The sequence below is a fragment of the Lineus longissimus genome, chromosome 18, assembly GCF_910592395.1.
Source record: "Lineus longissimus chromosome 18, tnLinLong1.2, whole genome shotgun sequence".
NCBI classification, from domain to species: Eukaryota; Metazoa; Nemertea; class Pilidiophora; order Heteronemertea; family Lineidae; genus Lineus; species Lineus longissimus.
Genome location: NC_088325.1, coordinates 6,555,794 through 6,627,882, shown reverse-complemented (window position 1 = coordinate 6,627,882; position 72,089 = coordinate 6,555,794). Strand labels below are relative to the sequence as shown.

At 40.6% G+C, this 72,089-nt stretch overlaps 4 protein-coding genes and 1 long non-coding RNA gene across 5 annotated transcripts in view; 2 read left to right on the top strand and 3 right to left on the bottom strand.

Moving 5' to 3' along the window:
• Positions 1–17,880: 17,880 nt before the first annotated feature.
• On the bottom strand, positions 17,881–20,291 carry LOC135502652 (uncharacterized). Its single transcript, XM_064795608.1, has 2 exons — positions 20,176–20,291; positions 17,881–18,592 (listed from the first exon to the last, which is right to left on the bottom strand). Exon 2 carries the CDS (start codon positions 18,439–18,441, stop codon positions 17,881–17,883), a length of 561 nt encoding a protein of 186 aa, XP_064651678.1. The 5' UTR covers positions 18,442–18,592; positions 20,176–20,291.
• Positions 20,292–20,666: 375 nt separating this feature from the next.
• On the bottom strand, positions 20,667–34,901 carry LOC135502651 (uncharacterized). The gene is made up of 6 exons (XM_064795607.1): positions 34,801–34,901; positions 32,660–32,983; positions 31,698–31,856; positions 22,602–22,895; positions 21,938–22,240; positions 20,667–20,737 (listed from the first exon to the last, which is right to left on the bottom strand). The coding sequence occupies exons 1-6, from the start codon at positions 34,859–34,861 to the stop codon at positions 20,667–20,669; spliced, it is 1,212 nt and encodes a 403-aa protein (XP_064651677.1). The 5' UTR covers positions 34,862–34,901.
• Positions 34,902–52,834: 17,933 nt separating this feature from the next.
• LOC135502650 (galactose-3-O-sulfotransferase 2-like) lies at positions 52,835–54,828 on the top strand. Its single transcript, XM_064795606.1, has 2 exons — positions 52,835–52,971; positions 53,691–54,828. The coding sequence occupies exons 1-2, from the start codon at positions 52,835–52,837 to the stop codon at positions 54,826–54,828; spliced, it is 1,275 nt and encodes a 424-aa protein (XP_064651676.1).
• A 4,892-nt stretch (positions 54,829–59,720) lies between these two features.
• On the top strand, positions 59,721–67,108 carry LOC135502440 (uncharacterized). The gene is made up of 3 exons (XR_010449767.1): positions 59,721–59,879; positions 65,912–66,040; positions 66,515–67,108. It is a non-coding gene; the product is annotated as an uncharacterized LOC135502440 (long non-coding RNA).
• A 4,680-nt stretch (positions 67,109–71,788) lies between these two features.
• LOC135502285 (uncharacterized) overlaps positions 71,789–72,089 on the bottom strand; it is a 16,290-nt gene continuing 15,989 nt past the window's right edge. The window contains exon 14 of the mRNA XM_064794990.1: positions 71,789–72,089. This exon is cut by the window's right edge and continues 278 nt beyond it. The gene's annotated coding sequence lies outside the window, so the exon portion shown is untranslated.

Sequence of the window (72,089 nt, the reverse complement as noted above, 5' to 3'; positions counted from 1 at the left end):
CAGGGCTGGAGTTTGGCGGTATTTTGGTAAGTGGCAGTGCCAGAAAATGCCAGCTCTGGAAAAAGCTGGCATAACCTGGCATTAGCTGGAACCTTTAAATTTCCAGAGCTGGAATTAGGTGGAAAAATCTTGACCCAGGCCTTCCAGCTGATTACCAATGTCAGGGCTGTCATTTATTGGAAATAGCTGGCATTAGTTGACATTAGCTGGAAATTACAAATTCAGCATGCAACGAGGAATGTCAGGGCTGTCATTTATTGGAAATAGCTGGCATTAGTTGACATTAGCTGGAAATTTAATATTGAGTATGTGACCTGCTCTACGTTTGAATCGATCAGAGCACTGCACACTAATAAACAGGCGTTTTTTGTCACTCAACAGTGACTATGATTAGAATCGTTGTGATATGCAACAAGAAGATCTCTTGTCGTGGAGTAAAACCAATAATCGCTTAGTTTTGACTTTGCTGATTGCAATCTTGTCACAAGCACCTGCGATTATCACCACAGACAGGCAATTTTTCACATGCAAACATGATTGCATGTTGATTTTGCTTGATCCCAGGCCGTGCGATTTCCAATTCTAATTCAATTTTGATGGCATCTGCAATTATAACTGCAAACAAGCAATTTCTGTCACACAGAAATATGATTAAAGGTTGCAGGTTGATTTTGCTTCCAACAGAGGTTGCTAGGATGACCAGTTCTTGTTGCGGGCACCTGAAATTATCTTTGCAGACAAGTGATTTATGTCACTTGCAAACATGATTGCTGTGGCATTATCAAGTTTTGAGCATATGCCACTGACCTAATCCCTTAGTTTTCTGACACAATCTTGTCACACTGTTATAATGTAAATATCATTCTTGGTGTGTGTTGATCATGGACTTACACGAGCATAAGAGGCCCTATCATATAAAACGTAAGATTATTGCTTCACTGAGGCTCCTTGCAGACACCTCTGCCAGGCGGACACTTCCCCATTGCAGATGGTTTAAGTTGCCACATGACCTGGGTTGGAGTGCTCGTCAATGCCGACTGGCGTCGTCGGGGCTCAATGCCCATCCTGGAGACAGCACGTCATTTACATCATAGCTAATTGTGATCAGTTGATACGATGACGTCATTGACAATCACTGACAGGAAAATTTTGCCTCTCGTTTAATAATATAGATAGTGCAAAGTATTCACATTGTAATATTAGGCTCGTAAGTTTGAGGATCATGGATTGACCAGATTGGTGTGAATTGCCCCAGGGCCCATGGAACATATGTAGGCCGATACCAATTTTAAGTCCAGACTTTACGAAACGTGCCGCGCTAACAATACGGCCGCCACCGACGATGGACGCCACATCATCGCATAGGCTCACAAGGTGAGCCAAATAAAAAAGAGGTGCCGTTTTAACTGGATACCGTGACATCAACATGATGTTAACCACACATAGCACACTCTGTCACTTTGATGTCTGGAGGGCAGGGTTACAGACGGGGACTGCCGTCCAAAATGGATGTCCAAATAACATCACTGCACGACCTTGAAAAGAATGATGGAGCAAGCCGACTGTTGATTGACTCCATCACTTACATGAGTCATGAGCTGTGGACATCTCCCATGCAAAATCTTACAGTTATGATACCGTCCGGGTCTACGATCATGCATACAATAATACAGGCTTACAGCACATACACTGATTCAGGCTTCATCATATGCTAAAAAAACAACCTCAAGGCCTGTCCAGATTACCCTTTTTGCATTCATTTGAATCCTTATGTGTTCCAATTCAATTTGTGTAAACTTTGGATATCTTGATATCGAATTCGGGGTAAAAATCAAGAAATAAGAAGAGCTCCCACATGATTTCTTTGTTTGACTTGAAAATTCAAACCTACCAGTTCCTGTCTGAGGTGTAATGCATCATGGGATAGGTCAGGTGATAAGACCACATGATAGAATTGCATAACATAATAGCAATTTGCATAATGCCAGCAAATGCCAGCTTTTTCCAACAATTGTCAGAAACATCGAATTTGAAATTTCCAGCTAATTCCGGCTCTGACAATCTCATAGTAAAGTGACAGAGATTTCCAGCGCTGGAACTTTTACGAAAAGTAAAGTTCCAGAAAATGCCAAGAATTTCCACCCCATGGATAAAGTTCCAGTTTTTGTCAGCTTTTGCCAGCTATAACTTTTCGATGAAACTCTCTAAATTCAAAGTGTCAGCTTATTCCAGCCAAGAGCTGGAAATTCCAGCTATTTCCAACAAAATCCACCTAAGGTAAAATTCATTTCGCAGGGGCTACTAATACATCTTTATCAACCCATGCAGGGATCATCCTGTTCCTAAGAACTTTGCAGAAGTGCTCATTTCACATACTAGTAACACCTTCCATTGCTAAGGAGCCAATTGATCAAAGGTGCAGTTCCTACTGTAATTACTGTTTGATGAGGACAACCCTGCTGTTGGCTGCACCGTCAGAGTACTGCTATTGGAAGTTTTTAGCTCCTTGGTTGGCGGTGAAATGTTCTCCTGGAGTTGCTCTAGCATTGGCTAAATTGTACATATACATGTACTGGAATGGAGAAGTTTTTCATGAACTGAGTTACGGTACTGTCCAGTCCCTTGGGAGAGATCACAACTTTCCACATGCTACACTTGTACCTGTCTGCAGAGGACAGTGCTGCCACCTAAGAAGCAGGGACACTTTTTTTTTACAAATGGGTGATTTATTTACAAGCTAATATAATGATACATAGAAAAAAGGCTATTTTGCAGACAATAGCCAAACCACTACTAACCACTACTAGGGAGGGACCAATACTAGTAACACCTCATTTACGGTACTACATGTCAGGCCAAAGTGCAGGATAGTATCAGGAGAGAGTCCCACTTTCCAGTAGCAGGCTTGGTTGTTCAAAACTGACATTAGCGCTACTAAGTATACTGACATTAAAAATCTATCTTGGCATTTACAATGTTTACTGAAAGCCAAAGTTCAAATTTATCCCAAGATATCGCTATAAAATCATTTTTTAACCAAGCCCCGCATTTTACCTGATGAACCATCCGCTAGATATACTAGAACATCAAATCTGGATGTCCTTCATATTGCAGGTTATGTTAGTCAAGGGAGACAAAAACACAGCATGTAACAGTTTTAGGAAATTCACCATGTATTTTTTTTAGAAAAAGAGAGATGTATTGTAGAATGCGAACAATGCATTTGCAATCAATGGCGTGGAAAATCTCAGGTCAAGCCTGATGAATGTACATCCAATAAAGTCGTACCCTTTCATTCTAAATCAAGAATTCTTGATGTGTAGCTGACAACTTTCACTGGGCTAATTCTGCCCAGTCATGATGGAGAACTCATATCAAACACGCCAGCACGAAGTGCTATGAGCTCCCATTCACTTTTGACTTGACTGGCTTTCCTGGAGGACATCCAACGCATCAAATGGGAGTGCACGTCCTTCTTACATTGTTTCAAGGGGATCACACTCTTGTCATTGGGGTATGAAGCGTCAGTACCACACTCGATATCCTTGGATATGACAGCAAATCCACATTTCAACTGTGATTTTTCAGGTTCCATTTTCAGGTTCCATTTTCAATAGACTATCACACAATGTACACGTGCATGTACACAATGCATTGTAACTGTAACTGTTGTTGTTGTTGTCGTTGCTGGTTTTCGGTCCCGCCTAGACCGCTAAGCCTCCACAGGGGTAATAAAGGCCTCTAGGTTGTTTGAGGGAGTGTGTGGGAGGGGCAAGGGAGTGGGGGGTTCACTAACATCTAAAAATGTAATTTTATTTGGAAAACATGTGTATTTCGTCAGTTATCTGAGGGAATGGGCAAAAAATGGGCACCAGTGAAAAGGGCGCGACTCGACCCCCTCACCGGAAAACCGTAAGGGCGGCCGGATATTTTTCTTTTGCAAATTAAAAAACAGCATTCTGACTTCCTTACCTGGAAGTGGCATCACCTAAAAAACTGCAGTGTTGGAGCTAAAGGAGAGTTAAAATTGCCTTTTAACTGAAATTTGAGATTGCATTGTTTTTGGGACGTACTGTACCTGTCATTAAAATGTACCTGGGGCAAAACAAAAGGCATGAAAAGGTAGCTCAGATCATGTACTTTCAATTTCAATAGGCGGTGTTTAGTGATAATTCTGTTTGATGCACGAAAATTGACAAAAGACTTAGCCTATTTTGAGGGATAATGCATGTTTTTTTAAAAGGAAAATGAGTAGGAAATGGTTAACAGCCGTACCCCAAAACTGTGGGGTTATTTTCGAAACCAATCCACCGGCCTTCATAGTACCCTAGGACAGGTCTGTGGTAGAAATTACAACTAGATCTGTTGACCCCCCACCTTGCCACCATTTGCATGATCCTGCATGGTGGTATCATGGACTGACACTTAAACATTTTGTGGACATGTTTTCGTGCACAAAACAAATTGTGTTCGAGATTAAAAAGTAAGCTATTTAAGGACGCTTTTTAGTTCACTGAAAAATATGGCTTTGAGCTACAAAAACTTTTAGAAATTTGCGAATTTTGGGGGTATTTTTTGGTCCACTGAGTAATTTGGCAAGGAAATATTGATGTCAAACATTTTGTGGACATCATTTGGTGCACTAAAAATATGGCTTCGAGATTGAACTTTTTTATGACTGAAAAATGTAAGTCTTTGAGACTGAGAAATTTCACATTTTGAACGCTTTTTGCCATCAAAGAAATGGCTCTGTGATGGAAAAATAAAATATTTTTGAGGACATGTTTTGGTCCACTGGGCAATGTTGCTTTGAAATAAGGGAATTAAACATTTGTGGACACTTTTCCGTGCACTAAACAATCTGGCTACGAGATTGAGGAATAAATTCTTTAGTCCACTCAAAAATATGTCTTTTAGACGGAGGAAATTTTGCATTTTGGGGACGGTTTTGTCCTCAAAGATGCCTTCGAAGTTGAGAACTTTGTGGAAATGTTTTGTGAACTAAAAAAATTGTGTTCGAGATTGAAAAATTATGCTATTTAAGGACGCTTTTTAGTCAACTGAAAAGTATGGCCTTGAGTCTGAAAAACATTTCGAAATTGAGAATTTGTGGGCGTTTTGGTCCACTGATGAGCAATGTGGCATGGAAATATTGATAACGAGCATTTTGTGGACATTATTTGGTGTGAAAAATATGGCTTCGGTGTTGAACTTTTTTGTTACCTTTGAGACTGAGAAATTTCACATTGTTAACGCTTTTTGGCCCTTAAAGAAATGGCTCTGTGATGGAGGAAGACATTTTTTTTATGGACATTCTTTGGTCCACTGGGCAATGTTGCTTTGAAATAACATGTGTTCGATTGCTGTAATTCCCAATGAACATTTTATGGTGATTTTGCCCACGTGGAAGTTTGATTATAATGTATTTTGAAACAATCTTATATTAAAATTGTCTACAGAGAAATTTCGAAAACGGATATGAAATGGAAGGGGAGAATGAGATTTAAAGAAAGCATTTTATTATCCACAGATAATTTTGATAATAATATATTGTGAAATATTGTGAAATATTCTTGAAAAAAAACTGTCAACAGAGAAATGAGGGAAACGATTTCGAAAAGGAAGGAGGGAAGGAGATTTTTCGTCCACAGAGTATTTTGATAACAATGATATTGTGAAATATTCTAAAGAGAAAACAATGTCCACAAAGAAATTCGGAGGATGATTTCGAAATGGAAGGAGAGATCGAGGTTACAATGAATTAATGAATTAATAGTATAAACAACGGATAGATGCATGGTCGCCGAAACTTAAATCGTGACACTGATGGCATGTAAGGTTTGATTTTTTCAGTAAAGTAACTAATTTGCAGAAGAAAACACTACGGGGAAGCCGCCGAGTTTGCCTCGCGAACGCCGGACACCTCTAGTTGTTTTCTTATTTGGTTTTCGAAAAATATATTTTTTTGAATTTGAAGTTGGCCGCTGATTCCCATTTTCTTAACATAGGTTTAGGTCGGGACGATTATAGTTATGGCTATATTTGCATTAGCTATCGATTCGATTAATTTAATGACTTCATAGGGCTGCCCCTGTGTAACATATTTAATTAACTTTACCCAAGGTTGTTTGACATCGTTGTTAGTACTATAGCCGTTAGAACTAGAAATAAGTAGCCAACTCTGCTCTAGGTAATGATATATACTCTCAACTCGGCTCTATAAGACCAGGCCGGTAAATACCACCCACTACCAAGTTTCATGGTTATTCATTCGCAGCCAGGGGTATTAGGCCTATAGAAATCCTTGTCAGACCTTATTGGTTGAGAGAACTGGAGTTGTGCTTTTGCATGGGTAATGTTATGATTGGCAAGTAGGCCTGTCACCGACTTCATGGTTTGGCTTTCATGAAATCAACATGCATTAAGAAGCTCAATGAGTGGATTGTGACCATTCATCGCTACATGATCACCTTTCTGTGTCCTGGGATGTGCTGACCTCAGGGTTTGACTTGTTTAGACAGGGTGTTGCAAAATGAATGTTTGATGGTATTCTTTTCAGAAAGGTTTGTTTCGTTAAAAATTGAGCTAACAGAGAACAATGACTTGGTATAACTTTATGATATGCTTTATTCTATTCGAAATTCATACATGTAGTAATGCACGTTGGTCTGTTGCAATTACTCCTGCACAAGTTCGTTTTCAACGTCTACAAAGTCAAGTCCATCCTCTTCCTCCGCCTCCTCGTCGTTATCATCGCCCATTGGTGCTGCAGGCCCGTTCTCAATATCCCGTGGTCGGAATGACGCTTCAAATCCGCTTAGAATTACGCGGGGTTCCACGGCTTCCCAGGCATAGCTAACAATGTTCACCACATCCAGTAGTTGCACTGGTAGACACGCACCATCGTCATCTGTGTGTTCTATTTTCCACATCTTCCATTGCGTTTTGGCGTTACTCTTGAAGGATTTCATGACTGCAACGTCAAGTGGTTGTACGAGTGACGTGCAGCCAGCTGGGATGAAGTCAATGATACCTCCCATCTCAGTGGTGCGCAATCCAAAGTATTCGGTTCTGTGCACCCGATATCTGTCGACCAGAAGCAAAAAAAGATCGCAGTGTTCGGCATCAATATGAGGCTGAAATACCTCATCTAACCAGTGTCCAATCGTCTCTTCTTTCACCCATCCAGTTTGGGAGGATGTAACTTTAACATTAGCAGGGATGTTCTTGTTCTCCAGTTCAGCAATCTTCCGAACGAATCCTCGGCGAGCGAATGTCACATGAGCTGGCATCTTGCCCCCACTGACAGAGATGCAAAGTGAAACCGTGCAGCCTAACTTTGTGTTTGACCTGGACGTCCTGACATCAACAGACCGGGCACCTTTGGTGTTACATGTATAAAGAGGGCGACAGTCAAAAAGAAAGAATGTTTCATCCATATTGAACACGAAACGAAATTCAATACCCATCCTTTCAATGGTGTCTGTGGCTTCATTCCGAAACATTTCGACTCGAGCCGCAGCATTAGCGGGAAGAGTTGTGGTGTTCTTATTAGCCTTTCGAAATGAAATGTTCTTTCTCTTCATGAAGTCATTAACCCATCCAGATGAGGCTCGGAAATCATGAAGAATAGGCTTTGAATGGACAATTTCATTTTGTCTCTCTTCGGTGAGATCGTCCCACCAGGCTACATACAACTCCAACGCTTTCTCCTGAATGTCCTGCACAGCAACAGGGAGGCGTTTCTCCCTCTGGTCCAAAACCCATTCATGGACTTGTTCCTCAACTTCTGTCCAGGTTCCGATATTCCTTGCTCTTTTCTTCCGTGCATTGCCGTTGTTTGGTCGCTGAGCAAGTTCCAATTCCTCTAAATTCCATTAACGGAATGTCTCTTCAGGGATCCTGTAGTGTTCCGCAAATTCCCGTCGGTCGGCTACTGTACCATTATCTAATGCAGTGTAGAAATCACGAAGATACGCAATTTTCTCCTTGATACTGTAACTCCTGCGCCTTTTCGGCAAAGGTGCAGCAATACCGACTTCCTCGTCATTTGCATCCATGTTGTACTATGCCTATCTCCTAATTCATGCATTATGACTACCATTAATAAGGGGGATAAAAAGACCCAGTGAGGATTTATTGTATTACAGCAAAATCAAAATTCATAGTCAACAGTATGACCTAACCACATACAGGTAGGTGAAATTAACACGAAACTTAACAAACACAACAAAGAGCTAGGCCTGATGACACACCAATGGCGACTCACAGTCATGACTGCTCATTACAGGCCTATGCTGTCTCTGACCTGTCATTGGTTCTTCTTCATACAATATCCCAATGAATATTGATATGTAATGGGCGGGCAAGAGGTGTCTGGCCTGGTCTTATAGAGCCGAGTTGAGAGTATTTCAGCAGTGAAGAGCAATCAGTGCAATAACAGAAAATGTATTGTTCGTAAAAAACGACTTACCTCTGAACATGAGAAGTGAAAGTACCGAAAGTTGTAGAAGCTTCATCGTGATTGCGATCAGAGTTGTGGTGGGCTAGTTAATTTCGAGTATGGAGTAATTAGTACATACTAAAATAATGACAACTAATGTCTCTCTGCTCCGGGTACGAGTTACTCCATTTAAACGCGATAACCAGATCTAGGCATAAAATTTCGTGGAATGCGGTGACTCTTGGTCTAGCATAAAGTTTCGTGACTAGATAACAACACACGGCCCCTTCTTGATCTGACCTATTGGCATTAATTCCCTGCAATCATCAACATGGCAAACTATCAGATATGTATGTTTTTTTTAAACAAAGCATTACTCGTAACAGGAAAGCCATTCGATACATCACCGTTGTCTGACGGGGCTTGCGAATACAAATAGACAAAGAAGTATATTATATAGATAGTTATTGACTCAGATTTACTGCACGGGACCTCTTTATTTAACAAGTTAACATCACTGGACTCGTGACTGCAATAATCATGTTGTTGCCCTATTTGAATTTTAACATTCTATTTACCATGATGATGAATACAGGCAAACCCTTCCAGTTTCAGAACGTATGTTTTCATAATTTATTTACAATAGCCAGTGGTAGATTTACTATAATAAATACATGTTTCACGTTATTAACCTCTTGGATTACATACTCTACATGTAGTTCAAGCCGATGCGCTATATAAATGCTATTTGTATGTATGTATGCAATCACGTGACGCGCGGCCTTAAAGTTACCAAGTCTCTCCCTTTTCGTTGGGCCCAAAAATCATATACCACCCGAGGCGATATCTATTATGTCGAGCGCCTGAATAGCTTGGCCTACCTGTCATCCGTTCACCATTTTCTCGGCGGCCGATCGAGTTTGTATCATTCATTGCTGGCGGTTAGATACGATAACCGGAAAAACGCCGATCGGCGACCGATCGGTTATCTGTCACTTCTCAAATTCCATTTTGATTTTTACCGCTGATTCTATCAGAAATCGATTGAAAATAAGAGGTTTGTGATGAAGATATACTTGTAGTACAAGTGTTCAAATATTTCTGGTAGAAACGATAGTAACGATAGTAGAAGACGAATTTGCTTGAAATTTTGCTCGTGAAAAGAATAACAGCTGTATTTGTATACTGTCAGTGTCCTTTCCATACTGATTACTATCGATATCATAATACTAAGGCGGCTCGATAAAGTGCCATTTGGGGGTAGTGTTTCGTCTCGAAATGTTGCATGTTTGAAGTTGAAATGTTAACCTGATGCAACGCTTTGTATATTTTCGGAAATTTGCTTCAGCGGAGCAGTAATGAGGGATTTTTAATTGGACACTGTCAATTCTCCTTACCACTCAGAGAAGCCAAGCCATTGCTGTTGTAGGTATGCAGGGGGTTAATCAATTACCTGCACTCCCTGTGGGGTGACTAACATTACCTGTTGAACAGCTGGCTGTAGGGGGATGATTGGAACAGCCTGTACCTGCTGACCTGCTGAATCCAGGTTAATGTTATTTTCAATCCACGATTGCAGGTCACCTGATTTTCGCGAGATTTCGCGGGAAATGAAATTGTAAACGTGAAATGTATTTTTGGTACTTTTGGTTGCTGGACTTGGGTTTTCCCGCAGTTAGGAGCTGGGGTCAAATTGGTGGTCTATTGTTTATGGGTGCTGTATTAGCCAGAGCTAGCTCTTGATTATGAAGGGATTTTCAAATTATTAAGGTGACCATGGTCTGTCTAAGTGCTCACAACGTCATTCAATAGGCCTACTTGATGTATCTGAAGAGGCACTCTGATCTTGGCATGGCCTTATCAAGAAGCTGCTCACGGTGCTGAAATTCTAGCTTGCCTGTCGAGTAAGTGACTTGCCCGAGACCTGGCTACATGTAGGAGGGGCATGCATTTTAAATTTATAGTAGTGATAATGCAATTGGTTCGAGCCATTTGGAAGCCGACATGTGAAGGCCTATCTAAGTTCTCCTTCTTCATCTCCGTATAAAATGGGCCCTATTGCTGACTCAGGAACAAGGCATATTGACATTGCCTCGTCATCTCTATCGGACCAATTGATATACTTTTATATGCACGCATACATCACGCCATTGCAGGGTCCGAGTCTGTGGACAAATGGTTGGTTTAATTTGTCTTTCCGATATGGCTCCTTTGATATTGCATTAGCTTTTCATTGCAATTTAATCTTTCGTCCCATGCAATTCAAGGTATAGCCCATTTGAACCTGCCTGCGCCACGGGTATAATGCTAGTAAGTGTATATTATAGGCTATGTTTGTAGGCTGCTGACAATGTTGACTGTCAATGTCAATCCGGGGGAGGGGGGGGGGGGGGCCAACAGTAATCACAATCTAGGCTCTGCGTAAGCGGAAGCCTAAGCTCTGTAATGTATTATCCTGTGTATTGCCGATGCGTGGATAGCCTGGTACCACTGGCCACCGTCAGACGACGCTGTTGTGTTTGACCTATTTTGACTTTTGTATTGACGGGACGGACGGAGCTCAAAAGTCAAAATAGGTCAAACACAACAGCGTCGTCTGACGGTGGCCAGTAGTACCAGGCTAATGCGTGGAGCTTTGTCTAAGGATAGCTGTTCGGGCGTACATGGGGAATCCCGGCGCTATTTCTAGCGATGAGCGCATATTCAATTAAAACGCGAATTATGATGTGTGACGTCAAGTGCCAAGAATAAATTTTGTTTACTTTCTGCTTGGCGAATGAAAACCGTCCATTTCGACGGGGCAGTTTGTCCAATGTGGGTCACTGGGAAGAATATATTGATACTAGCATTGTACCCGTGGCGCAGGCAGGTTCAAATGGGGGCGCAAATGGGCTATACCTTGAATAGATTGAATTGCAATGAAAATCTAATGCAATATCAAAGGAGCCATACCGAAGAGACAAATTAAACCAACCATTTGTCCACAGACTCGGACTTAGCTGTGGCGTGCTGTATGCTTGCATATAAAAGTATATCAGTTGGTCCGATAGTGATGATGAGGCAATGCCTCGTTCCTTTAATAGTCAGCAATATGCGCCAGGTCTCGGGCAAGGCACTTACTCGACAGGCAAGCTAGACGTTCAGCACCGTGAGCAGCTCCTTGATGAGGCCATTTCAGGTTCAGCGCGCCTCTTCAGATCAAGTATTGAAAGCTGTGGTGAGCACATAAACAGACCATGGTAACCTTCATTTGAAATCCTTCATAATCAAGGGCTAGCTCTGGCTAACACAGCACCCATAAACAATAGACCACCAATTTGACCCCAGCTCCTTACTGCGGGAAAACCCAAGTCCAGCAACCGAAAGTACCAAAAATACATTTTACGTTTACAATTGAACTGCACACATACGTTTGTTTACAATTTCTTTCCCCGCGAAATCTCGAACATCAGGTGACCTGCAATCGTGGATTGAAAATAACATTAACCTTAGTTCAGCAGGTCAACATGTACAGGCTCTTCCAATCATCCCCCTACAGCCAGCTTTTCAACAGGTAATGTTACCCACCCTACAGGGAGTGCAGGTAATTGATTAAGCCCCTGCATAACTAAACACCTATGACTTGGCTTCTGTGAGTGGTAAGGAGAATTGACAGTGTCCGATTAAAAATACCTCATTACTGCTCCGCTGAGGTAAATTTCCGAAAATAAACAACACGTTGCATCAGGATAACATATCACCTGCAAACGTGCAAAATTTCGAGACGAAACACTACCCCCAAATGGCACTTTATCGAGCCGCCTTATAGTATTATGATATAGATAACTGAATTTACCCCATATCATTTTCTAATATCCCACCGGTACTCCAGTCGGTACCGATCGGTCGCCGATCGGTGTTTTTCCGGTTTCCGTTCGATACGTACCTTTCGAGACATTTGTTACTAGCAATAGTAGCATGCTGGGGTAATATTTATAAAATCCCTTGCGAGTATAAGTTTGGGGTCAATAAAAAAATCCCGTTGCGAGCTAGTTCGTGAGCATTAGCTGGGTATAAATACGACGACTCTATAGGAGTAGTTGCGCTCGATTATTTTGTGTTCCTAATTTTGTGTTCCTAATGTTGTGTAATGATATGTAAATTAAAATGAGATGTCTAGAACACCCATGCGCTGACCAATAAGTGATGAGCCTGGTTTTCCCATGCCAGTAGCTGTTACGTAATAGCCATGAGGTTGCTAGAGGTAGCCCGCACAGTTTCCCGTGAGAGAGTTGGATTGAGATGGTGTGTGTATCGGATCTGGAGTACAATACATCTATACTATAATGCGCGTTGTGGCCGCTAAATAGGAGGCGATTTTTGTTTCAAAATTGGGCCTCGGAAATGCGTCGAATTCTTGCAACTTTTGGCTTCGTAGGTGTGGATCATAAGTAAGAGTGTCACTGAGGGTGTCATACGTCGAATATCTTGGTGGTTTTGGAATAAATAACAACTTTTCAGAGAGCACGTCGACTGGAGAGCTCCGCTCATTCTCAAAAGCATACACAAACTTCACGCATATTCTCCCTGCCACATCAATATTAGCTTCCAGCGCGTATGTAGTGCTATACAACCTGGTCCATGGTGCAGGGTATTAGCAGGGAGATTAATGATTAGCCTATTCTATTTTAGTTCTATTCGAGAAACACTGACCGGAGTGATAAGGCAAATTCTGCAGGGTGGCCTACCGGAACATGCAGTCAGGGTATCAATAAACAGTTATGCCAGGATGGACAAAATATGTCAGTGGCCAGCGCTTGCTCTTTGATTTATTCTTTACTGATTGATGTTGTCAGTTTGAATTGCGTTCTGCATCTCTCCATGCGCCTGGCTTTGGTCCGACAGTGGCATTGGGTACGGGAGTGGGTAGGTGATATGCCTAATATGTGAGGCCCTTATTTGGAACAGGACCTGCTCTCACTGGTCTCAATGCATTGTGCAAAATAGCGTACTCCAATCAATCTATTGGGGGTTGCATGTAGATAGCAGCAATAAGTCCCTAAATGCAGTTCATTTCGTGTTTAACCTTTAATAAAACTTCAGTAACGTTAGAAATTTAATGTAGTTCAATCATCGTGCCCATTTAACTAATGTATATTACATTTCAACTTTGCCCGCTCCATGGGTATATGCTAGGAGGGTTTCTTTTCTGCGAGTTGGATTTGCGAGTTGTGAGTTACATTTGCGAGTTGCGAGTTGGATTTGCGAGTTGTGAGTTACATTTGCGAGTTGCGAGTTGCGAGTTGGATTTGCGAGTTAAAAATGCCAGATGCCTTCTTTCATTTCCAGTGTCATTTATCGGGTCTAGAAATGGCTAACTAGTCCAACTCGCAGAAAAGAAAACACCCTGGGGTAATTCTTTTCTGCGAGTTGCCAGCTGAAATTGGCAAAGCATGGCAAAATGCCCTTGTATTTAGTCATGTATGGCCACACTGGTAGGATGCCTCATATCAGAGATGTCCCCTCTCATTTCCAGTGTCATTTATCGGGTCTAGAAATGGCTAACTAGCCCAACTCGCAGAAAAGAAAACATCCTGGGGTAATTCTTTTCTGCGAGTTGCCAGCTGAAATTGGCAAAGCATGGTCAAATGCCCTTGTATTTCGTCATGTATGGCCACACTGATAGGCAGCCTCATATCAGAGATGCCCCCTCTCATTTCCAGTGTCATTTATCGGGTCTAGAAATGGCTAACTAGTCCAACTCGCAGAAAAGAAAACACCCTGGGGTAATTCTTTTCTGCGAGTTGCCAGCTGAAATTGGCAAAGCATGGCCAAATGCCCTTGCATTTAGTCATGTATGGCCACACTGATAGGCAGCCTCATAGCAGAGATGTCCTCTTTCATTTCCAATGTCATTTATCGGGTCTAGAAATGGCTAACTAGTCCAACTCGCAGAAAAGAAAACACCCTGGGGTAATTCTTTTCTGCGAGTTGCCAGCTGAAATTGGTAAAGCATGGCCAAATGCCCTTGTATTTAGTCATGTATGGCCACACTGATAGGCAGCCTCATAGCAGAGATGTCCTCTTTCATTTCCAGTGTCATTTATCGGGTCTAGAAATGGCTAACTAGTCCAACTCGCAGAAAAGAAAACACCCTGGGGTCATTCTTTTCTGCGTGTTGCCAGCTGAAATTGGCAATGCATGGCCAAATGCCCTTGTATTTAGTCATGTATGGCCACACTGATAGGCAGCCTCATAGCAGAGATGTCCTCTTTCATTTCCAGTGTCATTTATCGGGTCTAGAAATGGCTAACTAGTCCAACTCGCAGAAAAGAAAACACCCTGGGGTAATTCTTTTCTGCGAGTTGCCAGCTGAAATTGGCAAAGCATGGCCAAATGCCCTTGTATTTAGTCATGTATGGCCACACTGATAGGCAGCCTCATAGTAGAGATGTCCTCTTTCATTTCCAATGTCATTTATCGGGTCTAGAAATGGCTAACTAGTCCAACTCGCAGAAAAGAAAACACCCTGGGGTAATTCTTTTCTGCGAGTTGCCAGCTGAAATTGGTAAAGCATGGCCAAATGCCCTTGTATTTAGTCATGTATGGCCACACTGATAGGCAGCCTCATAGCAGAGATGTCCTCTTTCATTGCCAATGTCATTTATCGGGTCTAGAAATTGAAATTTACCATGATTTGCTAATTTCAGCAGACAACTCGCAGAAAAGAATTACCCCTGTGGATTTTCTTTTCTGCGAGTTGGGCTATTTCAACATGTTTTGCCCATTGAATGGTACTGGGAATGAAAGAGGGCATCTCTTATATGAGGCATCCTACCAGTGTGGCCAAACATGGCCAAATTCAAGAGAATTTACCATAAATTGCCAATTTCAGCAGGCAACTCGCAGAAAAGAATTACCCCGGGGGTTTTCTTTTCTGCGAGTTTGGCTAGTTAGCCATTTCTAGACCCAATAAATGACACTGGAAATAACAGAAAGCATCTCTGATATGAGGCAGCCTATCAGTGTGGCCAAACATAGCCAAATTCAAGAGAATTTACCATAAATTGCCAATTTCAACTGGCAACTCGCAGAAAAGAATTACCCTGGGGGTTTTCTTTTCTGCGAGTTTGGCTAGTTAGCCATTTCTAGACCCAATAAATGACACTTGAAATGAGAGAGGGCATCTCTGATATGAGGCATCCTACCAGTGTGGCCAAACATGACCAAATTCAACAGAATTTACCATTATTTGGCAATTTCAGCCAGGCATCTCGCAGAAAAGAATAACCATGGGGGTTTTCTTTTCTGCAAGTTGGGCTAGTTCAACATTTTTTGGCCATTGATAACCAGTCGTTCATTACCAGTGTCATTGATTGGGTCTAGGAATGTCTAACTTAGTTGCCTGCTGAAATTAGCAAATTGTGGTAAATCCAACTCGCAACTCGCAGATGTAACTCGCAACTCGCAAATGTAACTCGCAACTCGCAACTCGCATGAAAGTGGCACTCATATGCTAGTGATTTATAATTGATATATATATTCGTTCCTTGAACTATGTTTTATGACTCGTTCGTGAGCACAAAGAGCCTGGAATAACCTTGGAGGAATAACCCAACATTGATCGGTCATTACTTGATATTGATACGTTCTTAGACCTTGGCCCGACATACTTGGTTCTTTCAGATGAATCAATCTCAAAACATACGCACGTATGACCTTTTTATCATTTTCAAAGTTCTCCTAAAAGCGCGTTCTTAAAAATAGCGTAATTTGCTGTTGAATGCACGATTGACCTGACTGAATCCAAAGCTTCTCCTTCGAGTAATCCATATAAATAGTAAAACCGATTAATATCCATAAAAAGAGGATGGTTACCAATTTCCGCCTGGAATCTCTCCCAAAACGGAATCCATTCGGGATCAGTAAGGTTACCGTTAAACGGAAGTTTCGATGAAGTAGTGGTCGCTTTCCCCGAGGTTGTTGGTGGTGCAACCGTTGGTTTGCCTTTCGTATGCATATCTAGAAATATCTTTGCACAGACGATTTTAGTTTGATTTTCCATCGTTTTCTCAAACGCCGCGTCAACATAATAGAAGCTGCAGTCTCGTCTGTTTCAGCGAGAACGTATCCTATTCTTAAATCCAACACCGTCATATCCGGAAAGTTCTCCTCCATTATAAGTAAGTTTCAACTTTCTGCACTCTTACGTATACCGGGAATGAGGCATCTTTTAGAACAATTTCGTGATTGTGTTGGCTGCTTTGGTGAAGTAAGTCCGCTGGATGGTTCGTTGTTTCTGCAGTTCCTTGAGTTCCTTCCCGTCGACTTTCGGTGTCATTTTGTCAGTTGATCACGGCACCAATTTGGTGATTCCAAGTCAATATAATACACGGCGACTCAGCCGACCGAAAGGACAACTTGACGGTGTGAGTTCTTATTAACACGTGCTTTATTAACTGAACTGTGCCTATACACAGGCAGTGCCCTATGACGCAATGGACCAAAGACACGAGCCGTCCTCGTACACAGTGGTGTAAGTTTCACCAGTAAGCAGTCTATTCCAGAGTCTATTACTGTATCACGCAACGCGTTTATACGAGAAGCTCATGCTATTATATATTCGTAATCTTGTGAAAACTATAGTGGCGTTTGCAAAATACATATTTGATCCGGCAAATTAAAGATTGGATAAAAATCTAATATGGTGCAAGTCTTGGCTTTTCGTCCGCAGAATTAAATAGGGTCTAAATTGAATTTCCACACTTTCAAAAGTTAATCGAAGACAAGAAAGTTCTCCTTCAACGAAACCCTTGTGTCTCCATAAAAGTTGTGCAAGCTATAATTCACCTCCCCACCACTAGGGCTGCTAGACTCTTCCCGGGTGTATTGCAGACTATGGATATCGTACATATCGATACCTTATAGGACCGGACTGGTGGAGACCTTCGGTTACGTCACGAAGCTCGAATTTTTCGTCACCAGGTACGCTACCACAGTACTTCAGTCATGTCAGTGCTCAAACATACGCAATATATTACAAAAACACTCATTTTAGAAGATATACTGCTAAGGACTTTTCGCGGCAAAAAGGACTTCTATCTATTAAAATGAACAGCGGAATTTTGCGGCCTTGATGGAGCCCGTTATCCACGAAAGCCCGCGTGACGTAACCGACGGTCACAACCTTCCTAAAGATTACATTAACAATACAATATATCATATTATACACAGCGCCGCCTGTTTGTCACAAGCAAAGACAAACAACTCGACATAGGTGTCCCTTTAAGAGTTTTCTGATAGGTCATAACCGCGTACCAGCAAGACCACGGCCGCCTCCACGTGGCACTGATTGTCACTAGGGTATTTCATTGTAACCTTAATCTTGTCTGCATTTCGACGTTTTTTTGACGCATACTTAAGTAAATATCTGCGCCGCCTATTGGGATGTGGATACCCTATTCCGAACCTAGTTGTCTGAAGTCCAAATAATCTCCAGGCATTACTGGCGCTACTGGATCTAAATGCGCATATAGTGACTCTTGCTCGTTTGACATATCGTCATTCGAACGACTTGGAGTCAACTCTTGGGCCACATTCGAGCGACTTGGAGTCCTCCCATGGGCCCCATTGGCTTGGCTTGAACTGCCCTCTGCTGTGCTGCGGTGAGGCTGCCCCTCTACGAGGATTCTTAGCTCCATATGTTCGTCTTCTACGAGGATTCGTAGGTCATTGTATGTGCCTTCAGGCTCCTGTCTCTCCTGCTCGCGTTGTGAATCGTTTAAGACGTTCTGCCCATACTCTTCATCTGAGGTGCCATACTCCGTTTGACTCAGCTGAGGATCAGGAACTGGGCTTTGACCAAGAACACCCTGCTGCCATGTCGCGTAGTCGTACGCATCCACTTCTTCATCTGAGTCCGTTGGCTCATTCCCATGGACTCCGTGAACCGGAACGTGGTGCCCCGTAGGCACTGGCTGTTGGGGGTTTTGTCCACCCCAGCGTACAGGGTCGAACATATCATTTACGTAATTCGTCCCAATGTTGGCGTAGATGTGTACAGGGCGATTTCCGGCTGTTGTGAATTCAACCCTGGTATCATCGTAATCAACGGTGTCATTTGCAGGTCGCTGACTGTGCCTATTTCCCCATCGCAGCAAACCACGTTGCCTACAGAGGTAAATACAGTTTTATCAGAGAGGCTAAGAGTTGGAAGTTGGGATTCTTGTCACTGCACGCAAATAGCTATCAAAATCAAACAATAGTGGGAGGCTTCTTTGCGAACTATTAACGGTTTCTCTAACTTTTCCTGATTTATCCGACACTTCTCAGATATAGAACCTGTGAAAAAAACCAGGTCGTCCCAAAGTAGGCCATTAAAGATCAAAGGCCTCAATTTAATGGGGTAAATTAGGTGTGATACAAACACCCAGAGTGACCCTAGGTGTGAATACTAATTACTTCCTCCCCTTTGGACCCTTTGCATTTCACACATGAGTGCATCTGGCTTGGGCCACTCCATGTTTAAAGAGTTGTTTATATTGAAACGATTCTTGAATTGTACACCATGCTCTAATCTATTTGCAAAATAGATTATATCAATAGTTTCACTTTCAGTTCAGGAATAATTTCATTTCCTACATGATTTAATGAAATAAACTGCATAACATTCAATTGCAAAACATTATTTCTAGCCATTAATTTGAAACTTTGAAAGTAAATTGCTAGAATAAGCCATTTCTGTATTTCATCTGAGTCTTTCTATTCAAATACTTGTATAGAAAGACTCTGATTTCATCTAGTATTATATACAGTCTCCCCTGCTTCAACACGGAGTGGCCCAAGCCAGATGCACTCGTGTGTGACATGCAAATGGTCACTCTTGGTTTTTTCATCACACCTCATTAACCCCATTTAACAAAGGCCTTCGATCTTTAATGGCCTACTTTGGCAAGACCTAGTTTTTTTCACAGGTTTTATGGAAATCCGACCTTTTGGACAAAGTCGGGGAAAAGTCGGACAGTAGTGAGCTTTCGCTCTCCCGTTCCGAGCACCGATTCACCGAGAATGGTTCTCGTTCCCTTTCCCGTTATCGGATATCGAGAAACGGGTTTCGCATTCCTGGCCGAGATCCAACAGTTTTCCACGGATTTCAGTGTTTCGACTGACTGTTATAGTGGCGTAGTTCAGCCTGTTTATCAGGGTGTCTCGACTTTTCCAGATACTGTATACTGTATTTGGTCAATCAAATGTGAAGAAAGATTTATTCGAGATGGAGCCACCGGGTTCCACGGCCTGATTCACGGTATCCGCTTTCGAGAACGGGAAAGCCAGCCCCAAAACTGATGACGTCATACACAAAAACTTGTCTTTCTCGGTGAATTGGTTCTCGGAACGGGATAGCGAAACCTCACTGAAGGAAAAGTTAGAGAAACCGTTAATAAGTCGGAAAAAGCCTCCCATTAGTGAAAACATCACTCGTGCATGGCAAGTTAATTTCACATTGGTATGTCATATGACTCAATTATTCATTATCCAACTCATCTATGAACCGTCAATGGTTGATAAGAATCTTAAGGATTATGTATCTAATATTCCTTCAGCTAGCTTCATGTGTTAATAGTTTCTGGGATATTAATTGTAGATTCAATATGATTCGATCAAGAAGCTCGTGTCGACAACTATATGCCCCCCCCCCCCTTCAACTTCACCGAAATCTGTTGAGTACTCGTACTGTATCCGAAGTAGCTTACCATAGAACAACAGCCAGAATGACGCCTGTTATCGCTACAATGCCTGCTCCAACAAGACTGCAAACAACAGCAACAACAGCTGTAAAGAAATTAGAAAGAAAATCTGGATTTTTTCTTCATCAAACTTACCTTTTTAGCCGGACAGCATAAAGTATGAATGAGTAGATTATCAACACACGTTGCATTAAAAGCGACGTTTCTATGCTCCGTCAAGTTTTTATCTGTTTATAATCGTCTAATGCATAGTTAGCTAAAGCCAACCCTACTCAGCTATGTTTGTCTTGTCATCAACCTGATTTTAGAAGCTCGCGCATCTGTACACAACATTACCACCATCTTCGACCACCACATAATAATTATATGTCTTATCGGGATAAACGGAAAAAGCTGCATGTATATCCTCTGGTTTAGGCACAGTTTACATATGGGTCATGCAGTCACCCGTGGTCTGGTCTGGCAGTATCTGATCCTTAGCCCTGTATATTTTCCAGTCACTTGTTTCCAATGCAAGGTTTGTTTTTACCTATCCGATTCATACCTAGGAGGGACGTTTGGGTATTCTCTGCAAATTAAATAAACAAACATGTTTAAGGAAATGGTTTAAAAAATGGCCATGCATATGATGAGGGTATGGTCAGATCGTTTTTATACAGAATACGCCTTTTTGAATACGCCTTTTGGAAATCAGCACCCCTAGTGGTGAACCGCTTTTACTCAGAAATGAAATTATCTACTTGTGGGGTCAGCCGCTGTTGACAGCACGTTCGATCACTTGACGAAATCGAAACTAACCATTCCCCTAACTCATAAGACGCCAAGACGGTGCGGTGTAATTGAGATGTAAGCAAAACACTCAGAGAGACCTGATTGAATGAGCTAATTAGTATTCACATTCTAGAATCACGGTGTGTGTTTGTGTTCCCCTAGTTCATATAACCCATTCAACTTAGGCCTTTGATCTTTATTGCCCGAGTATTTTTCACAGGATTTTTCGAAATTCGACCTTTTAGGGGAAAGTCGGACTTTTTCTGGAAAAATCAGGAAAAGGTTAGAGAAACCGTTTAAAAGAAGCGGAAAAGCCTCCTTGTGGTAGATCTATTTCATTAGGGGAAGATTTTCTCTTCCTACAGGCAGTAAGGTTTTCTCATCTGTAATTTTAGACAATACACCACAATCTTCTGCAGCAGTCTGAATATTGTCGTGTTGACGTCACGTGACTTCTGCCTCACGTGACGTCAACACGACGATCTTCAGTCTGCTGAAGAAGATTGTAGTGTAGTCGAAAATTGAAAGTGAGACAACCTTACTGCCTATGGTAAGAGAAATCTTCCCCTTATGCAGGATTCCAGGCTGAAGAACCTCTTTGGATTTATATCGATTTCGATTGGCACGCAAAGGGTTAACAGGCAACGACCGCAGCTGTTTGTTAAAGTGTTAGGACTCTTTTCAAATTGGTGGTGAAATAGAAAATACCGATATTCACAATATTGATTTGTCATTTCAAAGGTGTTAGATTCAAGACCCAGTCTGACCTTTAAATTTCCGCTTGATGGAAGGAAGGTAACTCTGTGTGTTGTGTCAGTATGTTTATTTTGACATAAAACCAGACCGGACAACAGATTCGAACTACTGTCGAACTGTCGAAGGACACAGTGTGTTTGCGTCGAAGAACGACTCAGGTGTTTCGGGGTGGCCATTGGCGTGCACACATCTTCGTATCTTATTATGCTTGGTGTAACTAACAAGAGATGATACAACTTACCTGGTTTGAGGAGCTTAAATTTGAAAACCTTCGCTTGAAATCCGCTCGTTTTCACAGAACACGTATAGTTATCATAATTGGAGGATTTGACAATTTTGATGATCAACTTGCTCGACATCGGCCTGGAAGTTATTTCATAGTCGGACGATGAGTTCGAAAGGATGTTGTCATCTTTGGACCAGATGTAACCAGTTGTCGCCGGAGTCGGGTTGGCGATTATGAATAGTTCAAACGATGCCTCCTTGCCAATGTCGCCTACCACGTCATACTTCATTTTGGCCTCAGGGTCTATTCTAGGAGAGTCTGTGGGTGAAAAGGAAGTTTTCAGTGTCCAATGCATAATGCACAGGGCATTACATAAGGGGGAGATTTTGTAAACTGATGAAAATTGTTAAGTTTCTGACTATTCTGTCAATTGTCGAGACCCCTGTGAATTCCTTATTCTCCTTCTACGTCAACCCTTCACGGACGTTTCACAATGTGTCCACCTCTTCAATTACTTTTTAAGTGATTTGTGGTTATTAGACAGGTGAGCTTTTGAATACCAGTTGCGATTGTATTCACAACTGTCACAAATACATTTCATAAGGAATCTCAGTTTGGATATAGAAGGTTCAGTGAAATATCTCAGCAGATATGACAAAGAATGCAGAACCAAACTTACATTGCACATTCAGGACTGTCGATGCCTGTTCTATCCTACCAAGGATCCAAGCCTTACATGAGTACTTTCCACTCCTATCGTACGGTATACGCATGAACTCCAAGAACTTTCCATTCTGCGTGCTGGTCGCGGTGTCTTGGATGACCTGTTCCGCGGTCGATCCACTCTTCATCCAGAGCCACTGGCACCGCTCGATGACCACTGGGTTGTCGCCGCTGGTGGCACATTCAAACCGCACGTATTCATGTTCGTTCACAGGCGTCTTACTAATCCTGACTTGAACGTTGTGCGGAACTGAAAACAGAAGATTTTGGTGTTGAGAAAAAGAGAGATTTGTGTCGCATTTTGAGGTAAGACTTTTTATAATAACTCCAATTAAATCGAGGCTAGCCATTGTGCCCCTTTTACAATCAAGTGCATGCATCTTCGAATTCAGGTATTTATTTTTGAAACTAACCGGCCAGAGTTACTAGTTTGATATTTTGAGGGAGAAGCTTGCAGTGTAAGATACGAGCTGATGATCGAGAGATTATGTGTTCGACTCCCAGCTCAGTCACTTTTGGTGTCCCTACCGGCCTACGATTGCTTTCAATTGCTGTTGAAGTATTCGGTTGAAATCTTGAATAATGATAATACGAAACATTGGAGCAAAATAATGTTCCTTGGAAAATAGCAGTTAAATGATTGATTATCATTATCATAAGACCAAGCAATCAATTAGGAAAGACATTTCTATCTCTATCAAAAACAACCAATGAGAATTCTACATAACACGGTGTATGTGACAATCGAAGACAACATATACTTGGGAATTCCTAGTCCAGTCGCCTCACAGTAGAATTTGACCTGGTTATCCTGTCAAATCATTTGTCGTCGAAATATCACAACACGATTATTTTGCTGAATCAGCATTTCTTTTGTAGTCTCCTACAGGCGTATTAATTTTACAAGCGGTACAGTGATGTTGCAAATAGCTTCACATGTAAACATTTCACCTTCCGATGTTTAGTAAGACTGAGTCGTTGTATTCAATAACAAATAATCTGGTGCATCTAAAATTCAAGGCTATTTGAAGCTGATTCCATTTCAGCAAGTCAAGCTTTATAAAACCTTAAACCCACCAATCCCTCTTCAACCTTAATGATCCCCTCAGGAATTATTACTCTGCATAATGTGAAGTTGTACGACCAAATACCATCTCACCCATGTTTCAACCCACAACAAAATACACAGGTCATCCCTTAATGTCATCCAAAGCGTCAATGGAGCTATAAATGAGAACTTTTGCAGCTCCGACGTTACGTCAGAAAGAGGAGACCTTCAATGTGTATTCAAGGCCAGAACTTGGACATGTTGGATGGATTAAGTCTTGTGAAAAATAAAGGCAAGGTCAATAATAGTGTTTGTGTTAAAGAATGAATATCTCTTGCGCTGTTTCGGCTGGACCAGCTGTGGTATCTCAAGCCAGTGAAGAGCGTTGTGAAGAGCCAGGAATTTTAGTTTCTTGAAAGCCATGCCGGTTCATCCAACAACACAATCCTGGGTTCGCCCCGGGATCGAAACCAGGCCCTATTGCGTGGTAGTCAGCAGTGTTAACCACTAGGCCATGAGGTTCCTATATAATTAATAATTTATGATAGAATATAATCGGACACTGTGTAATTTCTCCGATCAAAACCACTCGCATCGGTCGGTGTAGCAGTCTCAAATGCCAACCTAACCCTGGAAAAATTGTCCTTCCATATTATTCTTGTGACGAATTAGAGATTGAAATTGCATAAAAGAATCCTTTGTCTGAATGACACTCTATCCTTAAGGACATTTAAAAAATTTACAACGTCCTTCCACTAAAGTGCATTGGGACAGCCAACAATTATACAGGAGAAGTCGGATTTTAGCCATGATTATTAGCCGACTACTTCCAGTTTTCCAATGTAGCATATCTATTGGTCGTTTACCGATAGGTTCTGTGTAAGGTACTACTTAACAGTTTTCAGACAAATCTGAGGTGCATTCACCAATGAATTTCAGCCAGGCAATATAATTTGAGATGCTACTAGATCAACATTGATTAAGATAACGCAGAAGTGTTATATATCAATTGACTGGTATTTGTCTCCTGTATCAAAATGACACACACATATCAGTTGACATCCCATTATTATATTGACAGATGATCGAGGATTGGGTAATACCTTCGAAAACCTGACTGGAGACAGGGGGCCGAAACGACGAGGTCAAGGTCACATGAGAATGCAGAAAAAAATACTCCATACTTTAGGTAAATTGTCACAAAAATAGTGTTTTTGTCTAGAAGTACTCCTAAACCAGAAAATGTTAGTCAGCTTATTTTTCTCCTACCTATAAAAGTGTGAGATTGACCAAAAGTTGACAACATGAAACTCGAGGTCAATCTTCAGATAATCCCTGCTCATCACGTCCCCGATTTCAATAAAACCATACACGCTTCTGGTACTGATATTTTATAAAACCATTGGAAGGTCATTTCCACCAAAGCGCCCCGATTCAGAATTTCACAAATATGCCTTAAACTGCCTCAAGCATGTCAAGAAAAACGTCTGACACAGGTTTAAAGGCATGGGCCAGATATTTCATTTTTAATAGGAGCTACGGTTTGGGGTTGCAAGGTGCATGCACACATAGGAACGTTAAAGGTACATAAGCCGTCAAGCTGAGGAGTGTTAATAACATTTTTTGAAGTTCTTATATAGCGCTTCTCCAGGTTTCCCTGCGCAAAGTGCTTTTTGCTTTTTGGATACCATATTATTACCCCGGTGTCCACAGACATCAATCAGCGGTTTCAGGGAGCAACCAGAAGGCGCTCACTTGAACTCGACCAGTCGAACCCATGACTTTTCGCCTGGTAGAGGTTGGAGCGCCGGGCACATATTCATTAAGTCGTGGGTTCGACTCACAAAAAAAATCTGTTTCTTAGTCTATGTGTCCTTGAGAAGGCACATGGCACAGTTTTCTACTTCTACCAGTAATAGGAAAAGGCACGTAAGACAAAGACAGACTTTTCCTAAAACAAGCCTAGAAAACATTCATTTTCTAGCTAAATTTAGAAAAACGGCCATATCCAGTATTACGACTTGTTCCTATTACTAGGGTCCCCCTCTAGGATTCCCCTTATCTAGTTTCAAAGTAGAGATGCTCAAGCTGAATTATGCCGTAATTGTAGGCACTGTACATTGTTTGAGGTATTAATAAACAGAGAAACAGAGAAACGAAGAAATCGAGAACTTCCCCCATCGACTAGTTAGGCCTCATCTCCCAATTCATTGCTACACAAAATCAGTACTTGTGTGCCAACAGCCATTTTGTTTTGTTCAAAATGAAGTAGCATCAATTCAAAACAATTAAGGGGCGTATAGCCATGTAGCTAATCCTGACCTAGCTTGGACAGTTTTGACTGTGTATTAGGTTATTAAAACCAAGAAAACAACCACTAAAAACCAATCAACCAAGACTTTAGTTGGGCAATTTTAGACCTGGTAACCTCGTCCCTCCTGCTTGTTTGGTCCTGGGGACGAGGCTTGTTTCGTAAGGCGGGTAGCGTCTGGCAGGGCAACAGAGTCGAGAATATCGGAGATGAAATGCTTTATTTCTCACGTCGGACTACGATCTACTGTTACACCGGGTAGATCTAAAATACAGACTTTGCTAATTAAGACTGGACTATGCTGAATACTCAACAAGGCTGAAATGAGATATGAAGTGGGGGTGCAACTTCGCCGTGCCAGGTGTACATCGGTGCTTTGAAAAGGGACGCAGATGGGAACCATTTTACTGACACTTCTCTTAATAACTGAATGGTTTTATTCTCCTATCCAACCAGTAAATAAACGGTCTTAACTTCTGCACTGGACATATTATACACCTCCAGAAATGCACAATCACTCTGTCTGCAATGTGGAATTAGCATACTAGAAGGGCCTTCTGTGCCCGGCTACAGTGTGTCTCCCTCATGGGTTGAGCAAAAAATAGCATGCCAAATAGCATTAAATTTCACGCCGTACATTATAGACATAGGTTTTAAGGCCTAACTACTCGATATGGGAAGTTCTCGATTTCTTCGTTTCTCTGTTTCTCTGTTTATTAATACCCCATTGTTTGAATACAAGAGAGATTTGAATCCAACAAGGCTACATAGTAGAACAGTGTATTACAAATTCTGTAACAATTGTAATACAACTGCTTACGACGACGACGGCTTCAGGTTTCTTGAAAATCATTTTGATAATAAGACAAGATACTTTGACAGCATCCTCAGAAGGTTAGATCAGAGCCGATTGAATGAATCAACGGTAAATTGTTTAAAAGATTTCGTTGAAACTAAATTAAAGAGTTACTTCTCAAGTCCAAGGAAATGGCGCAGTAATACCAGATGATAACAGACAGTTCAATCTGCATTGAAATCTGGTATCGCCAAACGACCAGTAATAATAATTACCGAAAAGTCAATAATTACCGAACAACGTCCTCACGGACAATGTCCCAAGAGAAAAGCTTGAGGCGGACAACGTCGTAAGAACAAAGCTCTGGGTGTATGAAAGATTTTTCAAAATACACTGTGGTGATTATGACTGGTTTCTAGAGACTGAATTCATCAACAGAGCACTTGGTAAACCTCAATTAAATAACGATAATTTAAAGATCTTAGACTGGTTTACTATGTATACTTTAGATACCTACATTATTGTGGAATTAAGGTTAGCACAAATTACAAAGTGTTTTTACACCAAGTTTTTGATTAGTTAAAAATAGATTATGTAGTGCTGAATCCTTATTTATCAAACAAGGACCGAATTAATGATTTGAATGAATTATGGAATGGTTTCACAAGTAGTAATTTATTCGAAACCTACAAGCTTGAGAAGGAAGATGTTAATGAAATTTTAATCATTGCTAAGGATACTGATCAAGGAATGGGTTTACCATGTAGCTTAAAAAGGCTAAAATATATCTCTTATCGTATCGTAAATCAGGACGTAAGAACGATCTCGGTAATAGTGATCTTGGGTAAACAAAAAAAGGTTGGACATCCATGTAAATAAATACAATGAATAACACGGCGGTAATTGAACAACAGATGAAACATATTGGTGTGATTAACCCTAGTTCACAACAAGGGTACCAACAAGGATACCAACAAAGTTCGACTCCAAAGCAACAGTAACCAACTATGACTTCGTCAAGAGAGCAAGGCTTGACTTACTCGTTGAACAGTTCAAATCTAGTTAACCCTAGTCAAGGACTAGTTAACCCTAGTTGCCAACTAGCCTCAAATAGCAGTCAACAAAGCCCGACTACGACTCAGAAAGTGTTAACTGATAGTGGTATTAAAACCAAACAATACCTTGAAGTGCTTGATGCTACTGGTTAAAGCAAGGATTACCTGAATAAACAGCTTACCTTTAATGACTTAGACAGTATGACTGAGAAGGAAATCTTGAAACATCATAGAATCTACCAGACAAAAATGGCTACCAGACTGAATGATTCATTGGGACCACTGCATAGTATTAAATGCTTACACTACGATAACAAAGTTGTTCTTGCCTGTTGATGATGCAGATGATCTTTATGAAGACTTAAGAAATGATTACGTTGTTACCAATGAACTTGACAAGTGGTTAGGGCGGTTGAGTCTTAGGATGAGAGCACTAACCGCTTCGGCATTATCAACTCTTATCACTTTAGGGCACTGTAACGACGGTCAGAAGGGGCAGAGCCAGAACAGACGAAGTCAGGAAAAATCAATTAAAATAAATGGATCAGGAGACTCCAGTAGCTCAGGTCGGACATAGTCCTGAGAGAATAGCTCCAGTGACAGCCATTGAGAAGCCCAAGAAACAAAGATCAGAGAAGCATTTAGCGTGGTCAAGAGAGTTAGGCAGAAGGTCACAAGAATTTAAGAGATTATAAAGGGATACAAGACAACCACAAACGGTTGAAGACCAGAGAGCTTTGCACGAACCCAACAAGGTTGAACTACAGCCAAAACCAGAGCCAGAACCGGACAAAGTCCAGAGAGCTTTGCTCGAACCAGAACCAGAGCCTTAACCAGAACCTGAACAAGGGTATGAAACTGTCTCTAAGACGTCATCTGGTATGATTGTAGCTGTGGCAGTAGTTGCTATTATATATATATGTTTATTCGTCAAGAAAATATTCTGACACATATTCAACGCGGTGCATTAACAGAGTTGTGCAAGGTGCTAGGTGCAGGTTTATCATTATTATCATTATTGTAATTAACTATTTTACCGATCTTAAGTACCATGTAAGATCCAATGATGTACAGTCCCGGGGCAATTTAGAAATCCAGTCTTGTATGTGTATCAGACAATGATTTCTGGTACTTTGAATAGAAGTTGGAATATCGGGATGTTTATCAATCGAATCCTTTAGAAGTTTGATGAATTCCTTCTGAGCATCTAATTGTGTTCCTGCTCGACCAGTAATGGGAGTTTTTGTGAGTGCCTGTGCAGCAAGTATGCAGTATACATATGTTCGGATGAAATCATTCAATCTTTGTATTCCAGGATTTGAGAAACCATTCGACTTTAGTATCATAAATTTTTGGTATGTTTGACATAAATGTAGGTAATAAAGGCACTGGAAAAAAAGGCACTGGAAAAAAATGTACGGAAAAAAGGCCCTAGGTAAAAAAGGCACTGGAAAAAAGGCACTAGGTAAAAAAGGCACTAGGAAAAAAGGCACTAGGTAAAAAAGGCACTGGAAAAAAAGGCACCAGAAAAAAAAGGCACTGGGTAAAAAAGGCACTAGGTAAAAAAGGCACTGGAAAAAAGGCACCAGAAAAAAAGGCACTGGGTAAAAAAGGCAATGGAAAAAAGGCAATGGAAAAAATGGCACTGGAAAAAAGGTACGGAAAAAAAGGCACTAGGTAAAAAAGGCACTAGGAAAAAAAGGCACTAGGAAAAAATGCACTAGGTAAAAAAGGCACTGGAAAAAACGGCACCAGGAAAAAAGGCACTGGGTAAAAAAGGCACTGGAAAAAAAGGCAATGGAAAAATGGCACTGGAAAAAAGGTACCGAAAAAAAGGCACTAGGTAAAAAAGGCACTGGAAAAAAAGGCACTAGGTAAAAAAGGCACTAGGAAAAAAGGCACTAGGTAAAAAAGGCACTGGAAAAAAGGCACCAGGAAAAAAGGCACCAGGAAAAAGGGCACTGGGTAAAAAAGGCAATGGAAAAAAGGCAATGAAAAAAATAGCACCTAAAGAAATGTATTGGAAATCTCTGAGAAATCTCTACTACATAGATAAAAAATAAAAATAAAAATTTCTATGTGCATTTCTAAGTGTAGTTTTTTTCTACATCAACAGAATACTGGGTGGTCCAAAATAACGGAACAGCCTATTTTCAGTACCCTCCGACCAGAAAAACTAGCTTGGATAGGCAGGGAATCGTTATAAAAAATAATACAAAGATCATCCGATTTGGTCCAGTAGTTTAATCAAGTTAGATTCAGGGTTCCCTCACCAACCTATTTCTACAAGATACAATAGTTTCACAAGAGTGGCTATTGACATCTAGCAAAACATTCTCGATGAGTCTCATTGCAGTTTTATTGGTGAGAAAGACTTCGAAGCACATTACACATAGCACATTACACATATAGAAATGCACGGGGGGGACCCAAAATAGAATTTTAACCTACAGATTTCCTGGTGCCTTTTTTTCCAGTGCCTTTTTTACCTAGTATAGCGATTTCCTGGTGCCTTTTTTCCCAGTACCTTTTTTACCCAGTGCCTTTTTTTCCTAGTGCCTTTTTACCTAGTGCCTTTTTTACCTAGTGCCTTTTTTACCCAGTGCCTTTTTTCCTAGTGCCTTTTTTACCTAGTGACTTTTTTTCCAGTGCGTTTTTTACCTAGTGCCTTTTTTCCGTACCTTTTTTTCCAGTGCCTTTTTTTCCAGTGCCTTTATTACCGTCTACCGTTTGACATGGTTTCTGTTTGATAACATCATTTACATTTTTATGTCGACTGACAGTGTTCTTGGCTCCCATATCGAAGAACGTGAATTTATCCATAATAGTATCCCATCATCCTTCTTCACATATTGGAGGCATGTTCTTTTCGAGGGCTTTCGCGAGTATGAAAATCTTTTGTGATGTTTTGCATACTTATTTGGATCGGCTATGTTGGGGTTGTAATCCGGTACACTCCAGGAAGTCCAGCCCTCATTACTTTCAAACACTGGGAAATCATATTTATCATTCAGTTAAAACTCACCAAGTAACTGTCGAATACGATATATATTACTGTTTAATTCGTTAAAATTTATTTCACCTGGTGATGGTATCTGTAAATTTTTCATGATTTTACTTGATAGTAAGCATGAAATCTGTAAAATGACCTTATCATTGGGTCAACATGGTTTAAATAGTATTTAATTGAAACCCCACAACGAGTTGTTGCAAACCATACAGCCATGTTGAATTGATTTTGGCAAAACGATAGTGGGTTTTTCATCAGTCTTAGGCAGTCCTTTCTATTTTTTCAAACTTATTAACCCTGGAGTTATGTTAAGTTCTTTTACATTGAAAAAACTATCAACGGAAACATAAACATCAACGTTAAGGAAGTCATACGTTATCATATCCTTTTGTTGTGTTGCTAATGGGTAATAAATCATTTATCAAGTGTTAAACACTTTGTTTAGTATTTAATACCACTTCTAGTAACATAAGCTTATCCCTAGTAATAGGAAAAAGTGCTCAGATTAGAAATAGCCTTTTCCCTAAATTTTGCTAGAAAACGAATGTTTTTTAGGCTTGTTTTAGGACAAGTCTTACTTTGTCTTACTTGCCTTTCCTATTACTTCCACCAAGGAGTAAATGGGTACCTAGCTAGCAAAGGTGGCGAAATATGAATGCCAGTCTCGAGCGCGTAGGTCCTACCTGTCATACTCCCAGGGAATGGATAAAAGCTTAAATCATGAATGCACAGACATATAGATGGGCGTAATAATGTAAAGCACTTTGAGCACTATACAAATCTCTTAATCATGGGTTTGCTTAAACAAAAACAGAAACGCACAAAGAATCACCTGGTTCTTTAGTCCCTGGTGACACAGTGGTGCCATTTTTAGTCCACGTGTACGTGACTGGTTTCGTGACGTTTTCATTTTCGGCATTGAAGGTGAATTTTGCAGTGTCTCCAACTTTGATCGGTGAAGGATTTGTGACGGCCGGGGTGAGGGTTGGAACTGAAAAAAAGGAGGGAGAAGTCAGCAACTGGACGACACATTAAGCATTTCGTAAGCCTATATCTTCACAATTCTTACCAGAACCCAATAAATGGAGCAAAGTGGCCGGCCTTTATACCACAGCCACTGAGAAAACAGCATTTGGTCATTTCCGAAAAAGTAGGCGTATAAGAAGAGCTCAGTCTAACCTTTATTTGGTTGGATGAGTTTATTGTCACAAAATTAAAACAAGACTCACATTGACCGTTCAGATGGCTTTTCATCCTTAAAAATAAACCTGTCACCGATTCGACTGGCCCAACAGTTGCGGTCATGAACAAAATCCATAATTTACATCACAAAGAGACTTGGAACTGTGGTCTTGGAAGACATGTCCATTGAATACGAGGATGCAATTAATGCGAATCCGATATATACAATGTCAACTGTAGGAGGATAAATCCCTGATGGAGTTGAGAAGAACGAGTTACAATAGCAAACGAAGGCTCACACGTCTGCCAAGCACTGTGGTCCTCCTGGTTTGACGTTACAAATTGCTCGGCATAATAATAAGGAAAAGTCCAAAATCCGTGATATTGCCACTGTTCTCCCTTTTAAGAGCGATTTTCAGTGCTGCATCGACTTTTTTTGAGATACCGAAAACATCAAACCGGGTTTTTGGCGTTTTAACCACATTTTACCTAACATACAATCTCAGCCTAGTTGTGGCCTTTTGTTACGTACGTCCCATTATCGTTCCGTCGTTTTCACTGTCCCTGGGAGAATATGTATTCTTCATTGATTTACGTATTTATCAAACTTACCTAAAGCATCCAATCTCAGCTTAGTTGTGGCCTCCTCTCCATCAGCCTCACACCCCCAATCCCCGCGGTCCCAAATCTGAACATTACTTAATTGAAAATCATAATTATTCGTATCACACTTAACGTTTGTTAGTCTCGATTTATACTCTTCGGCAGCTACTAAACAATTGTACGACAAAAAAATCGCTCTTGTGATGGGATGTCTGTCCTTGTACCATATTACATTGGTGGCATTTCCATCCACGTTACAACTCAGCGTTATCGTTTCTCCGAGACATGGACGTAAATTGCTGATGGTATTGGTTACCGTTAACTCAAGAGTACCTGAAATTAGAAAAGCAACACGATCTTTTGTCAATGTATAGACACAACTCAGCTAAAAATATTTCTTTTTCTTTTTTTGATCAGTATTAGGCTTCCCCAGCCTGCTATTGGTGTTACCCTCCTGAAAAATTCTTCTTCTTCTTCTCACCTCGCTCGCTTATCGTCATGAAATTTTCAGGGAAGGGAAGGTGGATCAGATGTTTTGCAAAAACTTTCATTCAGGCAACATATTTATAATTGCTTCATTCATGAGATACAATGTAATGAGCTATCCTTGGTACAGTATCAAATGACATAAAGATCTTTTCCGGACTGAAACTTTCTGGGATGATACACGTAGGTGATATGTACAAGTTGTTCATGTGGGTTTGATTTTTTCAGTTATGTTACTAATTTGCAAAACAATTAGCCCCATTGTTTTTTTTTGACTTCGTTAGCTAGTATCTCGCTGATTAGTCTTCCGCAGCCAACAAGCTGAGAAGACTATTGATTTTACTCAACTAAAAATATTCTACTTCTTATTATTCTTATTATTATTATTATTATCACCTCGAGCCCAAACGGTTATGAGCTTTTCAATGAAATTTGGCGCACGTATCAGTTGGGGGGGGGGGGGGGGGGGGGATGAACGAATATGGCATAATGTTTTTATAATTGGTTATGTAATTTCGCAAAATCTATTGTTTTGTGGCTAATTTTCGCCAACATTTGGCCAACAAATCGTTTACGGCCAACTTCTCCGTAACCGCTTGGCGGAGAGCACTGAAACTTTCAGGGATGATAGTAGATATGTTGAAGTTGTGCACGTGGGTTTTATAACAATGAGCTCCATCGTAGTTTACCTCGTTAGCTTGAAGCTGGCTAATGTTCAATGCTATAGTCATGCAATTTACAGGTATGTGGTGGATCAGATGATTTGCAAGAACTTTTATTGCATGCAATATATTGCTATTTGCTTCGTTCAGGAGATATTGAGCTTTTTTGTTTTGGGCTATAATCCTATGACAGAACGATCGTTTCCGCCCTGTACGCCTCCAAAATTGACGAAACAATATTATAGGTTTAGATACGCAGCACGCCAATGGCGGGAGAATTACTATAGGTGATGTCAGAGTCCGATCAGGTACTCCATTTACACTCTACAGCTGGGATTATAGGGTGCGCACTGGGGGTGAGGGCGAGGTTCAAAGGACTGCATACGTAACTACCCCCTTCAGCGCGAACGTACATTACTATATGCAAAACTTCGTTTTTGAGATCATGAGCTCTTTTATTTGGTCATTATCAAATGTCAAAAAATAGTTTCCAGAGAACCTCTCCGTTACTGTTCGGCGGAGAGCATTGTAACTTTCAGGGATGATAGGTGATATGCTGGAGCTGTGCAAGTGAGGTTTGATTTTTTTTCAGTTACGCAATTAATTTGCATTAGAAAACACTGCGGGGAAGCCTCCGAGTTTGCCTCGCGAACGCCGGACACCTCTAGTTGTTTTCTTATTTGGTTTTAAAAAAATTATTTTTGAATTTGAAGTTGGCCGCTGATTCCCATTTTCTTGACATAGGTTTGGCTCGGGACGATTATGGTTATGGCTATACATGTATTTGCATAAGCTATCGATTCGATTTATTTCAGGACTTTATAGGGCTGCACCTGTGTAACAGATTTAGTTAACTTTACCCTAGGTTCGTTGACATCGTACTATAGCCTTAGGAATCTGGAATGAGTAGTCGACTCTGGTCTATTGATGATATATATTGCAGCAGTGAACAGCAATCAGTGCGATAATCGAAAATGTGACGTTTACATAAAAACGACTTACCTCTGAACATGAGAAGTGGAACTACCGAAAGTTGAAGAAGCTTCATCGTGATTGCGATCATAGTTATGGTGGGCTGGTTAATTTCGAGTATGGAGCAATTAGCTCACACTAATATCTCTCTGCTCCGGGTCCGAGTTTCTCCATTTAAACGCGATAACTAGCCGTTGGCATAACATTTCGTGGAATGCGATGACTCTTGATGGTAAGGCACCACGTTTCATGACTAGATGACACCACACGGTCCCTTCTTGATCTGACCTATTGGCCTTAATTCCCGGCAATCGTTTACATGGCAAACTATCAGATCTGTATGGTTTTTTAAACAAAGCATTACACGTAAAAGGAATGGCATTCGATACATCACCGTTGTCTGACGGGGCTGGCGAATACAAATAGACAAAGAAGTATGTTATATAGATAATCATGTTCTCTGATTTACTGCACGGGGCCTCTTTATTTAACAACTCAACATCACTGGACTCGTGACGGGTGTCTATAAACCTGAGACCTAAGACCTACATGTAACACTCTATAGCAGTTCTTCACTGACGTCACATGATGACGTTGCCAATTGTTTAGCCCTGCCATATTGGCCGTCATACGTGGTCACGACGTAATGGAAATGCATTGGCAGGTGGCCGTCAAAACGTCACGTCGTGATGTCACGTTAAGAACCTCTATAAAACTATTAAGACCCAACTATAAAACTAAGATCCACAGGACTATAAAACTAAGACCCAACTACAAAACTAAGACCCTTAGGACTATAAAACTAAGAATTTAGATTTATTTAACTTGCTCAAAAACCATCTTATGGCCAATATTCATCACTGAAATTAGATATTCGCAGAAGTAGTATACATGTATACGTATATCGTGTAAGTTGCAAAGTGATTGGAGAACGTTCCAACGTTTTACGGCGAGAAAGTTGCTCCTTTAAACCTTCCTGCATGTCTACTGAAGCCGGCCCCTCCACTCCCAGAATTTAGGGGGGGGGGCTATACTCGTTCCCCAAGTTTAGATTGACCCCTATCTAGAGGAATGAAATCAAATTTTTAACCCACTTTCCAGAGCTATTTTCACCAATTTCAGCCCAAAAGACCCCTTTTTGTTGATTTTCTTGGGATGTCTCACAAAAACACCCTCTTTGTGACAATTTCCCAGTCAGTTGGCCGCGCCCCCGTTCGCAGCGCCAAAAGAGCGTTTCTCTCTGCGTTGCGCTGCTACTGTCACCTATCGGTAAACATTTGATACTAACTCGCGCCATATTTGTGGCAGAGACTAAAACCTCTGTAGCATGCACGACTGTTCGGGGAGAGCGATTGATCAAAGATGGCGAAATTGTTAGTTATTGAAAGAAAAAATTGGTGTTTATTTCATCAAATTCCAAGCAAAATCAACCGAGTTTGATCAATTTTTCGAAAGATGATATTTTCGCAATCTTCGCTGAACATACCTCACTCAAAGATATTTTCCAGCTTTGCGGCGATATTTGGTAAATTGATTTTTTGCGAAGTGGTTGACCAATCCTAAATGAATTCATATCTTTTAAAACATTTGAGCACCCGGTTTCCTAAATATTTCTTTTTTGGCACTTAATTTGGTGATTTTTCGAAGAAATCTCATTAATATTTATGATGTTTTGGATCACGTGATGTTAATCAAGCCGTTTTTCGCGGCAATTGCGTGCACAACGCGATATTGTAAAAATATTTTAATGCACAGCGTGTCTCAAAAAAATTGTGGTTAAAAGTGAGAATGGCATGATGGTAGCCTGTTTGAGTTCTGTTGATGAATATGCTTAGTCTGACTATAATTTCTACAACTTGTGGCCAAATGACCAGATGATTTTGAGCCTTTTGATAAAGCTACTGGTAGAATAGTCGTCAGAAATGTCAGAGCGACAGTGAGTGTTATGTTATGTTATGAGACTGGAGGTATGTCATGTGTTCAACCATATCGTCATTGATATTGACCAGGAATACTATCGATTTGTGTGGATGTGCTCAAACAGTAAAGCATGAGCCATGATGCTTCACTTCCGAAAAGATCCAGGTGACTGAGATGTCTACTACTACTGTTGGGCAATCCGGCTGATTCTTCAGAAATTTCTCTGTATATCCTCTGTGAAAATAAACTTCCTCATGATGATATATCTTTTGTTTGTTTGGTAATTTTAGTTGCCTATGTTTAGGCACTTTTTTGCCAGATTTGCCTGTAAAAGGCTGCCATAGATCAGGAAAAGAAATCATATACACATTACAATGTGGATCTGCACGGTCCAAAACACCAGGGCCTACTAGGTGACATGGCTCAATAATAGGCATTGTCTGGTAATTTTGGACGACCTTTGGATGGATAGTTTATTTTCCCTGACCCTGGCCTGGGTCTGAACGGGCTTCCAAGCCATCAATGATGCTTATAAAGCCGGGAATAGCCTCATCAGTACCCCCACAAGAGTTATTTTGTGCCAGACATCGCGCACAGAACTTGCCATCATCTCATTTTTAGAGTTGCTGTATCAGTAAAAGATAGTACCAAAAAGCTGATAAAGTATGTAATTTGAGCAGCATGACCAATGCCAATATTAAAGGTGTAAACTTAACCTATTACAGGACATCTTCCTGCAAGATTGTGATTGGTTTAACTTGAAGTTTGTCATCAATTTGACTGTTGTAATTGTACATCCATGCTGTTGTCATTCAGGAAAAATCTGCTTTATCTTTCAGCTAATACTTTCACTTCTCCAGTCAATCGGGTTTGATGAACATGTCATGCTGTTGAATGGTGTAAACAATCATTAGCAAATAACGTCACGAATGAAAATAAGTTTGATTCCTTCCACTTGAAAAGTTCAACAGCATCACTTGCAAGAATTTGAATTTGGCATTGTGTTTTACACCCTTCAACAATTGACTGTCTGTTTGTTATTGGTGTTCTTGTTTCAATGTTAGCGTTTCACTGTTAAAGAGTTTCAAGATGCAGAAGAGAGGATTAGTTATCTTTAATGTTAAGTTTCTTCTTTGCATCATTTTGTCATTAAATTTGGGCAATGGTGGTCTCATGAAAGGAGGGATAGGACGGCAGGATGGGCTATTGGACAAGTTTTCATAATCAGTATTCTAGAACACGTTTTGTAGCGATGGTGGCGATCCTAGTGTTCGGGCCTCTTCGGCTCAACTTCGGGTGTGGTCGGAACCTAAATCCGGCTGCAACATTTTCTGACAAAAATCAGAGGCAACTTAAACGTATTTTCCAGCCGTGCGACAGAAATAATCATTTTTACTATCGTGTTATTCAGTCAAAGATACATATAACAATAAATATCAGTCATTACTTCTGAGCACGCGCGATGTTTTTGATGAGTTAGGTGCATTTATTCAACAAAATTACGTGAAAAAATTGCAAATTTTCGGGCGACGACCGCTGTTCAAAGTCACGTAAACAGCAAACCTCAGGACTTTTTACACTTTTTTCTTAATGAAACTACTAATTTATGTTTTATCCAGAATAATATGTTCCGTTTACATGTCATTCAGAAAGATTTTGGCAAGTTTAGGATCGATTTCCGACTTCATATTTTTCACGCCTAAATGTACGCGATAATGAGCTCGTAATGATATGCAGTGACGTCATAGCGCAGAGAGAATTACGCGGAAATGGGGGCGCGGCCAACTGACCGTAACGGCTAGTGGAGGACTCTGCTGGGCTTTCAGGTACAAGTTCACTTCCTTGTATTACCGTTGCTGGATAATGATCATTTAAGTATTTGATCTCGGTTGTTTATTTTTTATGTTCCTTCATTTATAATTTTAGATATCTGATACAATCATGATCTCTTGCTTAAAGTAGCACAAGTGGCATATAATGAATCAAAATTATTTTATCATATAAACAAACGTGTTGGTTATTTTTCTGAAGGAGCAGCTGAACTTCTACATATACAGTCCTGATCGTATTAATAGCAACACCTTCTTCAATCAATATCTACCAATAAACTAGTGCACCAATTCCAGTGCGGTTTTCTGGACATTATCAGAAATCTTGTTTTCTGTTTACACATTATGGCAGGAATGCAAATGCATCAGTCTTTCATCATGTAATCAGCCAATTAAAAAACCCTTACAAAAACACGTATTTTTTTTCAAAATTGTTTTGAAATATTTTTCGCTAGAACGATAGTACAATTAATTCTTTAAGAATACTGACAAAAAATAATCAAAATCGAACTAGTCATTATTAACTTTTTGTTAAATTAAGGGTTTCACTGCTATAAGCATGTGTTTCTCGTAAGAACATGCCATTTGGCAGTGAATGCGCTGTTGAAAAATAGCTCTATCTTCATTATTACTCATTCGCTTTGATGATTTTTTGTCAGTATTCTTAGGTTTTTTGTGATTTATCATTGTAGCAAAAAATATTTCAAAAAAAGTCTGAACTAAAAAAGTTTTTGTAGGGTTTTTTAAATGGCCGATTCCATAATGACGCACATATGCATTCACATTCTTGCCATAATGTGTAATTAGAAAGCAAAATTGCAGAAAATATCCAGAAAACCGTATTGGAATTGGTGTACTAGTTTGGGAGATATTGCATGAAGTAGGTGTTTATATTAATATGATCAGGACTGTACATTGAGAAGAAAAAAAAATAGAGCAGTTGCAGTCCAATGAACTTTTTATGAAATAGATAATGATGTAACAGTGTCGGCATCTAGTTTACCCATATTTTGTAGCTGATGGATTGAATCCTGGCACCTAGGGTTCGACAGCAGTGGCTGATCATGTCTAATTCTGATTCATCTCCCAGACACAAAAAATAACATGTGACCGGGATTAGCCAAGGACTAATTAGCCTAATCCATCAACCACAACATATTTTGTGGGAAATGATATTAAGAAGTTATAGATTGGGTCTTAGTTTTATAATAATATGAGTCTTAGTTTTATAGTAATATGGGTCTTAGTTTTACAGAGTCTTAGGTTTATAGACACTCACTCGTGACTGTAATAATCATGTCGTTGCCCTATTTGAATTTTAAACGATCTATTCACTATGCAATCATATTGATGAATACAGGCAAACCCTTCCAGGCTATTTATAATAGCTAGTGGTAGATTTACTATCAAAGATACATGTATCACGTTATTAACCTCTTGGATTACATAATCTACATGTAGTTCAAGCCGACGCAATCACGTGACGCGCGGCCTTAAGTTACCAAATCTTTCCCTTTTCGTTGGGCTCAGAAATCATATACCACCCAAGGCTTACGTCGAGCGCATGAATAGCTTGGCCTACTCGTCATTCGTTCACCATTCTCTCTGCGGCCGATCGTGTTTGTATCATTCATTGCTGGCGGTTAGATGCCTTGTGAGACACTTGTTTCTAGCAATAGTAGCATGCTGTTGTATATATTTATAAAATCCGTTGCGAGCATTGCAGGCGGTTACCTTGCGAGCATTAGTTGGGGTCTATAAAAAATCCGTTGCGAGCTGCCTCGTGAGCATTAGCTGGGATATAAATACGACGACTCTATAGAAGGAGTTGCTCTCCATTATTTTTTGTTCCTAAGTGTGAGATGTGTGGACATGCTTCTTTTTCAATTACGTTTTAGAGAGTTTGTTGGTGTATTGCATGTAGGCCCTGCGCCTGGTGATCAGTGTGGGGATTCGGACAGTGAGCAAATCACTGTCCCCTATGGTTACCAAAGCGGACGACAGCAAATAAATTGAAAGCGAAGGCATATTCAATCGCGAATATTTCCTTTACCATATATATGGCATGCGATGTGGATTTGCTTGGTTGGTATTCCTAATGATGGCTTAAAAACATATGTTAGTAGGTTTATATTGATCAAGCTGTCCCGAATGAGTAGATATAGCGTTTTTGTAGCTCTATGCCAAATTAATGGCACAATTTGCTCTCATTTCTACCATAATTGCTCAACCATATATACGCAATGAAAGTTGCTAACATCTTCATGATGTAGACGTTTATTTACACTATATACATATTCCACGATCGATTTCGGTTCGCTCGAACCCTCATCAGGCGGTATACAAGACTGAATGAGAACCATAGACTGGTGACATACATACTATTATACATTATGCAATGCTTGAGTAATTATAAGTGAGCTAAATTTAGAATAGTTGTAGAAAATATGACAACCCTTGAGTTGACAATTGGGTGTTTAGAATTGGCTTTTTGATTTTGATGTGTATTGCCTCTTTGATGGAACATTGAAAATCATTTCTTGCAGTATCTACAACTTTGAAATTCTGAATCGAGAAGTTGGATTCGCACGACCTACAGGCATCCAGGTGTTCCCTAATGGCAGAAGGTGCTCCTGATTTGCCATGTTCACTGACCCTGGTGGTCAAATGTCGCTTTGTTTTACCTATATAGGTTAGGTTCGCATCACGCGAACATTGAAATTGGTAAACAACATTTGCGACCAGGGGCAGGGGAGTACGGCTTTTCAGAGAGTGCATGTCATCAAATCTTTCTATTCTGTTGTACATGCTACGCAACACAGCATGTACAATGATAATTACAACTTAGGAAGATATGGTAGATATATATATGCGCAATTTGTACGCTTAATTGGGCGTAGGGCTACAAAAACACCGATTTTACTGCTTCATCAATATAAATATATTAAACGATTTCTTTGAGCTATCATCTGGAAATACCAACCAGCAAATCTATGTCGAGTGCCATAGAACAGGAAATATATTTGCAGTTAAGGTCGATCTATAGTCAAGGGGTTTCCCCAAGGCAAGCACATTCCAAGCTACCCATTGGAGTGTAACATAATGCGTCATACTTGCCTAGACTCTGTTCGCCGATTCTAAGCAGAGTCAGCGCTCGAGGAACTTTTATCGACGCCTATAACCGCAACCCTGAAATGTGACAGCACTTATGGGCCTTGGTTTTCAATGGCCCACTCATTTGCGCATAAAATTTCGAAACGCACTCAAGTGGGCTCGTGTTGTAAATAGTAAACAAACTGACGTGAATGATAAAATTTCAACATGTCAAGCAGTTTTTCTCCACTTTTATAAAATATTTTTCAAATTTTGAAAATGGAAATGTGCTGTTAACCGACTGGAGCTTGTCCGTATAACCGTGGGTTTTGGGTTTATCAAGTGAATTCCGCGAAATTTGCGAAATAGAGAAATTATGTGGAGTAAAAGCTATACTTTGTTAATTATATGCAAGTAGTAGTCCAGGTAGTATGGTCCATTTTTTTAAAAATTTAAATTAAATTTAATTTAATTTAAATGTGGACCCTTATTTCGGTCTGTAAATTGGCAAAAACATGGCGGCCATCCGAACAATGGTTGTGTAAATATTATGCCTTATGAATAATTTAACTATTGAACCTGTATGGTTCTCATAGGGTGGGTTATTGTTTAGTGGGTATTGTTGTTTAATAGGTGCTGAATGTTGTTAAGCTTTAGCACGTGTAATCTGTTGGATTGTCATTAGTATGTTTTTATTGGTGATCAAGGTGATCCTGTTAAGCTTTATTTTGGCACTTGTATTTAAGGCACTTGATGCGTTTGCTGTGAGATTGTTTTAGTATACCTCTGCAGTTGTTTTCTCCCTTGTGTTCAAACAGGTGTCTTGGAATGAATGTAGACCAATGGATGAAGAATGGTCGACAATCGGGAACCTAAGTATGGAATGGCCATTTCAGGGATGGTGTATGCTCCGACTGCAAGATGCAACAATGCACGTTGTCAAATGTGGTACATGGTCTGGCTTGAAGACGACAGAAGAAGAGGAGAACATGCTGTCCACACACTGGCAGTATGCCCCTGTAGGCCTACATGTAACACACCGGGCGGCGTATGTCCTCATGCCTGCTGACGCCGATGCATTTGAGAACAATCTGTATTGGTCATTTTGTCAGTGATGGCACACCCTACAGAATGAAGCATATTAACCAGCCAGAAGCTCATAATCAAATAATGCTGTGCGTCTACTGGTTTAGTCCTTGATTTCTAAAATAACCAATGCCAATACAAACGATTCTGAATATTTTATGTATTTCTCGTGATCAAATTTGGTGGTTCAAGAAAGACTTTGAGAAGCCTCTATGCAATTGTACAATATACGTAGTACAGGTAATCTTGAAAATACAATATTTTTTTCTGGGTGTTCTTTTGTAAGTACCAATCGCCAATGGCATTACAACTCTCGGTGTGTTGCTCGATGTAGTTTCGGAATCCCATGCATTCTCAAAATATTTATCATCCCTGTTAAGTGTGCCTTTCTAACTAGTTTCTTCATCTGACGTTACTTCGTCAGACACAATGTCTGAGGGTATCAATCTGTACAAGAGATACTTTCGATGAGACAGCGCAGAGTGTATAGCCTCATCTCGATCAAAGTCATCATCTTCCAATTCTCGTACCTTCGTCATTATTGCCTTGTAAAAAGGGTGTTTGCGCAGCATGTGCATATTCGAAAGAGAGTTCCGAAAAATATTACGAAGACTTTTCCTATATTTAGGTAGCAGTTCCTCATGCACCCTTTGTGCAGCATCTCCCTTGTCGATGCCTTCTCCAATTACATGTAGTTGTGACAATTTTTGGTCTTTTTCATCCCTGTGAATGGCATAGGCTTTCGCAATCATATGGTCAAAACAGCCGATTTCACATCGTTGGTCATTTTCTCACTCTCACTGTCGGTATCCTTTTCATCCGATGTGACTTCCAAGGATGAATCGCTCGCAGATATATTCGTGCTATCATCGGACGCAATGCTTTCTTCATCGTCACCGTCAGGAGTCTCCACTTGATGCTTTGTCATGCGGTGTCGTTTCATGCTGAAATAACTCGAGAAGACTTTACTACACTCTCCGCACGTAAAATTCATGACTTGCCTCATTGACGGTCAGAGCCAAACTGATGCAAGAACAGTCAAAATAGGGTATTTATATCACGTTTCGTGCATGCACACTTTTCAAATTTGCTTCACATTTTGCACATTTGCTGCACAGTTTGCTTCACAATTTGCACAGTTTGCTTCACAATTTGCACATTTGCTTCACAATTTTTCACAATTCCTTCACAATTTGCACATTTCCTTCACACTTGTTTCACATTTCTTTCGCAATTTGCACATTTCTTTCACAATTTGCACATTTCCTTCACAATTTGCTTCACAATATGCACATTTGCTTCACAATATGCACATTTGCACGTCGTCTTGATATGGACCTTTGTGACAACCTAGTGATCGATTCGAATACCCCCTGCAAGGCTTTGTGAAAACAGTGCCAAAAAAGAGACTCTCATTCACTGATGGCGTGCAACCCGCGTGACCCAACACGCTTTCACTTGGGCCGTGCTAGGTATGTGAGCTCTACTACATACAATGATGTGCAATATATCCATTTTCGAGTGCATACAATTGAAGACGATACGCTGAAGCCTGCAACAACTTGCTTTTTTTTTACATTAAAGCAGTTTCGAAAATGTGCATATTATGAAGGAAATGTGCAAATTGTGAAGGAATTGTGAAAAAATTGTGAAGCAAATGTGCAAATTATGAAGCAAACTGTGCAAATTGTGAAGCAAACTGTGCAGCAAATGTGCAAAATGTGAAGCAAATTTGAAAAGTGTGCATGCACGAAACGTGATATAAATACCCTATTTTGACTGTTCTTGCATCAGTTTGGCTCTGACCGTCAATGAGGCAAGTCATGATTTTTACGTGCGGAGAGTGTAGTAAAGTCTTCTCGAGTTATTTCAGCATGAAACGACACCGCATGACAAAGCATCAAGTGGAGACTCCTGACGGTGACGATGAAGACAGCATTGCGTCCGATGATAGCACGAATATATCTGCGAGCGACTCATCCTTGGAAGTCACATCGGATGAAAAGGATACCGACAGTGAGAGTGAGAAAATGACCAACGATGTGAAATCGGCTGTTTTTGACCATATGATTGCGAAAGCCTATGCCATTCACAGGGATGAAAAAGACCAAAAATTGTCACAACTACATGTAATTGGAGAAGGCATCGACAAGGGAGATGCTGCACAAAGGGTGCATGAGGAACTGCTACCTAAATATAGGAAAAGTCTACGTAATATTTTTCGGAACTCTCTTTCGAATATGCACATGCTGCGCAAACACCCTATTTACAAGGCAATAATGACAAAGGTACGAGAATTGGAAGATGATGACTTTGATCGAGATGAGGCTATACACTCTGCGCTGTCTCATCGAAAGTATCTCTTGTACAGATTGATACCCTCAAACATTGTGTCTGACGAAGTAACGTCAGATGAAGAAACTAGTTAGAAAGGCACACTTAACAGGGATGATAAATATTTTGAGAATGCATGGGATTCCGAAACTACATCGAGCAACACACCGAGAGTTGTAATGCCATTGGTGATTGGTACTTTCAAAAGAACACCCAGAAAAATATTGTATTTTCAAGATTACCTGTACTACGTATATTGTACAATTGCAGAGAGGCTTCTCAAAGTCTTTCTTGAACCACCAAATTTGATCACGAGAAATACACAAAATATTCAGAATCGTTTGTATTGGCATTGGTTATTTTAGAAATCAAGGACTAAACCAGTAGACGCACAGTATTATTTGATTATGAGCTTCTGGCTGGTTAATATGCTTCATTCTGTAGGGTGTGCCATCACTGACAAAATGACCAATACAGATTGTTCCCAAATGCATCGGCGTCAGCAGGCATGAGGACATACGCCGCCCGGTGTGTTACATGTAGGCCTACAGGGGCATACTGCCGGTGTGTGAGCAGCATGTCCTCCTCTTCTTCTGTCGTCTTCAAGCCAGACCATGTACCACATTTGGCAACGTGCATTGTTGCATCTTTGACACACGTACACACATGCCTTGCAGTCGGAGCATACACCATCCCTGAAATGGCCATTCCATACTTAGGTTCCCGATTGTCGACCATTCTTCATTCATTGGTCTACATTCATTCCAAGACACCTGTTTGAACACAAGGGAGAAAACAACTGCAGAGGTATACTAAAACAATCTCACAGCAAACGCATCAAGTGCCTTAAATACAAGTGCCAAAATAAAGCTTAACAGGATCACCTTGATCACCAATAAAAACATACTAATGACAATCCAACAGATTACACGCGCTAAAGCTTAACAACATTCAGCACCTATTAAACAACAATACCCACTAAACAATAACCCACCCTATGAGAACCATACAGGTGCAATAATTAAATTATTCATAAGGCATAATATTTACACAACCATTGTTCGGATGGCCGCCATGTTTTTGCCAATTTACAGACCGAAATAAGGGTCCACATTTAAATTAAATTTAGTTTAATTCAAATTTTTAAAAAAAATGGACCATACTACCTGGACAACTACTATGCATAATTAGAATGTGTTTAAATAATCAGCGGTTATACGGACATGCGGTAAGAATGGCTGCGTCCTTTCCAACAGAGTATGCTTCGATGCAACATAGCATGTTGACATAAAATTGATCAAGGCGATTTTTTGACCTTCCCAAAAAAGTAATTTTTCTGGGTAATCCAGAAATACAATCAAGTTATTTAGCGGAAGGTTCACTTAGATGTTTCATACGTAACGTACCGTACCATAAATCATGGAATCATTGTTATCAATGAATTATCACGAGCTGAAGTTGGGCAGTTTTGCGCCACGCATGGGTATAGATCGACCTTAAGGGTTGACCATAAGTACCGCCATTTTGGCTTGACCTCCGAAACCTAAAGCAACTAGACCTCTTTCCAAATGAATTGAATGCTCATTTCAAGGGCAGGAGGCCGTTCTCTGGAAAACAAAGAACATACTCCCACCCTTGAAATAAGAATTCACTACGTTTTGAAGGAGTTCTAAAAGCTTTATGATTTCAAGTTCTAGCTAAAATAGTGGTACCTATATATGGTCAACCTTTAAATCTGCCTGTGCTCTCTATTTATTTACTGTCGTCTGTTAGCCGCTTTGGTAAACATAGTGGACAGTGATTAGCTAACACTGTTCGTATCCCCAGATTAGTGATGTGTGTATGTGAATTTTTCCCCTTTGGGGAATGTATCTTGCAACTAAATTTTAATCGACCCGGTATTACGCCCTCATTTGCTTAAACAAGTCTGCATAAGAGGTATGTGGGAGCTGAACAAATGCTAATGTATTGGAATGTCGTCTACCACACATTATAATCTATAATATGGACCAAAAGTTCATTGCATAATCTTAATCAGGCTTTTTATTGTGAATGCTGGCTGATGCAGTTATTTAATAGATTGTAATAGGTCTCTTTGTGTGATTTATTGCCTCGCTTTTCCTTTTAGACAGACGATTTTAGGCCTTGGCCAGAATGACAATAATGATGATGGTGGCACTAAATTGCAGCCCAAAACAATTTAAGATTGCGCAGCTTCTTACCCTTGGGGCGCCTGCCCTTGTGAATCGCTGTCTTCATGTGGGTTCTGAGGCTGTGATTTCTGTCTTTTCTTGCCATACCGCTATATCTTTCGATGAACTTCGTGCCCACAGTAGTTAGGTTTTAAAGTTTCTACATGCTGGTCAATTAACTCTTGGGCGCATGTCGCCTTTAAGACATTCTCAAATGACATCCACTCTGGTATCAGCAGAGTCTTAAAGACACTGGGATAAGCAACATTGGAATGACAGAAAACTAAGCCCATGCAGTCGCATGGTATCGATTTTAAAAAGTTGCGTTTACTTGTATCTTGATATCCATGCTTTTCTTTCTGTATTTTCATCTAAAAAAAAGTTTAGCACCAAGGATTGTATTATTTTTTTATTATTGCGCTTCTTTTCTTCGTTTTTTTTCCAGTTTTTGGAGTTTTGGATAGTTTTTAGGATAATTGAGGAGATTTTCGAGGGAATGCGGACCTTATTTGTTCGCCATACGGTTAAGTACATTCCCATCTCTCTCACATTACTTCCGAGCGTGACGATAGATGTCGCCTAGGATGTGTACAAAGCACACACATATTCGTTTTTTTCAATCAACGATCAATGTCTATTCAATCCTTCACAATAGTGTACTCTCCGCGAAGTGGAGGTTTTTGGAGTTTTCGCAAATCCGCCGAAATGCCAACTTGAACGCCTATCTCACTGTTCGACCTTGCGATTACGCGATAACTATGTCGAACAACGGGATAGGCGTTCGCATTGATGTTTGGGGGGGGGGGGGTTGCGAAAACTCCCTACGTCAACCTACAGAGGCCTCGTTAATAATGCTTTAAATGACAATTCATTGACTTGGTGCTTTGTTGGGACAATGTTTGCCGGTGCCTTTGGGTATGCTGATGATATCATAATGTTGTGTTCAACCAAATTCTCACTTGGAACCCAGCTAAACGTCGCCTCCATTTATTCCGAGGAATATCTAGTTATTTTTAATGCCACTAAGTGTCACTTCTTATACTTCAGGCCTTGTATATAAACTTTGCTGATGGTCCTCCTACAATAGCTTTCCAAGGTACACGCATGATTGCGGAGGGGTCGACCGTCCATTTAGGCGACCTCATTGGCCCTGATGCAAGGAATTCCGAGGTAACTAGGACTGTGTCCGATTTTAATCGAGATTGTTTAACAGTCTTAATGCATTTCTTTGTATGGTTGTGTCATTTGGGACTTGAATGACAGGACGCTTGAAACTTTTTATACTGCGTGGCGGAAGGCAGTTCGTAGAGTGTTAGGTTTACATCCTATGACGCATGGCCGTTTCTTAGCAAATATCATAATGTGTCCCCCCATAGAAACAATATTAAAAATACGTTTCCTGAATTTCTTTAATCGGTCTTTAAATCATGACAATGTATTAATTTCCTTTGCAAGCTGGCTCTCCCTGGGTGGAAGCATGTCGTCAACATCAAACAACATCAGTATATTGCAGACTATCTTCACATTCCCTGACCCTCGGTACAGCACATGACCGCAAACAACATTAAGACTCCTCACGTGGACATTGCAACAGCTCGTCTGGCTTCTGTAGTCCGTGATTTCATGTACTTTAGGGAAGAAAACCCAGGAGAGGCCAGACAGACGACTGAAACCTTTTATGCGTGACTTTGACACTTACACGAGTACTTCACTGCCTGTAACTACTTGTTACGAATAAGATATATTAGTATAGTTCAATATATGATGTATAATAATTAATTTCTGGAATCTTAAGATATATCACCTTCAATTTGCTTCGAATCATATACATGTAGATGTAAATGTTGACTAATTGTTCCTCTCGAGATGAGAAATGTATTTTGGATGTTTCTGCACATGCACGTGCACATGCACATGCACATGTATATATTAGCACGCGATTACTACACTGTCTATAACTACTTGTTACGAATAAAATCTATGTATAGTTCACCTCTTTAGTTATGCACTAAAAAATACTAATTACAAAAAAATAGTTCACCTCTCCACACCAGGAGCACTTGAAGCCACCTAAAACTTAAAATTTTAAACCTGATCTCCAAAGCACTAAAAACCGCGATTCTAAAAAAATGCTTATAGGTAAATCCAAAAACACCGGTTTTCACGTGAAGCCCTATAGCCAATCCGCGAGAAAAATGCGATAAGAAATTTGTTTAGTCATTAGCTCATTTTCGAAATATTTAGATTTTTGTCTAAAACAGGAAAAACACGCAAAGCTGGACAGTGCAACAGTTGATCACCCGGCCGACACACATATTCCAATCCAGTGAACGCCTACGCCGCCATCATTATGATAGTGTTTTCATTCTTATACCAATCTATTGAAAAGTGCACCCGGTTTCAGAAACTCTGCATGACATGTCTCAACTCGTACAGGTGCTGGTTCAGTGCTAGAAAGGAAGCGCAGCAAGAAATCCAATTTTTTGGGGAATTACGGTTTGGGGTTTGCAAGGCGGATGAATCCACGGAAACTCTTTAAAGGTACCTTTGTTGATGTGACAGAGACTTAATGTTAATCTTGTCTGCGTTTCGACGTATTTTCGACGCATTGCCAAATATTAATATCTGCGCCGCCTATCCGGATGTGGATACCCTATTATTCCGAACCCAGTTGTATGAAGTCCAAATAATCTCCATGCGTTATTGGTGCTACTGGATCTAAACGCGCATATAGTGACTCTTGCTCGTTTGCCATATCGTCATTCAAACTACTTGAAGACAACTCTTGGGCGTCATTCGATCGACTTTGAGTCCACCCATGGGCCCCATTAGCTTGACTTGAACTGCTCTCTGCTGTGCTTTGATCAGGCTGCCCCTCTGCGAGGATTCGTAGGTCATTGTATGTGCCTTCAGGCTCCTGTCTCTCCTGCCCGCTTTTTGTCTCGCTTGAGACACTCTGCCCTTGCTCTTCCTATGAGGTGACACACTCCGTTTGATTATCCTGAGGTTTAGGAACTGGGTTTTGATCTGGAACACCCTGTTGCAATGTCGTAGTATGACAGGTAGTCGTATCCACTTAACAACATCGTCCTCGTCCGCAGGCTCATTACAATGGACCCTGCTGGAACGCGGTGCCCCGCACGCACAGGCTGTGGGTTTTTCGTCCATGCCAGCGTTCAGGGTCAAACACATCATTTACATACTCAGTCCCAATGTTGGCGTAGGTGTGTAAAGGGCGATTTCCAGCCGTTGTGAATTCAACGCTGGCAATGATAATCAACGGTGCCATTTGCAGGTCGATGACTGTGCCCCTTTCCCTATCGCACCAGTCTATTTCTCACCACGTTTCCTATACAGAAGTAAATACAGCTTAAAGAGGTTGAATAGCGCCTCCAGAAGCAAGCAACAGCGCCACCCGTAGCAGAAATAGGAACTGCTTAGTGACGTCATGGTTTCCATATACGGCATCTCATTTGCATATTTTTACAACCTTATTTACTACGAGTTATAAATATGCCAGTAGCACGTGGATCATGCCGGGCGGCGCTGTCAGGTGTTTCCACTATGGGTACATAATCGGCTACAAAGAGGCCAGTGTTCTAGTAAATGAAGTTAGCAATGATAGCGAAAGAATGTTAGTGTATGTTACGCAGTCAATAGCGATAGTAGTGAGTTGGAGAGAGGAGAAAATGGAAAATGGAGAGAATAGTAGTATTGATTTCGAGTCGCCGGTGGATTCTGTGCCGTTGGAGAGCGAGGCACCTGATCCGAACAGTACAGAAGAAATGGAGCAGCATATTATTCAATTGCTGCAGTCAACCTGATGCGTTTATCCGCGAGCGAATCGACGAGACGAGGCATTTTTGGATCGCTAAGACCTAATGCTCAGACTCTTCGTCTGAGGTGTCTCACTCCTTTTGATTCTGCTGAGGTCCAGGAACTGGGCTTTGACCTAGAAGATCCTGCTGGCATGGCGTGTAGCCGTACGCACCCACGTCATCGTCTGAGTCCGTTGGCTCATTCCCATGGACCCCGTGAACCGGAACGTAGTGCCCCGTAGGCACTGGCTGTGGGGGCTTTTGTCCACACCAGCGTATAGGGTCAAACACATCATTTACGTAGTCTCAATGTTGGCGTAGGTGTGTACAGGGCGATTTCCGGCTATTGTGAAAATTACTAACTATATTGTAATATTTACCAATAAAATATCCCAATCCAAGTTCTTGACAAATAAATAGCTGAAATCAATGCTAAATATTCTCAATAATTAACCCAATACAAACAGGATGAAACTATGCCTGTGGTGCACTTGGCATCATGGTATTGGAAATTTCATCATAGAATTTCAAACCGTCTGTTACAAAATACTGCTAGTATGAGGGTATCATACATGAACAAGTCTGATTTTACCGTTTAATGCATTGATTCCGGAAAACAATGTAGGCCTTGGGATGATATAAGATTGAATATAACCGGTATGATACTATCTAAAGCCAAGAGCATTGCATCATCTGTACCATAATGGCAATAAGGCCAACAAAAGTCGATTAATTGTTTTTTGTCTGTTATTTTAAAAACTTATGGACAATCTCCAACTATTACTTGATTCAGGCCAAAATACTAAAATGAGGATTGTTGAATTTTAATTGAAAATAAGATGATGCCTGAAAATAAGTTCACAATTTGCTATTTGAAGGGCGTCTGTAGGGAAGAGCCAGGTAGGTCAGATTGAGTTACCCGGACATGCCAATAGGGGTCTCTCCCATCTGACAGTACAACGAAACTATTCACTCTTTTACGAGCAATATATTCAATGATAAACCATACATGACCCATTCCCCTAACTGTGCATGTTACTCTCGGGACGATTATAAATTTGAGCCCCTAGCTCCTGTTTATAGTTCCCCTTTAGCCCCTCACTACATTTCATATTGTCTGATTTTTTTTTTCGGTTGGTTAGCCCACATCAACTAATTAATCTGTATGATTTTTTTCTGCATAAAAAACTATTTCTGAAAATTACCTGATCCATTGGCGAGTCCAAATAAAGCCGAATTCGTACTTCGACGCATGCCCATACACCCGATCGACGCACGATCAAGGCTTGCGTCGCCGTCCGACGTGCGATCAAAATAATTATTGTCGCCGACGTGTCGGGCGCCGGAGTTGAATTCGGCGAAGTCATCAACACGCAAGAAAATCTAATAATTCTTATAATCAATGGGCCTTGTTGATACAAATGAAATGATTTTTTTGAAGCGAGGCATCTTGACCATGGCAAGAAGGTTTGGGTTACTATGACAGATCTAGACCTCTCTAGGACAGTTTGTTACCGAAAATAGACCGACAGTCTAAGGTAAAAAAAGTCTTACCTCGAAAGAAGATGCAAAAATCACAAGGGGGTGTTGACCAGAAACAAACATATGATACAATTGGCCTTATGGGAAATGGCCCTTACATGAACATGTTGGATAACCTGATGAATGAGCGCCAAACTGTAATGACACGTTTGCTGAGGAAGGAACGTGCAGCTGAGATACGGGTTGAAGGGAAGGCAAGGGCAGACATACATTTTGGTAACACTTGGTGCCAACTTCCCACGAGTGAGACATGTTGCGGCTTTACCCGAAGTTACTTCTGACCACTTTATTAGGCCTGTGCATTCTTGTCTTTATGTGGTTCGGGGTGCCAGCTTTCACATCTGATCGACTACTGGTGAACACTGGAGATAGGCTAGCTAATATTAGGTGAGTGTGGCTGCGTTACACAGGCAAAAGTGCTCATGCATGGATCTATGACGGCGATTAATCATAAGAGTTCCATCCCTTGGTCAATCTATGCATATATGATGAAGACTCCCCATTCAGATCCATGGATGGAAACCATCGTCGTATCGACCATGGGCCCATCATTGATCCATGGATGGAATCCGTTATCAGGCCATCAACAAGTTTATATCAGAATTGGTGAAATATCCTTATTTTCCAGAACTCTCAAGACTGTTACTCCAATGGGCTTGTACTTTGCTGGATACGTTCACGTTCATTTTTTTAGGACCCACCGTCATTGGGCCTATGATGGAACTCCCATCAATGGAACGTCCACGGCCCATCAGTGGATCTACAATGGTTCATCATAGAATCTATTATGGGATCCTAGTGTAAAACGTGGTTGGTGATAATCATCATAGATCCATCCATGGGCCCATCAGTGATCCATGCATGGCCATTTTTAATAAGCAGGTTCCGCAATCCGATCGAACCCCAAACGGCGAAGTACGAAGGTCTATTCGTGTCAAGTTGTATTGCGCTATCGTTTGCAGCGGAGGGGTTGCTTTAGGGCACCTCATAATTCGGATCTTAAACTTTCATGACCGCATTATCAAAGCCACGTCTTGGTTTTTCTGTTAAACTATTATTCGGCGCAGGTTTTCTTGCCATTCAACCTCATGTTTGTCTCATTTCAGCTCATTACAATGGCTACGCAGACTCCCAGAAGAGACCACGTGCCATAACTGGAAAACTGGTGCCATAACTTTTATTCCAAAAGAAAGACCCTGCCCATGCCGACCCGCCAATCATATCTACTTCCTGAAGACCCACAAATGCGGCTCGACTACTTTCGCTGGTTTACTGATCCGTTTTGCTTACAAATACCGACTTTCTTTCGGACAGCGCTCTGGTACTTCACTTGGCTGGTTGGGATGGCCGCATTCGTTGCTTCCGACACATGTCTCGCCCACATACGTGAGAAACCTCACGCGATACATAACCTTTGACATTCCGGGAAAAAAGGCCAACAACAGTTTGATAGACATCATCACGCTGCATACTGTTTACAATCAAACTACCTTGAACAAGGTCATGCCAGACGATACGGTTAAGGTCGCCATCATCCGGGAACCTTTCTTTACCTTTCAATCCGCCTTCGATTACGTCGGTTTTGATCACGCCAAGGTCCTGGATATTAAGGGACCGAACCCCATTAAAACATACCTAGAAAGCCCCACCTTAAAGGAAAAGACCATACACGGCAAACACTTTCAAAACTTTATCAGCACGGAGTTTGGATTCTCAAACCATTCGGTAAATGACCCCGAGTTAGTGAAGGAGTTCATTGCGTATATTGACAAACATTTCCGCCTCGTAGCCATCACTGAATACTTTAAAGAATCGCTTGTACTATTGAAGCGTATGTTGTGTTGGAAGACAGAAGAGATAGTCTTTTTACACCTGAACAAAAACCTCGATAAAAAGCACCAAGTTAAGCCCAAGTCGGGGAGAAACTTTACATATCTCAAAACTCTCCATAAGCGATGGAGTAGAGCGGATTACATATTCTATGATAATTTCAACAAGACATTCTGGAGAAAAATTAGACGAGAGGGAAAACAATTTCAGGATGAGCTTAGAGATTTTGAAGTGATTTTATCACAAGTGACGAGGTTCTGTCGAGACGGTGCAAAGGCAGTCCCACCTGGAGATAGGCTGATGGTTTCTAAAACCAGGTGGCATAGTGCCTTTAATGTGACAATGCTACAATGTGACCAGATGCAAGCGGGTATATACACAAATATAAGGCTATACTTCGATAGGGATTGGTGAGCAGTACAGAACGTATAAGATCTGTCGAAATTTTAATTTCTTGACGCTATTCTGGTGACATTTTGTTTCTGAAATTTTCTAGTGATGGTGTAACTCAAATGTGGTTATACATGTAAATGTTTTACACTTTTGAAAATACTCAGTATCAATTTCAATACAGAATCGGTACGTCAGAGATTAAGGAGCAAATTTAGGGAGATTCGGGGAGAGACAGGTTTCAAGTTACACGTCCACAGGGATTATCAGGGTTCGAAATCCGGTCAACGCTTCATTAAAGTTCATGTCCATGACTATCACTAGTAGGAAGCTTTTTATGACCTTTCAAAGGTTTTATAACTTTTTCCTGATTCATCCGAAAAAATCCGATTTTTCCGACTTTTTCCTGAAAGGTGCGATTTCGAGAAAACCACTGAAATCCCAAAACAGGCATTAAAGATCAAATTCCTAGGTTGAAAAGGGTTAATGAGGTGTGATCCAAACACTCAGAGTGACCTAAGTTTGCGTGAGCTATTAGTATTCAGAATTCGGGTTACTCCTGGGTGTTTGGTTCATACCTCGATCATTAAACCCATTCAACACAGGCCTTTATTGCCCTATTTTGGGAAGCCCTGGTATTTTTCTCATGTTTTTCAGAAATCCGACCCTTCATGGAAAAGTCCAGAGACTAATAAGCGCGCAGCAGAAAAGCCGAATCTGCGAAGCGCTAACTGCTATAGTTTTTACGTGCATACGTATCCAATGTAAACATTTTTTCTCGATTCAAATGGCTTAAATTTTACTTAAAATTGCCACCAAAAGAGATAAACGCGCGAACGAAGCAACTCGACTATTCTTGGTTCCGAGAGAGAACCACATGAATATTCACACTGTTTTTTTATGAAACTTCAATTTCAGGGGGGGGGTCGCGATCGGGGGGGGGGGGGGTTCCCCCGACTGATGTGTTTTGATTTTTGAGACTTTAGTAATAATATCCAAAAGACGCTTAAAATGGATATAATCCCGAATTAAAGCTGAACTGCATGAACAAAAATAGAAGCGTCCATGTTTTAAAAAAGACCACCGCGCCCCAGCGCGGTTGCCAAGAGAAATGCAAACGTTCGAAACACCCTTCAGAAGTCTGCCAGAAACATGATAGTCTACAGCGAAACAGTGGTGCTGCCGTCACTCTGTTAGCAGAATACTGGAAGTGCTGGATCATGAGTGTAAGTACAAGTACAAATGCACGCAGGCCATGTCCAATCATGCAGGTTGCCTACAATGTGCATGCATGTACGTGCGTGTGTCCTGATGATAACCTGAAAAAAACAAACGATACAAGTTAGAATTATAGAAATAGAAATGAATGAAAACAATCCCCTACCATGCCATATCAGCACATAAACTTGCACCGCTATTTGCGGGCAAGACGTGGTAGATAAATAGCTCGGCACCGGTTCCAACGCAATGGTCGTCCAGAAATAGATTTAATACCAGGCCTACAACAGCGCGGTGGTCTTTTTTAAAACATGGACGCTTCTGTTTTTGTTCATACAGTTAAGCTTTAATCAAGCAAAAACCGGGCAGGCGTTTCGAAAAACAAAACTTATTTTGATATTTCAATAAACCTTTGAACGAATTCCACATGGGCCGTGGTGGGACGCGAAGACACCTTATCCAGGAATGTACGTTTTTTATGGGGTACCATTGATTTCGCAGATCTTCTGGTTTTTCCTAAAGAAAAATCAATATTCGCTAGCAGGGTTTTTATGCTCCCAGATATGAAGAGGGTTCTATGTTTCTCAGGTTCTTTGTTCATCAGTCTGTTGTTCCTCAAGAGTCAAGTGTCTTCCAGTCTCTTGGCCTGCAAAACCTTTCCAACCAATTTTTTATGCATTTACCATTCGGCAACATGTTGTGGGGGGGGGGGAAACTCTGATCCATGACCCCTTGAATTGGTTGCCCAGGTACAATCACATGCAATTGTCTCAAGGAAGCCACCAGTACCACCTCTTGGCAGTCTTGCCAATATCATGCCAGTGAAAAGGAAGGGTAATGATGGTTGAGGGTTCGAGTTAGGGTACCATCAAAGGGGTACCTCTTCCTCGCCCTGGGTAAAACGTGTCACAGGACTCTACCATCATGAAGGTTTGGGGGTTCCACTCGAGCGCCCCGGTGTAAGCAGCTCGGAAGGACTTGTTGAGAGGCCAATGGTGGTGGGGGGGGGGGGGGGCCTTCTTCCAATGCACTGGCTAAAACATGTCAGAAGGACGGGGGGGGGCTCCCCACGTCGACAGGTGCGCGAGTTCAATAGAATGTGCACTTTACATATGAATCTGCCAGAGAGCCAGACTACGATAGTCCGGACACCTTTCAGAGGGGGGGGGACATGTTCCATTTCTTTACCGGCTATTATGATGATGGAGCTGAGGTACTGCTAAAGACTAAAGAGATACACGGAGAAAACCGTCTATCAAAGCAAAAAGTTGGGGTCGCCCCCCCCCCCTCCCAATCCCCGTCCTTCTGGCATTTTTAAGCCAGTGCATTGGGAGAGTCCCCAAAAGCCTCATCCTTCTCACATGTTTTAGCAAAGACGCTTATCCCGAGGCAATGGAGTGGAACCCCCAAACCATCTCGAGTCCTTCTGACACTTTATAGTGGTGCGCTAATCTCAACCATCATTACCCTTCCTTTCATGCTGTCACGATGTGCCGCGGATTTCCGGTCCGCCTTTTAGATATTCCGTTGTTTGTGTCGCGTGCACGAGTTTCTGTTTTATACGCACCCGGAATGATGTGGGATTCAAGCACAATTGAAAAATAATTAAATTGCTCATTAATCAAAATTTACACGTTGTCTTCAATTTCTATGAAGTAAGGATTTGTCAATGTGCATCCGCAACAGTTATTTCAACTAACCAAGTGAGTAACCCCACGTCAATCGATGAAATAACGCCAAAATACTGACGGAAAGCGAACGTAAACAACAAGCCCGGGTCGTCAGCACTGCAATGCATGCCGCTCACATCGCTCGAAAACACATGAACAGGTAGGCCTTCCGTCACTTCATGAACTTTCTAGGAACTGCACCCATGCACCTGCTATTATGTGATTTCAAACGATAGGACAGTCCTCTATACGTAATCTACGATACTCCTGTGAGCCCCATTTACGTTTATTTGTCAAGGGAAGCTACAGGAATCCACGCTCAAAATTTCCAACGTTAGTTCGTTTATCTGTTCACAGTAAGCGCCTCCGTACGGATCAGCTGTTTAGAGACAAGAAACAGGACTTTTACTGCATTTCAACGTTGATTATCGATAATTAAGACCTGATTTGAAACACCGAACAGCTCATGTGGGACTAGAAAATATGGAGCGGCTCCTGTGCTTGTAAATCGGGGTAGCCTCAGAGAAAGCTTTTCTCTTTTCCCTAAAAGTGCTGCCACCTGTACCGGTACTAGCACTATGCATCGTGAGAAAAATGAGGGGGTTATACTGCCTCTCCTTGATTTCCCCAGGATGCTAGGGATGCGGAACAGCTCATGAGGGACTCGACAGTATTTTTCACATCATTAACTACAACATTAATATGCAGCAGTGTGGCTCTAATCTACTTACTCCTCAAGTAGATATAAACGAAGTATTAAGTACACCATAAAACACATTTGTTGACAACTTTATGATATAACATTAGGTTTAAGATGGGAGTTTCTCTGTTGTGTTGTCCTTTTGACATCACTTGGGCTGTGGCCCTCGATATGAGCAATGGCGTCATCACTTTCTGGGTCACGTGAGTCTTAAATATTTTTTATTCAAGGTTGAACAATTTTTTGAACACATTTTGAAAATCTTGAATATAATTTGAAAATCTTCCATATATTTTTGAACATCTTGAAAATATTTTTCAATTCTTGAATAATATTTCTGAATCTTGAATATTTTCGTGTTTGGCGTGCTATATCCCGTGGATATAAACAGCGATTTTTTAAAATCATCATGGATTTTTTTTGTATTCAGAGACTAGAAATCGACAGAAGACTATAGGAGATGTACTGGGACTGTTAGATCTATTGATGCCCGGTGGGTATTGCTGCGCTGCCTTTTGCTTCGAACTCATCATATTTTAGGATGACGGAAACGAAATGAAAAAGGACAATGACCTTTTTTAATGGATAAAACAAATATGGAAATTGTGACGTGAATTGGAGAACTGTGTAATTTGCTCTTGTTTATTAGTTTATGCCCGCCCTCTGACTATCAGACGGAATGTAACATCTAAAGTTGTGGAAACAAATGCTAAATGGGGGACTAAACACCGCATTTACCATGATTTACGAACGACGACGGACTCTTCATAGATAACGAGAACACTACTACGAACGTTGTGATGTGCTTTTAGAGTGGAACAGGATCCGATAAGATATGACTGATTGCTTTACAATTTAAAAAATTCGGCGACACTTGAATTGATCAATTGCCGCCATCTTGGATGTCAGCATCCTGATATTCAGTGTTTTGACAATCCTACGCCATAAACTGTGTCGCCGGTTCAGACTGTAAATCTTATTCAGGCCGAATTAGTGCCACTTTCTCTCATAAAACGATATATTTTATTAAAAACTAACAAAATATGATCTTTATAAATAATATTTGACACTGACTAGTTTGTTTTAAGATGATTGTATTGAGAACTTCATACGCAGCGTAGGGCAGCAATCATTTTCGCGGGCTTTGTGGTGATGCGATAGCCTCCCAGCAATAAGAAAGATTCTTTCCTGATCTACATCCGCGGTACTGCTTTTCAAGATGGTGGCAACTTACTAGTTCTAGAGGCGTTGTAAGGAACGAAAGCCACGCCTCTAGTGTCAAGATTGGTTCATTGCCTTCCACCGGCCACGTGACTCGTACATCGTTTGCATTCACCAATCAACATACAGGTTCTCATAAAATCGTCGCTTCCAACTCGAACGGCCATCATTGTCAGCATCCAGAACAGACCTAACTCCATCTCGACACAAGACGCTTTTCATTTTTGTGTTTAGAAAACAAAACCAACAGTATGCGTGCTTTGTTGGTAAGTACCAATTTCATTTTATAGCTGTAAACTAAGTGTCAAGACCACGTGAATCAGTTCTGTGCCGCCTGTTCTTTTTTGTCAGCGCCCTTTGTATACTCTAGACTCAACGATCCGAGACCGTTTTTCTGGATTTGCAAGAAAAAATAGCTCCCTCCGAGATTGTGCGCATTGTCGATGGATGCCGTTCAAAATTTTTCAATCGGGATGGACAATGAGTGGGCGACACCAATTCGTTCAATGATTATGCATTTCGCCTTTGAATCAATTGCATAGCAAGAACTCGGGATGGCAGACCGTTAGGGATTGCACTTTATTATCAATGCGACTTGTTTTATTAAATATTCGTTGTCAATTGACCTAGGCTAATAGACAGGAAACTGATTAACCACTCCATAACCACTAATAGATGTAGTGGATAGGTCACAAGCGATCAGTTCATTTCCAAAGCCAAGGACTGCCCATCAACTTGCCACAACCTGAAGAACAACAAGTGTGAGAAGGAACGGTCTGTTCCATGCATATCATACTGGGGGCGGTCATGCCTCACACTAATGAACCGGTCATAGATCGGTGAGTCTAGAGCATTTGCATTGCAAAAGATAACGGCAAATTACAGCTCCTTCGTCATTGTACGGCGAGAATGGAGCTAAAATATAGGCACAAACAGTCCTTACCAAGTTTTGATGATAAATTTCTCATATATGTTGTAACGATTTTCACGACTGACAACATTTCAGAGGAAGGTCCTGAAGTCAATTTTGATAATATATTATAGTTTGGCTAATCAAAGCCTTACGCACCTGTAGTTATGTGTAATTTCAAGATGTGAATTGTATTTTGACCTATTTTCAACTGAATTACAATCGTTGAAATATTGTCGATCGCAGTATAGAATATGTTTTTCGAAAACAGTGCTTTGTCCCTGAAACTTAACATTTAAGGTGCAAATTTGAAAAATCCCTTATATACTGCCCTAGGGTTGTTGTGTAGTCGATCGCCGTTGATGAGTTCGTGACCAGCATCCAATTAAAGTAGTCAGACGCTTTTTTCTAATCAATAGCCCTAATTAGCCAAAGTGCGTTACAATTGTATATACAATACTTAGCTTTTTAGTTCAGAAAAATAGAAAAGGTCCGAACTTTATTCTGAAAGTTCTTTTATCGTGAAATTGTTTCCAACTCATGAGAAATTATTTATCTTTTAAGTTGGTAACGCGTTTTATATCCTTCCTATGTATATACAAGGTGGATCAATAAAAAGGTAATCCTGAAACAAACAGCTTTAATGTGATAATTATTAATGCCATGGATATTTCATTGCATGTATGGTAAAGAAGGAGCTAGCTAGGCCCTTTCAATTGATGTGTTCATATCACCCATGCGATTACGGATGACTCCACACCATTGTCTTATTTTTGTCCAAGTCGCCTGGTTTTAAGCAGGTTTGAGATATGAACTTCCAAACGAATGTCACCTCTCGATCAACGCTTGATTGGTCAGCCACAATGATTGTAGGCCCTCAGTCACATGGTTATGTCATTATGTGTTTAATCTCAGTGGTTGCTTTCGTGATCATTGCCGAGGGACATTCAGAGAACAGATTTCATAAGTACAAGATGGTTCAGTTGACAATTGAATAGCGCGTATTCATGTTGGAAACGTTCCTTCAACCCTGAAGTTTGGAGGCAACAGCAGCTGCCTTCGGAGAAAACTTTCCGGATAGAAATCGAACCTGCAAAAGGACTATCTTGGTCAACGACAAAAAGTATCGAGAACACGGTACGAGCCAAAACTGCAACAAGGGTAATTTGAGTAGACCAACAACAGGGAGACGGGGATCGATACGCCTGCATAAGGCTGATGTTACATAGGAATGAGCTACTCGCGCCACACCTTTCATCGACTCACGGCTCATTTTCACGTGTCACTCCTCATTTGTCACGAGTGACCGCGGCGGTTTACATACAGATCACTTTTCGCTCGTTCATTTGTCACTTGGATTTTCTCGGCGACGCACATGGACTCAGAAGAAGAAGAGATGGCAGCCATGCTGCTCCTGATGGAGAATAGAAAACGAAAGCGGAGGCGACGGACGAGAACAATGTGGTACATAAAAGTGCTGCATTTTTGTTATTGTTTCTCATTTCCAATCGAAATTAGCTATTGTATTGATGTGTAAACTAATGAAAATGCCGAAAAGTAGCTAAACTCACAGTTTCGAAGGCGATATCACTACAAATGCACATGGACGTCCACTTTCTTTGCCAGCTCATTTCACAAAGAATGAACATGTCCATTCATCGCCTCACTCGTGAAATGACATGAAATGACGTGAGACGACGAATGCGGGCAAAACTTACAAAATTCACTTCAATGAGAACAGGTCATTAGGTTTTCCAATGTCCATTCATCAGGTCACGAATGACAAGTGACAAATGAGTCGTGAGTCGATGAAACGTGAGGTCTATGTAATTTCAGCCTAACACAACATGAAAAGAATGAAACAGGCGACTTGGAAAAATTAGATTTCTGCATGTCATTTTCAAGACAATGGTGTGTAGTCATCCGTGAGTGCATGGGTGATATGACGACATCAATGAAAAGGGCCTAGCTCCTACTTCATTCATTGATACTTATCACATAAAAGTTGTTTGTTTCGGGATTACTTTTTATTGATCCACCCTGTACAGTCACCTCAAAAATTAACTAAACTATCATATTTCATAGCTAATTCTCGCAATCCCTTAAAATTGAAACACGTTGGCGTACTCATCATTGACCTGCACGGATGGTGCAAGATGATAGCAGACCAAAGAAAAAACATGATAATCATTGGGACCAGACTGTTGCCATCATATTTTGCAATGCAAGTGTAGTGGCGGTCGTTAGTTTGCTAGGAGTGGTACTTTTATATTCTCATTATGGTACATCTAATGTAAATTTAAGGAAATTATGATACAACATAGAAATATGCTCAATTTCCCTACGGGCTAATCATGGAGTAAATAATGATAACTTTCAATGGAGTATCATCAAGTGCTGAGCATACGAAGGCTGACGGGTCAAATACAACAGCATTATCACTGGTGTAGATCCGATCCTTAATTTCAGCCCTTGTGCTCAGCTTGGACCAAAAGTTGGTGTCAGATCCTGTCAAGCACTAAAGGGTACACTTTTGCTGTAGAGAAGCAATTGCAAAAGAGCTCAAAACTGCTTTGCGGCACCAGTCGGAATACGACTCATCATTATACGGATCATTCGAAGGATGCCCACATATAAAAATATTTTTTCTTCGTTGAGAAATTCTAATTGGTTAGAAAGGGTAACCGGAAAAACGCCGACCGACCGACCGACCGACTGACCGACTGACCGACCGACCGACCGACTGACCTGCCAACCTACCGTCATGTGCAGTATCCCTTTCGCTTCTCTATAGCACATGTACCTGTGTAGTGCCCAGCGCAATGGACGTGATGGAGTCCGACGTGTCTGACAGCAGCATCTCCAGTCAATTATACCGGGAAAACGAGCCCACGCGGTAAGGAACTGATAACGATACTCTAAAGATATGCTTTGTCTACATGGTCGGTTGATATAAAAACATGATTTGGGCCTAGTATATGCACTGTAGTTTTTCTACTCGAGTGTCTCGACCGATGCAATGCATGAACTGCAACGCGCAACATGCATTTGTTGTCATTCGACCAGCTTACGTGCGCTTGTTTACAATTTCATTTCATATGACCTGCTATCGTGGATTGGATATATCACATTGACTTATGAGTAGGTTGGCAGGTCAGTCGGTCGGTCGGTCGGTCGGCGTTTTTCCGGTTACCGTTAGAAAGTTATATTGAGATGCTCGAGAAACCAAGGATAAAGTGACGTCAATTCATAATGCACACGCTTGTTTGAGCCTATAAGCTAACTCAGAAATGGAATAAAATTCGACTTGATAATTAATTGCCATTCAAGTAAGTATTATCAGTAGCTGAAATAAATAAAAATATCTCATGTGCTTGATATTCTAAAACACTCGAGTGAGAATATTTCCTTTTTTTATAATGGATAATGTATATAGCCTCGGTTTGGGTGAGACAACCCAAACCGCTTGGGTTGGTGCAAAATGTGGAAGCATTTCAAAGGCATTTAAAACCACATTATTCAATGTTTAATTTGAAATGCTTAAGAATCGAAATTGACACCTCGCTGTCGGTATTGATTGTCTTACACAAGGTGTGGAGCTCGGGTGGAGCTAAAATATTGGCCAAAACCTCGGCGTACATTTTAGCTCCACCCTCGCGGTTTGGGTGAGACAACCAATACCTCCAGTTCGGTATCAATTCCTTAATCATAAATAACTATATCTGTCCGATTTCTATGATAACATTACTGCTTAAATTAACATCGAACGAAGAAAACGTACACTGCACCGCATTTAAATCAAATTGGGCATTCATTGTCTAAGGCTGGGTTCACATAGAACTATACGGTATTCGGTATACGCTATTCGATATACGCTATTCGGTATTCGCTATACGCTATACGGGCACGGCGAGTCACATAGGGTAGCATGCGTGCGGTATTCGGTCTTTTGGTGCCGATCAGATGGACAGTTCAGACGAAGAAGATTTGGCTCTTCTCCTCTTAGCCGAGGATGAAGCTGACCAGGCACAAAGACCAAAGAAAGAAAGAACAGAATGGGTGCGGCAGCACTTTAAGATGAGACCTCTGTTGGGGGAGTACCACAGGACATTTAAAAACCTCATCGATCATCCAGATGTTAATTAAAAGAATCATTTAGTTGATTAGTAATAAAACATGTAATGAAGGCCTGTACTTAAAAATTGCAATAAAATGAGTAAAAATGAGTACTGTTGTTTCTAACTTATCCTATAGTATGCAATAAATCGTTGATTGTGATAGATAACATTAAAATGCACTGGTCACTTCTGAACAGGGTGGTATACGCTGCACGAAAATCGAACGCGCACGATTTCCACTATACTATACTATACGCAGGTATACGACCTTTTCGAATAGTGCCCTCTTATGTGACCCGGTATTGTGAAATTTCCTTGTTTGATTTCAGGTACCCGCGTGCCCTGGCAAAATGTGCACCGAATACCCGAATAGTATAGTTCTATGTGAACCCAGCCTTCGGGAAGGTTTTAGAACCTCGTTAAAAAACCATTCCTTATTAGCCTAATAATAGCTAGTTAAGCGAGTTAAACTATTTGAGGCATGTTTTTTGTGACAAAATCAAGCAACAACTAGCTAATAGTAGTGATAGCCATTGAATAAAATACGAATCATCTTGCCAAAGCCCCCAAATTGTCAACATTTGGAACCTAGTGCTAGTTATGATGCTGTAGTATTGGTTCCTAATCTTTAGTCTTTATGAATTCTTAGTATTATGTAATGGATATATTCAGTAGATGATGCGCATGCACATTACAAACATTACCAGGGAGAATATGTTTGTATTATGACTGGAACAATTCGAGCCGTCATCTTTAATTATGTATCCGCACAATGACAGACAGTATCAAAAAGCTTCCATCGTGTGGCTTTTACAGTGGTGCATTTATCGACATAATTGCAGGAGGGGAGTGGATCCTGAACGAAATGTAATCACCAGGATGGGCTTTATGGTGCACATTTGGATGTGATGTGTTCATATACTCTCATGATCATGAATAGTAAGGATATTCGATCAGGACGGGAGAAACAAACCTAATAGTCGTTTTCAGAAGTAATTAGCACATTCTCCTGGCCAGAAAAGTCCTATTCCCCCTTTTTAGCCTAAAGTTCCTCAGTTTCGGTATACAAAACGATCAACTTAATTGTTCGTCTGGCGATATACTGGAAGTTACCCTCGATTTGTTGACTTCCGCTCAGAATTATTCCTCGAGGTCACATGTACTTTTCGGTATCGCCCTCGATAGCGCGGATCACAATATTTATGCTACACCGGCCCCCATCCCGTATACAACCTTGATTGCAAATTAACCTAGAAGTTCTATGTTCCAGTTCTTAACGCTGGCCCTAATTCTCCTGGTTTCATTGCCGCTAACCACAGCCGGCGAAAGTCCTGCCGAGAAAGACAAGAAGATATGCGAGGGCAAATGCGGGACAGGTTGCCGAGGTGATATGACGAAGGTAAGACTTTGGTAGCATACATTGCCAACTCATTGAAACATAAACTTTGTTTCGGCAGTCGTGGTCGTTGCTGCAAATAAAAAAAAGCACCGGAACATGACCAATGGTCGAATTAGTGTCGCTATAACCCACCGTAGTCCAAACTGAACATTTGAACGACGTCTATAACGACCGTAAATAATATCTATAGTTTCTTGAATATTCAGAAACCGTCTTAGATTGGTGAAATTAAAGTTCAGTATACATTTTGTGGGACAATAAAGGTAAAGTTTAATGTACATGCATAATGTAATATAATGGTAAATGTCGCACACAAAAGTACTTTGGAATTGGCAAAATCACAACGTCGTCTTCAACATTTGTTGATTTTATGCCTAATTTTATGATTTTATGCCTAATTATGCCTAATAAAACAATCGCTAGTAACATAATTATTCAAAAACCTTCCTAAAAATCTTTATTATTTTCTTGCAGTGCATTAAAAAGGCTCAGCAGTGCAAAATGGCCTGTAAAAATGTAGAGGGGTGAATGCGTGTAACTTCGACGAAGGACTCGATCATTTGGAACGAATTTCGGGAAATTGTTTTCAGGAGGCAATTCAATGGAATGCGATGAATTCTAAGCAAAGTAAACCAAGTAATATATGACTGGCGTAAAAGAAAAAGGACTCAGTTTTTCAATTGACATCAAACGAACATTACATACAGTCACACAGTCCTCTTAGAAATTAAGATTTTGAGGTTTTGAAAACACTCAATGTTTTTTTCGAATTGAAAAATCCTTGGACGTTTTTTCAGGATATCAAAAACCATAATGAAAACCTCATGAAAACCTCTAATGATTAGAGGTTTTCATGTTATTGAAGACCCCTACAAACTGCATCTTTGTGTTGGCCAAAACGCTATTATAGAATTTCAAAAGCTTAAACAACCTTTATTTCTAAGAGTGTACGAATTAGATCTACGGATCAGAGTATCGGAACCTCGGGGAATATCTAATCATATACGGTGTAGTTCCAATAATGCAATTAAATTCGATTAAAATAAAATTTTGACTGATAACAATTGAGCTCAGTTTTGTTTTGTTATACGGTTTAGTAGCTACCATTAACTATAGTCCATTCATAAATGTTTTGTCAACATATTTGGGGCTTTGGCGGGCGAACTGCTGGTCAGATGTCTTAGAAATTTAATTTGTATTGGTCTCCACCACAAAACCAAACAGGCTCTTTTCAGTTACGATTAATGATTTTTTTCTCTGTACATTTGACGTAGTGCATGAATCAATTTTTTTGCTCTATACGGTTTATTTCTAGACAAATCGGGGTGAAATGTTCTGGTTATAATTTTCTTGTGTCCATTTGCTCATGCGCCACGAATGAAAGCGAATTTTCCAGAAACCAAATATGGCCTACCGGGGGACCCTGCAACTGATCATTGGACCTCGCTGAAGAACTTTTTTCTGCACTGAGATTGCTGAAACCATAAAATCCTGTTTGGTTTTGGGGCAGGCTTAATAACCAAACTTCAAAGAACACCGGCCAGTAGTTCGCCCTCCGGAGCCCCAAACGATAAGAACACAACATTCACGAATCATGGACAGTAAGAACAAGTAACAAGTAATCTCAAGGATGACCTCCAATGCCCGTTGGAAATATTTTACCGCAGCTTTGGCAAACGTTGAAAACAGCTTAAAGGGAGACTATAGGCAGGTATGTCAGATTAAGCTACGTTAATTCGCTGATAGGGGTCTCTCCCATCCTAAAGTGAATATTCAACGAAACTATTTTTTCTTGAACAAATACTTGTTATAACAATAATGAATCCCATGCGGTCATCGCTCAAAGTGCCTCACATTATTACCCCAGATATTATTGGTCTGTACATTTCAGATTCGAAGCTCACCTCCATGGGGAGTATGGCATTCACATTCCCTCATCTCTTCGAGCTACGTACCTTTTTAACTATGGGTGGAGAGAACTATGTAGGATTGAGTGCCTTGCACAAGGGCATAAATACGAAACAGCGGTTATCCTCTCACGACCTCCTGGTTATGCGCTCTAATTACTATGCTACTAACAATTCATAAAGACTAAGAATTTGGAACCAATGCTACTTTTTTATGAAAAAGTAAGCAATGCATTCACTCAAAATTGAAAGACGAATCACGGAAAAAAGAAGAAAATTAAAGCACCCTCAGCGACTTTCGAGTTGATTAATAACATTAGATGATGGTGAAATGAACCCGTAAACGTTGAACCCATATTCCGACGCAGTGATAGAAGTGTGATAAGGCACGGTCATAATCAAATAATATGCTTGAATATTATGTCTGTTTTGGAGTATGTTTTGAACCCAGAGTAAACTCCGCTGAGGATATGTCCTGAAAGGATTGGATGAAAAATGTCGTGGACACCAACGTCACCTACGGGCTTGCGTCCACGATTTTGTCGTGGAAATAACCATTTTGTTATCATGAGTGGCTAGATTGAATGCTCTCAATGGCATAATGCAAAGTTTCAAAATGACGCCATTTGATTTTCCGATGACGAGGTTATATAATGGATTCTTTGGTTTTTATCCTCTTCACGCGCTGATGCACTCTTCTGATTCTCTGCGGAGTTCCTATATTGGGCGGACATCGGAAGCTACTCTGATCGACACAGTAGTTTGGCTTTAAACGTTCAGTTTAATTGTCTCTGCATGCACAATGTGTAAATCGTCGTTGCCCTAGTTTCGCCGATATGAGACCGCTTTGTTAGTTATTAGACCATCGACAGGCCGGACCATGACATCATGACTTTCAGAAACCTTGGTCTGGCCAGTCCATTGTTATTCCAAATTGAACTGTTTGAACGGCATCGAATAACCAGGTGAATAACCTTCAGGCTGGTTTTTAATATTCAGAGACGATCTTTATTATATCGGTGAAACTAGAGTATCATATCATAATCATCTGATCACGGTAGAAAATGTACAGAAAAAGAGGAACAAAACAATTTGTTATCTCATGTATGGCAAATATATTCTATTTTTGGTATAAAACATCTTATTCTTGTGTTCCTGACATGACATAATATTAGTATCACAGTTAATATTTCTGGGGTATAGAAAATGCAGGGACAAGATCGTTCCTTTAGGACTACACGATGTTATTAGTTAAAGCAATATACATTTACACCTAGGCTTATTAAGGAATAAGCTTATGGCGCGTATAGAAGAACTTGATAACTTGATTTTGCCGAACAAACAAGTAAGTCATGGATTAATAAACCACTAACTAATACACCAGACATCATTTTCATCGCTTTGATTCAAGTGGTCGGAAAAATCGTTCACGAAACAGGTAGTATTAATGTCTGAAAACTCAAGATTAGTGATATCATTTCTGAATGAACAAACGAATTTAAGCTTATCATAGCCCTTCCCCAAGCCCGATTTAATTAGAGGGGTGTAATGCACCCCTTACACTCTTCAATTCCATCAAACGACTATAAAAACAGCCTTCAGCCTCGTCTCAGCCACTGTCCGCCTCCGTCAATTCCTGACGCTAGGTCGGATTGTTTACAATGCCTCGACGAACTCACAAAATCGCAGCATAAGGTCGTGGCCAAAGATGTATCAAGAATTATGGGAAGTTTGTTTAGGTTACTCTGGTCACAGATCGGATCAGTGAAGGTGTGAACTTCGGTTACATGATCGGAGATTTCAAAATAATTTACAGTTTCGCATTTTATAACATAACGTCAACATTTCGTATTCAAATAACACATACATACACTCATTGTACAACATGCAAATTTCTGGAACGATATGATGATTACTTTTTTTCGTGCGGATCGTCAAAAATGGGTGTTTAGTTTGGTGATCAAATCGTCAACAAACTGTGAGTTCGTCCAGGCGTTGAAAAGAGATATCACGAGATCTCAGAGGGAAGCGCGTGGTTTTTTTACTTGACTGATCGATCTGAGGTATCGTAATAAAAATTGTACTGATATGCATTTAAGATTGTAAAAATCATCATCATTATTGAAAGGATTGATTACATTTGCAGTGAACTGCTTTAATAAAAGGAACGTCACAATAAAATAATGGAATGGTATCGAGTGGAATGTACACGAAATAGGAATGATAAAATGAACAATTTCAATACAAATTCTCTAAAACTCACTACCTCTCAGATCGAGTTTTAATAATATTACACCTTGCTCTGAAGGTGATATAAAAATATTACATGTATATATACATAATACTGAATGTACAAAATTTACAAATATCAGGGCGTCAGCAATTTTTACCACCACAATTATTACCTCACCGATGCAGTGTTCCGAGTCACTAAGTATTCAAAGGTAATTGTTAGGATATTTGTCACTATATGCATGTAGGTAGGTATAGAATAGGGAAGAATGGACTACTAGTAGGAGCAGTATGTTCTTTTCCTTTTTCTGGTTCATAAGTAAACTATTTTTCTGAACGCGTTTGAGGAAAAACGGATTATTCGTTCTTTTTAATACGCACAAGTCCTGGCGCAAAAGACCTTTCCTGCCGAGTGAGTGCACGCGGAGATCCGAGTTCACGTCGCCCCGCTATTACGACGCAAAGTCATTTCCAATAAAATTATCGTCGCAGTAGCGGGGTAATCAAACGCCATCAGCGTGACATCGAAATAATCGATATCTACACCAAGTCGTGACAGGGTAGATCCAAGGCTCCAGGAAGTGCCTTACTAGTGTATCGTTCCACATGGAAAGGATCGACGCATGGAGATAACTCGGGTCAAATCGGAGTTAACATCAGAAAAGCGTGATAATTCAGTCAGGTTTTGAATTTGTCCTTTTGTGTGTGCAATTTTTTTATGGAAACTACTTACGTAAATCGAAAATAGGAGGTGACTGGGCAGCTTCCAGCTTGGTAATGTTGCCCTTAATAATACCAATGGTCCTTTAAAGGTAAGACCAACACAAAAAATGACACTTCTCTCATCTTCACACTTGCTATACTATAAACTGAGCTTCTTCGATTTTTGTAAACAGGCAAAACTAAGTAGATATATATATTCTCTATTTTCTTAATTGATCTCGCAGATAGGCACTTGGACTTTTTTTGATTTTTCAAAGAATTTAATCCACCCGATAAGTACATTTTAATAGTACGGGATTGTAATTGAAATAATTCAGGTAGAAGCAATCCGATAAGCTCAACGGCTAATGAGTTAGAGCTATTAGAAATTTAATTACAAAGAGCCCCCTGTATTCGAAATTGGAACTAAGTGCTAGTCTTTCTAACCATAGCTAATTAAACATTCTTCTATAATCAATATGGGCTTTTTCAGAAATACTGCTGTGCGAAAACTACCGGACCGATTTTTTCAAATTCAATTTTTTCTTAATATGATAGTAAGTATTGGACTCAACGGATATTCATATTTTGGTGACAACGTTAAGGGAATAATTGTCTTTGTATGTGTATTCGTTTTCATTGACGTCAAGGCATTGGTTCTGACATTTTCCTGTTTCAAAGGCTTTTTTCTAAGTAAATGTTGATGGAATCTTCAGTGCTTTTTTAATTATCTCTTCAAATGTGCCAAATGCACGTGTCACTAGAAGATAGCTATCAGAAGAAAATCTACCCCTTTCCAGACCTCCCAATATTGTCAAAGGGATCCAAAGAAGAAAACCATTCTTCGCTTGATTTGCAAATCTCTAACCGAAGCATTATCTTGGGTTCCAAAATTAGAAAAACAAACTTACAAGAAACCAGCTGATAGGTTTTTTCGAACAAAGCGGCAACAAAGGAAATGGGCATATCATTTCTAAGAAGTCTATCGGCATAGAATTTCAAATGCAATAACCAGTGGTCAAACGTTAAAGTGTCTTTTCCTTATACATTTTGTTAACATAATTTTCAAGGTCCTGAGAGCATAAGTGGCCTAAAACCATACAGACTGTTTAAAACATGTGTTCCTATAAACATATCTCGATAACACAGGTCCTGAGAACATATGATTGTATCTTCTGTACTGTTCATAGTACTGTTCATATTATCAA

Excerpts from the sequence above, each read along its gene's own strand:
- LOC135502652 (XM_064795608.1), bottom strand. The coding sequence starts at position 18,441 with ATGTTCGACCCTGTACGCTGGGGTGGACAAAACCCCCAACAGCCAGTG.
- LOC135502650 (XM_064795606.1), top strand. The coding sequence starts at position 52,835 with ATGTTGCGGCTTTACCCGAAGTTACTTCTGACCACTTTATTAGGCCTG. Across the intron at positions 52,972-53,690 it reads GATAGGCTAGCTAATATTAG|CTCATTACAATGGCTACGCA; the intron begins GTGAGTGTGGCT and ends GTCTCATTTCAG.
- LOC135502651 (XM_064795607.1), bottom strand. The coding sequence starts at position 34,861 with ATGATCGCAATCACGATGAAGCTTCTTCAACTTTCGGTAGTTCCACTT. Across the intron at positions 31,857-32,659 it reads GCTGAGATTGGATGCTTTAG|TTCCAACCCTCACCCCGGCC; the intron begins GTAAGTTTGATA and ends CCTTTTTTTCAG. Across the intron at positions 22,896-31,697 it reads ACCAGGGACTAAAGAACCAG|TTCCGCACAACGTTCAAGTC; the intron begins GTGATTCTTTGT and ends TTCTGTTTTCAG.